This window comes from Chelon labrosus (genome assembly GCF_963514085.1).
Source record: "Chelon labrosus genome assembly, chromosome: 17".
In the NCBI taxonomy this organism is placed as follows: Eukaryota; Metazoa; Chordata; class Actinopteri; order Mugiliformes; family Mugilidae; genus Chelon; species Chelon labrosus.
Genome location: NC_140350.1, coordinates 6,266,203 through 6,336,865, shown reverse-complemented (window position 1 = coordinate 6,336,865; position 70,663 = coordinate 6,266,203). Strand labels below are relative to the sequence as shown.

The 70,663-nt window shown below is 41.1% G+C and overlaps 7 protein-coding genes across 7 annotated transcripts; 6 read left to right on the top strand and 1 right to left on the bottom strand.

Moving 5' to 3' along the window:
- The first annotated feature begins 3,981 nt into the window (after window positions 1–3,981).
- Window positions 3,982–8,337, top strand: zfpl1 (zinc finger protein-like 1). The gene is made up of 8 exons (XM_084564459.1): window positions 3,982–4,144; window positions 5,285–5,397; window positions 5,501–5,612; window positions 5,812–6,005; window positions 6,167–6,245; window positions 6,403–6,594; window positions 6,762–6,885; window positions 6,995–8,337. The coding sequence occupies exons 2-8, from the start codon at window positions 5,296–5,298 to the stop codon at window positions 7,179–7,181; spliced, it is 990 nt and encodes a 329-aa protein (XP_084420585.1). The 5' UTR covers window positions 3,982–4,144; window positions 5,285–5,295; the 3' UTR covers window positions 7,182–8,337.
- A 3,421-nt stretch (window positions 8,338–11,758) lies between these two features.
- On the top strand, window positions 11,759–17,187 carry LOC311502136 (uncharacterized protein; the record flags this gene model as incomplete). Its single annotated transcript, XM_084564269.1, has 8 exons — window positions 11,759–11,898; window positions 12,081–13,040; window positions 13,165–14,923; window positions 15,303–15,331; window positions 15,506–15,667; window positions 15,820–15,886; window positions 16,039–16,143; window positions 16,333–17,187. 8 exons carry the CDS (start codon window positions 11,759–11,761, stop codon window positions 17,185–17,187), a joined length of 4,077 nt encoding a protein of 1,358 aa, XP_084420395.1.
- A 2,685-nt stretch (window positions 17,188–19,872) lies between these two features.
- Window positions 19,873–23,387, top strand: rom1a (retinal outer segment membrane protein 1a). Its single transcript, XM_084564147.1, has 4 exons — window positions 19,873–20,637; window positions 21,751–22,181; window positions 22,274–22,520; window positions 22,735–23,387. The coding sequence occupies exons 1-4, from the start codon at window positions 20,488–20,490 to the stop codon at window positions 22,945–22,947; spliced, it is 1,041 nt and encodes a 346-aa protein (XP_084420273.1). The 5' UTR covers window positions 19,873–20,487; the 3' UTR covers window positions 22,948–23,387.
- Window positions 23,388–24,537: 1,150 nt separating this feature from the next.
- Window positions 24,538–34,188, top strand: frmd8 (FERM domain containing 8). Its single transcript, XM_084564704.1, has 11 exons — window positions 24,538–24,880; window positions 25,733–25,827; window positions 25,971–26,138; window positions 26,262–26,363; window positions 27,242–27,300; window positions 27,464–27,630; window positions 29,783–29,998; window positions 30,093–30,216; window positions 30,374–30,523; window positions 30,874–31,087; window positions 31,193–34,188. The coding sequence occupies exons 2-11, from the start codon at window positions 25,740–25,742 to the stop codon at window positions 31,303–31,305; spliced, it is 1,401 nt and encodes a 466-aa protein (XP_084420830.1). The 5' UTR covers window positions 24,538–24,880; window positions 25,733–25,739; the 3' UTR covers window positions 31,306–34,188.
- Window positions 34,189–34,486: 298 nt separating this feature from the next.
- vps51 (VPS51 subunit of GARP complex) lies at window positions 34,487–39,891 on the top strand. Its single transcript, XM_084564703.1, has 11 exons — window positions 34,487–34,890; window positions 35,343–35,472; window positions 35,571–35,717; window positions 35,806–36,025; window positions 36,180–37,095; window positions 37,260–37,475; window positions 37,599–37,682; window positions 37,797–37,931; window positions 38,032–38,153; window positions 38,396–38,483; window positions 38,569–39,891. Exons 1-11 carry the CDS (start codon window positions 34,705–34,707, stop codon window positions 38,827–38,829), a joined length of 2,505 nt encoding a protein of 834 aa, XP_084420829.1. The 5' UTR covers window positions 34,487–34,704; the 3' UTR covers window positions 38,830–39,891.
- A 1,129-nt stretch (window positions 39,892–41,020) lies between these two features.
- On the top strand, window positions 41,021–52,391 carry tm7sf2 (transmembrane 7 superfamily member 2). The gene is made up of 10 exons (XM_084565484.1): window positions 41,021–41,205; window positions 41,942–42,138; window positions 44,074–44,128; window positions 44,559–44,753; window positions 46,301–46,404; window positions 48,340–48,459; window positions 48,555–48,723; window positions 48,820–48,900; window positions 49,040–49,162; window positions 50,782–52,391. The coding sequence occupies exons 1-10, from the start codon at window positions 41,100–41,102 to the stop codon at window positions 50,940–50,942; spliced, it is 1,311 nt and encodes a 436-aa protein (XP_084421610.1). The 5' UTR covers window positions 41,021–41,099; the 3' UTR covers window positions 50,943–52,391.
- A 6,740-nt stretch (window positions 52,392–59,131) lies between these two features.
- Window positions 59,132–67,490, bottom strand: cnih2 (cornichon family AMPA receptor auxiliary protein 2; the record flags this gene model as incomplete). Its single annotated transcript, XM_084565153.1, has 5 exons — window positions 59,132–59,894; window positions 59,972–60,084; window positions 62,268–62,315; window positions 65,277–65,345; window positions 67,410–67,490. 5 exons carry the CDS (start codon window positions 67,488–67,490, stop codon window positions 59,747–59,749), a joined length of 459 nt encoding a protein of 152 aa, XP_084421279.1. The 3' UTR covers window positions 59,132–59,746.
- Window positions 67,491–70,663: the final 3,173 nt, after the last annotated feature.

Here is a 70,663-nt window from a genome sequence, read left to right as displayed (position 1 = left end):
AACTCATACTCGGAAAGATCTCACAGCGAGGAGTGTCAGTTTAATTTACTGTCTCATAAAGCAGCGCTCTCTGAGACTTTAATGGTGATTACAGGCCATCCAGAGAGCCAATAACAACTGTGAGCTGGGACGGGGAGGTTATCTCTGTCTTCTGCACACCTCTGCTTCTTTTTCAGCCAGGGCACTTCATCTTTGCCTGTGCCTTCACGGGTGAAGATCCGCTGGAAACATCATCTGATCCTGACCGCTTGTCGCCCCCCCCCCCCCCATCTACCTGCACAGCTGGCATCTCCTTTCTATCTGTCGCTTCAAGATATCTGCATAACAGCAGTGGTCTGGTCGCCGTGCACTGCTGATTTGATTAATGCTATAGTGGGGCTTCTTCAAATTGGATAAAGATGCGTGTGGAAATTTCAAACGGCAGGAAGAACACATAATAATACTCAGAGGATGCGAGTCCTCTGTGGAGTATAGCAGATTTCAGCTGATTAATTCTGGAAACAGTGTGGACTTTGATGATGCTCGGATAAATATACAGCAGGCCTCTGTGAGATAAAGGATTCCTTAGAAAATGTCTTCTCTGTCAGGCAGTGTGTTTTGTGCGTGTTTAAACATGTGTGGGAGAGAAAGCCTGGCAGTCAGACAAAAGCCACCTAATGACCAAGCCTTCATTTTTAATCAGTTTGTCATTTTATTGCATAACAATGTAGCTCTGTCTATTCATTACAACCGCATGAAACACACGGAGAGCATTTGTACAAACATACGTAATGGGCACATTATATGCCTGACCTGAAGAAACCATTTGTGCAGCACTGATGTTTCCCTGGTGTTTCCTCTGCCAGTTTCCTCACCGAGCTCAGCGACGAGGACAGTAAGTGCTCCAGACCCTTCAGTCTTTGATAAGATTACGGGGTCCAAAATTAAATAGAAGCATGTGCAAAGGTTGGGGGGGCCGAGGAGGAGTCACTCAGGGCCGAGGCAATGTCACTGTCGTTGTGATGTTTATTGAGAGCGACACAGACAGAACCTGCCTCCCTCCGAACAGAAATCACACACACACCCCCCCCACACACACGGACACACATTCAGACACGTGCATTTCCCTGTATTGATTCGCTGAAAAAAGGGTTGAGGTCAGCAGGCATATGTCTGAATTTCTTTCTCTCCGTCTCTCACACTCCATTTGTCTCTGTCTGACTCAATACTCTCCTTCCCCCATCAGGGGGCCATGCTTCATCCATATATCTGCTACTCCCCTACCCTGACCAGCTCTCCCACTCTGTGGCTTCTTTGTGTGCGCGTCTCTTTGCCCTTCACTTGACATACATAAATCAATCAGTCAGTCCAATTTCATCCACAGCAAAGCCTGATGGATTTGCTTCAGAGCCAGCGTCCTGATAAAGTAACAGTATCCAGAGTGTAATTACGTTCCGAGTTTGATGATGTGGTTATGCGACCGTGGATTTGATTTTGTTTCATCTTCGGTTATCGCACACACACAAAAATACACAAGTGTAAAAAGAAACCACAAATAAATACGAGTGCTCTGAAATGAGGTAAACACAGTCTTTTTCATCCCATGTTTGCTAGATTGTTTCAGGTGCTCAAGATGATAATGGAAGAATAAAACACATTTATATATATATGTGTGTGTGTGTGTGTGTGTTTGTATATATATTTAGTGTTTTCAGACATTTCCTCAGATAACAGCTGATGGTTTACTCAGCTAAACAGGAACAAAACATATTTTCACTGCTTTCCCTCAAACGCTTATCCATTTCATTTACAACAGATCTGTTCAATAAACAACACTTGAGTTATCTGTTTTTAACAAGAAATCTGATTTATATTCATGCTATACAGTGTAGAGCAATATATATTCATATCTCGAGATTAATTTACAGACAGAGGCATACTGAAAGATCTTTGAACTTAATGGCCATCTACTAAAACAATATTTCATTAATTCATTTGTTATAGCACAGCTAAAACATCTTGTTTTCGATACTCCATACACAGTACATACATACCTACAAACAATAACATTAACAAAGTGTTTTTCATGTTGTAGGTTGAGGTTTTTGAAACAAGACCTTGTAGTTGTGATATTTCTCTTCATTATTTAGCTGAAAACTCACTATAGAAGTGATCATGTGCCACTGACTACTGATACGTTTTGCATTATACATATAATTTTTAACCATTTGATCTCACTTTTTTAAGAACAATCAGAAACAAAGCAAATATATACATACATACATACATACACACATGCGATATTTCTTCACGGTAACATCAGGGAACTGATTGAACTACCTGAATCTTAACGCTTTCCCTCACAGATAGAGCTGATAGCGGATCAATAATTGCCAGACTCAATCAATCAATGTCCTCCAGCCTAACCCAGCTAACCTCCCCGTCGCTGTTTCAGACCCAGCTGCATCAGCTCCAGGGCTGATTTGTCCTCCGGTGCCACTGTCATTTGTCTTTAGATTTCCCTTCCATCTGATAGCTCCACTCTTTTCAAATGCCCTTTCCACATGCCCTTACCCCCTGTCATTGATTTATACTTGTCCCTGTTCGTCACTGAGGACACTACAAGTCCATGCTCAGTTGCACAAAGTAATTTAGTCTCATTTTCATAATTTTCATCCAAAGAAATTAAGCAGCTTGTCCCTCTGGGCGAGATGATCCAAAATTATTCTGAAGTTGTTTAAAAGCCTTGACACAGGAGTGACTTGTGTGAGGAGTGCATGAGAATAATTAAGACATTATAAATGAAAAGAATTTGCCATGCATTTAGCAACTATTTATTATATGTGGAATAATAAATCCAAAATGCACTGCCCACCTCCGTCTCCATCCTTTGCATTTCTTACTGTGTTTGCTCGTTTGATTTTTCATTTTCTCATTTTTGCTCTCAACGCTCCCCTCTACAGGCAATTCACATGCGCAGTGAACTGTGAAAGAAACAATTTGTACCCTCATTCTAAGATACATCCACGGCCATTTAGACACACAAGCATGCATGCATGCCGTAAAGACAAAAAGTCATTATTATGCATGACCGGGCAGCATCACACGCGCATCAGTGTCATTACCATGTATTTAAAAACTGCTTGTCAGTGCAGGATTGCGAGCCATCATGGCTGCCAACGTGAAGGACTAACTTTTTAAAGCAACAGCTCTGAATTATTATAAAGCTGTTGATGTCTGCCAGGGTCAGCCTTTCTGTTTCATTTCCATTTGTGTTTATGACAGTTGGAAGACTTTCTTTGACTCAGAATACTGTTCTTGGAGACAGAAGCACCAGATCAAACGAAGAGACACATTTTGCTGCAATCAAATCATCCCAGTGATCCTTCATGTGATCGGCTCTTCTCTGTGATTCTACTGCTTTAGAAGAAGTCACTGGAATCTTACAAATATAGGTCGATGCAATCATGGATGATCTATCTGAAAAAAATCCACACATAGAAAATCAATGATCTTTGACAACATGCACTGGTTTGCTGACGAAAGGTTAACGTCTTTATCTGCAAAGACAGAGCTGATGCGTCATTGACTGAATCCAGGATTGCCAAATACATGTGTCACAATTTACATAATTCACTTGTCACTGCCCACGTTGCACAGATAGTTTAGCAACTCTACTACAGTACAGAGTGGTAATAGGACATGCTTTCTTTTCACACATATTTAGGCTTTGCAGTCAACAAAAGAACAAGAAAAACTGTGCAAAGCTAATAAACTGCTAATTGCCTACATTGTGCATGTAGCTTAATGTACGCTACGTGGCTATTAGAGTTTAATGGGGTATGGGCTGTAGTTAAATGAGTTTAATGGTCTATAATTGCCGCGTCTACAGTTAGTTACCTGGTTACAAATGAATCTAAAATGAATACCGCTCCGGCTCAGCAGATGGCAGAATGCGCCCGCCGGTTTGTTACAAAAACACACGAAGAAGACACAGAAGCGGAAGAGACGTGGCACATAAACAGACAAGAGGAAGGAACCACTTCAGGTTTACTGATGACAGCTTCTGGAGCCGCCTTCCATGTGAAATTAACAAGGAAGCTTAAATGACAGTCGTAAAACATCGCCTAAACCGAGCGCGACTTAATTAATGTCTGGGTGACAGGTAACGTAAACATTTACCGTTTTGCGTTGGAACTTCCCCAACTCCACCAGCTAGCTAGATCAGCTTGCTAACGTCACCTCAGCTGACAACTTCCAGCTAAGCTAGCAGCTAACTGGTGTTAGCTCAAATAAATGTTGGATCTGAGCTGTTAGGGTTTGTTGTCGCCGACCAGACTTGTTAGTTTGTTATTAAACATGGTGTGTGAGTTTGGAAACCGGCAGGGGACCTCGATAACACATAAAGTTCGCTAGAAACACAAGAGGTGCAGCAGTTAAACAAGTACAGAGCACGTCAGTAGATAATGTGCATAACATTTTATAGCTGCGTGTCACTGGTGATTGGCTAAAAATATATTAGCATGGTTTGTTAAGATAAAGAAAACAATAATTTGAAATTGCATCTCTTATAATATGATAATCGACATGTGTTATTAGACTGGTTCTGTAGTGTCTATCTATTCATTGCTTGTGACCTAACAATAGGATGACATCAGTCGTTGAACAGGACTAAAAAGTCCTTCATACCTAATTTCATCAAACAAGATCGACAATCTCTGAAAACATCACCTATGCTCATATTGTATGTACAGTACATGCCATGTTGACCAAAATAAGAGTGGACAGGGTGTCAAGACTTACTGTCAATGTATGTAAGACAGAAAGATAACCCTTTCCAAGTCATAGAATTGAAACAGTACACGTGTACATAATGACTATTGAGTTGTTTTCCTGTAAACATGGTAAATAACAAGGCTATCTTTAACACCGTTTATTACCCTCAGGATTATGAAGGAAACGAGGAAGCTTGCTGCGCTGCTGTGGTTATGAAATGGAAAAATGTAGGCTGTCAGAAAAAAAATAGAAGAGATAAAGTTTTATCAGTGTTTGCTTTTGAGTGGCATTTAAATGAACACTGACCTCAGGGAAAATAGATTTAATGCAGACTTTTTAACAACACATGTTTTTACTTGGAGAGGGAGGAACTTGCTCAGTTCCTGCTTGTAGCGTCTGTTTATAATAAACAAGAGAAGATTGTCTCTTACTCAATTCTGAGTATAAGTATATGTTGTTTGCACCGACAACAACAACCAAAAAAAAAAAAAAAACTTGCCAAACATTTGTGTGTTTGTCCTCAACGCAGCACACGTGGCTATGGGTCTCTGCAAGTGTCCGAAGAGGAAGGTGACCAATTTATTCTGCTTCGAGCACCGCGTCAACGTTTGCGAGCACTGCCTTGTCTCCAACCACAACAAGGTCAGTGGGTGTGCAGCCAAACATGATGCGTGTTTGTATAAAAACATTCTGTGTTTTAGCATTAACACATTAACATTCTGTGTTTCAACTTGCTGCCCTTCAGTGTATCGTGCAGTCATATCTGCAATGGCTGCAGGACAGCGATTACAACCCCAACTGTACTCTGTGCAATAGCCCGCTGAATGCACAAGACACGGTCAGACTCATCTGCTATGGTAAGATTATCATGTTTCTTTTTATGATAAAGTCCGTGGGAATACATGCTCTAATGTATGTGTTTATGAAGGAAGTACACAAAGCATATTCATCACTTACCTATCAGTAGAAGCACAACAGTGGAGATTAATGGAACCATGCTTGTTGTGCTCGAGGCACTGAAGAATAACTCCCTGCCCCTGTTTTCTCCTTTCACAGATGTGTTTCACTGGGCATGTCTTAACAACTTGGCATCTCGGCTGCCCCTCCACACGGCCCCAGCAGGATACCAGTGTCCCACCTGTCAGGGCCCAGTGTTCCCCCCTTCCAACCTGGCCAGCCCAGTTGCTGATGTGCTGAAAGAACAGCTGTCATCTGTTAACTGGGCTAGAGCGGGTTTAGGGCTGCCGCTGGTAAGGACCTCAGTTTTAGATGGATAAATAGATCACAAACCCAAATTGATTTCCCGACCATTCAACAGTTTTCCTGAAACTAGAAAATGCATGTTTACCGTTTGCATTCTGTGTAAAGGGGAACGTTCTAAAATAATAAATATGTGGCCTTTGACTGACAGATTGAAGAGCCTGTTGGGGTCCTTGAGGAGACCGCGACCAATGACATCACAGATTATACGGACTGGTCAACATTTGATGGTGAGCCTTATTTTTTACATACCAGTAAACCGTTCATATTTAATGGAGACAGTTTTGATTGTTGCCGTTGTTATTTAAGTGATTTCCTTTATGATAACAGCAGTCAATATGTTGAACAGCATGATCAGATAATCAAACTGTGTTTTTGTTTCCAAAGCACAACAGCAAAGCAACATATACCCCAGTCACTCGTACAACACCAGCCTCAGTCCACCACAAGGTTCTGTCTCATCTCCAGCACAAGAAGACCTTGGAGGTGCTCATAAAAGTGGGGATCCAAAAATGCAGGAGCACTCTGTGATCAACTTTACTACTGCCACCACCTCTGACACTATTACAATAAACACGGGTATAGTAATAACATTAAATAAACATTGGAATCTCATCATTCTATCTACTTTTAAAGCACAACTTTATCCGTCTGTCTGTAGCCTGGAATAGCAACATTGAACATTTACTATACTATATATATATATATTATTTTTTTTAATATGATTATTTGTTGTCACTCTCCAGCATCATCACCAAGAAAGATCTACGACACGCGAGAAGTAGCTCACAGCTCTGTCACGCAGATTGACTTTGATGACGACAAGTACCGGCGACGACCGACGCTCAGCTGGTTTGCTCAGATTCTGAAGTTAGTATTACATTACTGTTTTTCTTTGACATTAGGAATGTAGGAATATGGAATTGGGATTTTGTGATGATTTATGTTTTGATGTACTATATCATATATGTCTTTTCAGGAACCGCACAGGCAAAAAGCGGACATCCCTGTCCTGGAAACAGCGGGTCTTCATGCTGCTTTTGGTCGGCGTTCTGGGATTCTTTACGTTGATAATCATCATGGCTAAACTTGGACGTGCCTCGGCTGGCTCAGACCCGAACCTAGACCCACTTCTTAACCCCAACATCCGTGTGGGGAAAAACTGATAAAAAAGTACTGACATCTTTTTCTTGCGTGTTCCACAACATAAGGCGGTGTAGAGTGAGCTGAAATGAGACTTTCAGATACACGGCTGGCCCAGCAGAGGGAGCCAACTCGAAGAGGCTGCACTTCCTTAGAGTTGAGGTAAATCCTGGTTCCCTTATTTTACATCAGGCGTAGCAACGTGTCGGGGCTTCACGGACTATCAAAATTACATCTTTCAGGAATTTCCTGTGATACAAACTAAAGCAACACACAAAGTGACCAAGGCCCTGTGTGAGTAAAGTATCCAGTAATTGTTGCTTTTATGATGAGAGGCAGTATTTTTATTTAAAATTCCAGCTAATATCTGTCTTTTCTCACTAGAAGCTAAATAAACACGGTTGATGTTGACATTTTACATTTTATGCTGGCAGAAATGTCAGAATGTGTATCTTCAGCATCTTAAGGTTAACACAGGCATGAACTCATTCCGGTTGCTGGTTTGACTTGTGCGTTTCTTCTGCAAAGAAGACGTGGCCCTTGGAACTGGAATCAGATATACCCCACACATAATACACAACTATTTATGGGTGTTTGCATTACTTCTGAAAACTGAGTGCTTTGCTTTTAGATTTACCGTACATACTGTATGTTCATTTTCCTGATGTTTTTGACTGTCCATTAAATGGGAATACTACAGAAAGGCTGTATTATAATATTTTTATCTTGGTTTTCTTCTGCTGTGCACAGGCAAATTCATGAATGAATAATTTCGTAAATGTCAGTTGTGTTGAGAATATGTTATAAAACATAAATATTTATGTATATAGGGATTTGTTGCAGATCAAAATTATTGCTTATTCCTTATTCCCAGTCCTCATGGAGCAGATGCAAGCTCTAATCTGTGTAGCGATGCTAACAGACCAAATGAGATCCTACACAATAGATATAGTGCTCAGCTCTCAATGTTTTCATTTACAGATCATTTCAAAAAAATCTGACACACGGCTCCCTCTTATACTCACTGTGGCAAAACACTACATGTTTGTATATTATAACAATAAAAAAAAAAGTTGTCTTCCAAAGATTGGATACAGTATGCATCTTATTTCAACAGGAGTCTGGTAAAAGTTTCACCTAGGTGTATTAATATCAAACCATCTCAGAATAGCTACGATCCAGTGCAGAAGATACACGCTCAAACAGACTTGGAGTGTATATGTGTCCAACAAAAATAAAAAGAATTAATTAAAATATTAATAGTTAGTTGTCAGGTTCATGTTTGTTTTGTGAAAGGGCAGTCCCACTTTTAGGTGTGGCCAACTTTACAGACGGATGCCGTGAAGAACACAGAAGAGTGAAAACTAATTTTGCTTGATTTTTCTTTTGTGTGTGTTTAATATAGAGTTTCCAAATCCCTTACATAAACAATTCCTACACAAAAGAATGAGGAATGTACTCTAAATGAAAATGTCCAGTTACATTTTGGAGGCAAACTGGACATAACATCATAAACCCAGTGTTGCTTGCACAAAAACTACGGTCTGACCTGAGCCTTATGATGCATGCACAAGGTGTGGTACCCTACCATGACACTGCCCTGCGAATATTTTGCACACTACTCCCCCTGGTGGTGCATTCATGTCAGCTCATCTCTAACTACAAGTGTCCTGTGGAGGTCAGATCTGTGGATATGTCCCTGGTTCAATGTGGGGTTCGATACTCTGCACCAGTAGCGGGTTATTTCACTTAACTATTGATCTTTATTTCACTTTTAATTTTGTTTTCAGTTCAGTTTAGTTCAGTTCATTTACGGAGCGGCTTTGCTCTTTTCAATTCCTTTTTTTATTGTTATTGTTTAAATGTGTTTAGTTTTTATTCATTTCAGTATTTGTGTACATCACAAACACAACACGTTGTCCACTGTGAGTCACACAGAGAATTTTATAGTCTCATTCAGCGTGTGCAGCAATGTCTCCTTATGGTCATTTTATCAATGTGACGAAAACATTTCCTGTGTGGATTTATGTTCCTTTATATAGTTTTATATATATACACAATATGATTGCATTTTGTTTCTGCAGTCTAGGTTTTATTTTAATAAGAATCACACCCAATTGTAGCTGAATTAACTCTCACAGATTCACAATTGTATTTAATCAGATTTTTATTATTTGACTTTTAAGTACTTTCATAAAATTATTATTTTAAGATTTAGGACACAGCCTCAAGAGCTGGTATGATGTTTAAGTAATTATTCCTTAATACTAATAATGAACTATTATTATCCTTTTATAATCAAGTTTTGGTTTTGGGATTTTTATAAAAGCTCCTCCATTGTCCAGTGGAGCATAGACGATACCTCAGGTCAAACAGCTGACCTCAAGAGATGTTCTGGATTGTTCAATTCCCAAATAAATACTGTGATACTGCGATATCACTCATGTGGAGGTCATATTAACTCCTCACAAAAGAGTTACTGTACTAAAATCCATAGTCTAATAATGTACTAGAAAATGTGCTCACTAAATAATTCCATTGGCTGATCACATGTTTGCGCACAGAGAGGACTGCCTTCACTATTGGACCAACAATGGCATCTTGCGTGACTTGACTTTGTCACATGCTGTCCTTGGGAATCCTCGTCATACCTCAAGGGTAGAGACTGTAAACACCAACCAACACATAATGCGCCTGCATGCGAGTGTTGGCGCACTCTCATGACTTTCCGTTGTGTTTGCCAGACAGTCACAGCAGCGTAGCGCTATCATTGATCTTCAGAGGATTCGAGCCATGGGTGCACTGATGCAGGGAAAGCTGCCGGCGGTTATAAATTAAAACATGCTTGCAAAATCACAACGGGGACGACAGATGTGGCACTTGAACACACCACAGAGCTTTGGTTTATATTGTCTGATGCATTTCTAGACACATGAAAATGGTTGAAGCAGTGTGTGCCTTCATAGAACATTTGAATCTCTTGTGTTGTCTAATTGCCTTTGTCAGTCTATTGGAGTTCAATGTATTCCTCAGAACCTCTGAGTTATTAGATCGCCCATTGCACTGACATAATAGGGACATCCTGATCAATAACTTGGCACTTTTTTGTTAACATGCTCTGCACTCATCATGGCAATCAAAGGTAGGAAAAATATCTTTGCAACGATGCTAATAATGTTACAGCTGCAGTCATTTTATATTGACCGGGAATATTTTTACTTTTACATACACAGAACAAGCTCCAATGTCAGAAAGCATTTTGTGAATATTCTAAAAACACAAGAAGATACTGGCTTCTGATACCCACCTACGAACATGCCTCCAGTTACACAGGCCCACTTCAACAGCAGAGTTTACCTCTGACATTTTTCACTCTCCTGTTCCTATTTTTAATGCGCCACACACCTCTGCACACAACTGAGGAATGAGCGCTGGAAGCCAGTTTTCTCTGGCTAGCACAGATGCTCAGATCCCAGACATTAGGATATTCATGTATCACTGTGCGCCCAGGGCAACAACAAAATAAAAATAACCTAGAGGTATTATTGAAATGGAAAGCAATCACCACATCTGGTGTTGTGTTAATGTTTTGGAGTTTGATAAGCTCAACAAATAGAAATTCTTGAGAGGACTCTGATGAATCATGTAGTATGGCTCTGAATATATATACGTAGATAGGCTGATAACTTTAAACTTGTTATAAAAGGAAGTTCTTATATTTTAAAAGATATGGTTTATGTGTAAGACAATGAAGTGTGTAAATGTACTTTATATAGAAAATATATAGTTTATATTGGTTATCCATTTGTTCTGTTTGAAGTTATACTCTATATACAGTAGCATACAATAATTACATAATATCTATTTGTGTATGCACCAACTGCCTCTTCTGTCATTGGATGGCCCTGGAGTATATATTGATACACGAGTGTGTCCAATTCACATGTGGGTCCCAGTTCTGTTCTGCATCTCACAGGGAGAGTGAACGCCGCTGTCCGTAAGGTCACAGTGAGTACAAATATTAACTGTGTGGTAGATAAGTTAGATAAAAACAAGTCATTTGACAAATTCCTTCTTTTTTGATTGCTAATCTTTGTTTTCTAATCAAGTATTTCCTATTGTTGCTCGTAACTTTATCCGTTTTGGACAATACTACTAAGACACATTTGTCAGACTATCTTTAAATATGCAACTGTATTTCACAAATGAGTTGTTTTTTCTTTGTGCACGTGTATGCATTTCAGAAATGATGAGCTTCAAACATCTTACTGTTATGATAAACCAGAATATTATTAGGAAGTAATAATAACATAATGACATTATGATTAAAGTTGTTCTCCTAAATTATTGCCATAATAGTATGTACTGTGGTAAAATGTAAGTATTACTGCAGTCTAAAATTTGCAAATAAATGGATAAATTATAAAGTCAAGACAGGGTGATTGTAACCAGTTTTAAAGATGGCAAATATTTCCCCAGGGATCAATTTTGTTCCAGAGGACGACGCTAAGCTGCTTTGACAGCTCATTGCATGGAGAAACGTTTCAGACCTTTACATCCACATCGGGACACCAGAGGTGTCAAAGGCCACAGGTCTGAAATGTGTGAGCGTCCAGAAAAAGACCATAAGCATGGGAAGACTGCTGGCTCAAAATCTCAGCAAATGAAGCACCGTCACCAGAGTCAAGATCATCAGCATCACCATCACCAGCATCAGTCAGACGACAGTAACAGCCCTGAGTAAGTCTGTCCCTTATCCTTACAACCCTCTTTTCCAATTCAGCAGTGAAACCAGAGCTTAGTTTTTTAATAAAAACATTTCAACACTATGTATATATATTATTTCACATTTTATATAGGATTTTATTTTTTTTTTGTAGATACAGCTTGACTGTAACACTTCTTTTTTCTTTTTGAATTAGCACTCATTCAACAGCAGAAGACAGCAATTTCAGTGATCATCATCCCAGCCATCAACGTCATGGTGACAATGACAAGTCTCATCCTTCTCACTCTCTCCATTACCACCACAAGCAAAACCATCGTCATGATTCTTTTTCCGAAACTACCTTGGGTTCCTCGACTGGTTCCTCTTCCTCGTCGTCTTCTTCTTCCTCCTCATCAACAACCTCCTCCTTTCTGTCTTCATCTTCTTCTTCTTCATCTTCTTCCTCCTCTTCATTCTCCTCATCTTCTACTGTATCTTCCTCTTCTTCCAGTCTGTCCTCTGAGAGCAGCAGTGAGTGTTTGGATAGACATCCCCTTAGGAAGCCCCATCATTCACAGTCCTGTACTGACATTTCTGGGAAGCACAAATACTTTGAAGAAGGAGATGACACAGCCCCTTTGATACATAAAAAAAGTCATCCAAACAGGCAGTCTGCCAAACAGAAACGAGAGACGGGCAAATCCTCTCATAGCGGCCATAATCGGGGAACCTTGAAGAACAAACAGAGAAGCACGAGAAGCTCTGGGAATGATGGAAGTTTCCGCAAAGCCAAATCAATGGAAGCTCTTCATACACCCAAAGACAGGGAAGAGCATGGAAATGAGGATGAGATGGGACAGGAGAAAGGAAAATGTGAAGCCAGGAAGAACTTAATGAAAGAGAAAATGAAGTTCTCAAACTTCCTTAATGAGATCACTCGGCAGGTACTCAGCCCAATGAGACTTACCACTCTTGGGGTTACAGATGCTAAAAGACCCTCCAGTCCAGGACGGGCCTCAGTTGGATCCAGAAAGGCAGACAGCAAAACTAAGAAACGCAGACATCAGAGAAGTCGCCGAGCCAGTTCGGAATCAATTAGCTCTCAGTACTCTCATACTAGCAAGCATTCCCACTCAGCTCAGCTTTCTCACTCTAAATCTTTCCACAGTCACCAGTCTGCAGACTCACCTCATCACATACATCGCAGGCCCAAAAGCTGCACTGATATTAGTAGTTTGAAAGGACATAACTCACGCTCTCAAACACCTGAGCATCGCTCCTGTTTGCCTTCTTATAAGGACTACCACCACAAAGGAGACTGCCCAAGTCGCCACCGTCACCACAAAGATCACCACACCACACGTCATCACCATCACCATGGACATCACCACAGTCCGCACCATCAACACGAACGTCACATTAGTCCCACTTCTCACCATCACTATGGAGACCATCATCATGGAGACCACTACAGCCCAACTGATCACGAAACTAAACACAGTACATCTCACCACTACTGCCATGGAGACCACCATGCGCATCACCATCACCATGGTGACCACCATGGCCATGCCCATCACCATCACCATCACCATGGAGACCACAGTGGCCATGCTCATCACCATGGAGGTCATCATGATCCAAGTCATCCTCATGAAAGTCACCACTCCACACCACATCACCATGGAGATCAATACAGTTCAGGCCATCAGCACAGCAACCATCCTAACACTACACCATGTCACCTCGAACACCACAACTCAACCTGTAACCATGGAGATCATCACAGTCCAACACATGTGCATCACCATGGAGACCACAGAGAATCAGATCAGCATCACTACAGAGACCATGACAGTGAATCTCAGCAGCATCACCATGACAACAGCCACAGTCCAGGCCATCAATATCACTATGCAGACTGTCATAGTGAATCTCATCAGCATCACCACGGAGACCGCCAAAATGAATCTCATGACCATTGCCATGGAGAGCACCACAATGAAGCCTGTGAACATCACCATCGACACCACCACAGTCCAGGCCATCACCATCACCATGGAAAGCACCAGAGTGAACCTCATCAGCATCACCATGGAGAACACCACAGCCCAAGCCATCATCATCACCATGGAGAACACAGCAGTGAAGATCATCATCATCATCATCAACACAAAGACTTCCACAGTGAGGCTCATGATCAACACCATGAAGGTCACCACAGTGATGATCATCAGCACCAGGATGGAGACCACCACAGTGAATCTCATGAACATAACCAGACAGACCACCACAGTTCAGGCCATCATCATCATCATCATCATCATGGAGATCACCACAGTGAATCTCATGAACATCACCATGGAGACCACCACAGTTCAGGCCATAAGCATCAACATGGAGACCACCACAGTGACTCTCATGAACATCACCATGGAGACCACCACAGTTCAGGCCATAAGCATCAACATGGAGACCACCGCAGTGAATCTCATGAACATCACCATGGAGACCACCACAGTCCAGGCCATAAGCATCAGCATGAAGTCCACCACAATGAATCTCATGAACATCACCATGGAGACCACCACAGCTCAGGCCATAAGCATCACCATGGAGACCACCACAGTGAATCACATGAACATCACCATGGAGATCACCACAGCTCAGGTCATAAGCATCACCGTGGAGACCACCACAGTGAATCACATGAGCATCGCCATGGAGATCACCACAGTCCAGGCCATAAGCATCACCATGGAGACCACCACAGTGAATCTCATGAACATCACCATGGAGATCACCACAGTCCAGGCCATAAGCATCACCATGGAGACCACCACAGTGAATCTCATGAACATCACCATGGAGACCACCACAACACAAGTCACCACCAAGAACATCACCCTGACTCACATCTCAACCAGCATCACTCCAACAGCAGCCTTGATGACCACCACACCCACTCAAAGAGTCATTCAGCAAGCAGCTCACCTTCACACAGGAAGCCAGAATCTAGCAAGCCAGATTCACCCAGGAATACCAGCAGCCCCTACAGTCAGGACGAGGAGCAGACAAGTTTCACCGACTCATCATTACATAAAGTATGGCATTCCTGTTGAAACTACTCCTATTCATGAAATCCAGTATCACAGTATGTTTATTAAGAAGTACTAGCCAGGACCATAGCTATGTTTCATGTGCTCCATTAACAGGTTATGCAATAATGTTCCACTCATTTGATTTCCTATTGATTTTGGCAACAGTGTGCATGTCATGGCCGAACAATAGATTACTTATTACGCACAAACTAATGGTAATCAATTGTTAGTTTGTCTTGTCATTGTTTGTCTTTTGTTGTTTCGCTTTATTCTTTTGGCATTATAAATATGTTGTTATTTTCTGTAATTCTGTTTTGTTTGTTTTTTCATTACAGGAAAATGTACATGAGCTGGGTAAAATCATGTAAGTGTGATGTTATTATATTGGATTAGTTCACTGGCAAAGGTCATTGTTCAAGTGACTAGTTGTGTTGTAGATTAATTTGCTAATTGAATCTCATTTGGATGTAAATTTAATTGAAAACATGGACTTCTGTGATTTTGCATCCAGTGTCTGACTTTGTCTTTTTGTGTTCAGGATACTACAGGAGCATAATGAAGGTCTGCACCAAAGTTTGCTGAAGACAGCAGTGAGGATGGAATGTTTAGGAGAGGAATTCATTAGCAGCCAAAAGCTGCTGGAGACAGAACTTCAGAGGACACGCATGGAGCTCAGCAATCTCACAGAGAGATTTAAAAGGTGAATAATCCACTTTTAAGATTATGTATGCAAATGGGAATATCCATGCTCATATTATCACACAACGTGAGATATTACATGTATGCACACAACATGCAATATACTGTAATATTGGTGGGTAACTTTTCTCTGATGTCTCTGCCTTATTTTAGGCTACATGAGAGCTGCTCCTCCACACAACAGACCAATAATCTTCTAGAGCAAAAGCTTCACTCTGTGGTGAGATAACATACTGTGCATGTCTTGTGTAAAACATCAGTTCCATTAGAAACATTTTTCAGTCTTTTTGGGGTGATGAGCATATCAGAGGCCTGTACTTAGTGAATGCCTTTCTGCAATGATGACTGTGCTTCCTGTACTTTTGGGGTCAGACTCACAACATGGAAGGAGAACGAGACAGGTTGAACCGGCGTATTTCAGAGCTGACTGAGCAGCTCTCTGATGGGAAATATTCCAACAACATGGAAACATTCAATGTAAGAACTTCTTCTACCTTCTTTCATTAAAATCTAGATAGCAAGTAGCTTTACCACAGGGCAGCAACACAATGACTAGTATTTCTTAAGATTTCTGTGGAAAAGAACAGACACACACAAAACTATTTTTCTTTTTTACTCTTGAAGCATTACATACTATCTGATCAATGTGACCTCTACTTACTGTAGGTAACTTCTGTGGTACACAAGACCACCCTTCATTTTCAGTCAGATGATGGTATTAATCAGGTAATTCATCATCCCATCGCTCCCCCTCCGGTACAGTTTATGGACAACCATAACTACGGACAGGAAAAAGACCCCAGGCCGGAGCAACCTCTGGGCTCAGTTCCAGAGGAGGAGGAATCTGACTGGTCAGAGATGGGAGAAGAGACACCACGGTTTATCCTGACAGGGTCAAACAGAGGACAAGCATGGAGACACCAGGAAGGAGAGGTGGACAAAGACAGTGAGTCCGGAGGTGAGGAAATTGTCAGACGACACTCTCCATGCCCACTCCAGATACCTCATCTTCAGTTCACCCACCACAACGAGATTATTCCGGCAGGCCAAACCGGTTCATGCTCTTCTGGCCTCAAGAATCTGTCTGATAGCCTGGCAGGTGAGGGAAGTTATAGGATCACCACAAGTCCCATCATTGGGTCTGCTATCCTGATCCGGTCGGCTAGCTTGGAGGAAATCCCCCTGGCACGCCATCACAGGGAAAAAGAGCTAAGAGGCACAGAGGCCATGATGAACCTCCACCACCCAGGGGACGAAGCTACTGAGGATTTAGATAATGAGATCATTCATCACTGGAGAACAAGCAACGATAGGGACACAGTTATGGGGAGGGCAACAGCTAACAGAATGTCGGAGGCAAATAGTAACCTGGCCAGCCTGCAGTCAGCCGAGTGGATGCTCAAACAGTTCATATGTGAACCCCATTCCAGTGAGGGAAGAGAGCAGGGCAGGGCCGAGGTGCACGGCTGGACAGGAAAGATTCCAGAGGAGGTGTTGACAGGAGAGCGAACAAAGCTGTAACATGAATGTATTTAAACCATAACATTTACCGGATTTACTTTCACTCACTTACCACTAACTTTCTTTCAGATGGCACAATGGACCCCTATTACTCAGAACTTAAACCGATTACAGTATGATTTTAATGTACACTACAGTAGTTGACACTTGCTGATTGCTGAATAAGGCAGAGCAATAAAATATGTGCAGTATGTACCTTGATTCATCCTCAACACCTTAGATTGGGTCAATTGAATGTGTATTATTGTTGTATAGGTGCAGATATAAGTAGATGCTTACCAGATTTTTCATCCCTGAAAATAATAAAAACATAGTTATTCTGTGTACTGAACTGCAGTTTACCTTATGTATTCATATAGTATATGGTTTTTTTTTTGTATAGAAGAATAAGCATTGTCTGACACTATAAACTACAATGACACAATGTAAAAACATCTTCACTTTGTAGTTGTCCCATCAATATTCCTCTTCTAAAATGTATTCATAGTAGGCATGACACACATATATACTTACAAATACGTTATAAAATTCCTTTATGTGTGTGTATATATATATAACATTATACTCTATTATATTATGTATTTTCCTTCTAGTTAAACCAGTGAACCTGCCAAAATAAATGCTTGCAACAGAACAAATTTAACAAGCTTGTGTAAATGTCATCCCACTAACTCTGTGCATGTAACATCTAATAAACCAAATTAATAAACAAGGAGACCTTCTATCTGTGTATATTTTACTGCTGAATGACTTTTCTTAAGATGGTCAAAGCATAGTTACAGTGCAGTTAGTACAGTTCAAGTTTAGTTTGGAGTTCTGTAACAGTAAGGTTGTTGACCGGGAATTTTATTAGAAAGCGACGAAGATCCTGTGGTAAACTAAGCTCAGATGTCTGTTTTTTTAATGATACACCATACATTCAGCAGACAAAGCTAATATTCTAGGAAATCTGAGCCCATATCCATAAAGGACATCACCATGATGGAGTGGGATGTCAGGATTACTCCACTCTTAGGATCTGGTTCTAAACAGTGGTTACGAAGCTACGAACATTGGCTGCTGAGTCTTTTAGAATAAGAATAAGAATTTTTATTGTCGTTGTCCAGTAAAAACACAATGAAATACAGTTTAGCAGGTCTCTGGGTCAGCAGTAACACAAATAAAAGCTACAGCAGCAACACACAAGAAAATCTACAATGTAGACAAGTAAAAGCACACTGTAGTGCACACATTTTTGTAATAGTAACAGTGGTGATTTTTAGTGTAAGTGTAAATCAGCTGTGTCTCACAGTGAATAATAGTGCAAAAGTAGTGCAGGTGGACTAAGTAATAGGGATGGGAGCTTTTGCACTACAGTCTGTGGAGGGAGAGGGCTGGTGGTGTGAGGGATTTAACAGCTTGAGGATAGAAACTGATTTGAACTGGATTTGATAAGTCTATATCTTTTTCCAGAAGTAGTCCCTGGAAATGAGACATGGCTTTCTTTTGGAGTCGACCAGTGTAAATGTCTCAAGGAGGGGTAGTAGTGGGCCAGTGGTCTGCTCTGCTGCCCTCACCACTCACTGAAGGTCCTTCCCGTTTTCTTCTGTACAGCTGCTGGACCACACAATGCACAGTAGGTCAGGATGCTCTCTGAGGAGGTGAATGCACCTTAGCTTCCCTAGATAATGCAGTCTTTGTTGTGCCTTGCTCACCTGGTGAGAGATGTTTGTAGTCCAGGTGAGGTCAGCAGAGATGTGAACAAAAAGGAACTTGAAGCTATGCACCCTCTGAACCTCTCCTCCTTTTATGCATGGGTTAGATAAAACTGGACAACAGAAAGGAATGATTTCTATCAGTCTGATGTAATTTATTTAGTGTGGGATGTGAGATTTTCAGTATTCAGTCATCAGGTTAAATAAAATCATCCCCTGTGCTCTCAGTTTGGGTTCAGGAGACTGACACTCTCTCTACTTTGAAGATTAGATTCTTCTCTCTCACACTGAACACTTTTCTCTCTTGTACATGTTATACATATATTATAATTATATTATATATAGTGCTCTAGTATAACTATAGTTTACCACATAGTCCTCAAATGCCAGTGATTCTGGGTCAGGTTCATGATGGATTATCTCAGTGCTTTGGGTGGAGTTCCGCTCTTGGGAGGAGCATGAAGAAATTGTGGGAGCTGTCACTGTTTGTAGGCAGTGCCAGGATATTTCTGCTGTCTTGAAACTCTCTGGAACTTCCATAAATGTTGCAGACAACATGGTATTAGGATCAAGTCTTGGGCACCAGAGTTATGTTTATCCTCCTGAGCTCATCATGAGCATTATGAGATGATCAACACTTGGTCTCACTTGGAGATGGTCTCTCTGTCACCACACTTTCCTTCCTGCTGTAGCTGAAAAAGAACATTTCATCAGTGTCATTTTATTTCACTCACCAAAGTCACCAAAGTCACAGTGTTTTTTTTGTTTTGTTTTTTAAACTTTCTAGTCCTTTAGATCTCATACATAGTTATAAGCAGCAACAGGAAATAAACGTTATTGTAGTTAAAAATATTTGACTCTGTTTTAATATTTTATCCAAGTACACTTCTTATATATATCAAGTCTTATTTTCTTATAATCTCAGATTTATTCCAGTTCAGGAGTCCATTGAAGATGTGTCCTGAGGATATGTGTTATGGATAATGACTTACATACTAATAATATCCATCTGCCTGTCAGGATCAATTTGGCTTGTCATTCATGTCCCTCTGCATGAGTGATGGATGCTGAGCAGACAATGGCCTGGATCCACAGACTAGTTTAATAGGATAGGTAGGCATTAGTGGTAAGACGCACCCAGCATCCAGCATTTGCCAAATCCAGTGTGCCAAATCCACTGTGTGGCACACTGGACGGTGCACAGTGGTTGGTGGACATAACTGGACTTTTTTCAGCAGTTTTTTTGGGAGTGAAATAAGGTAAACTTTGGCACACTGACATCCAACACTTTTTTGAAGATGCTCTTGAGATGTGAACACCTACATTTTCCAGTTTCAAGGATTTTATACCAACCTTTCTTGACTTTTTCTTGTTTATTTTTCCTGCAAAGCAATTATAAGTGTGTTTAAATTGTGTTTGTGCTGTTGCTACTGGTCTAGATTTGATATTTAGTGTCGTTTGTCGGATTCTCTCATCTTCGACCCTAAGCCTCTTAGCCTTCACCTCTCCTCCTTTCTCGCAGACAGAGCACAGCATCGTCCCTCGTTGCCCCATCGCTCTCCTTCCCCTATTCCCCCGGTAAGACTCGGACTCCCGTGCTGCAACCATGGTGGTGATGAAGATGAAGTTCCCCTTTCAGAAAAGGGTGAAACTAGCCCAGGGACTGTGGATCCTGTCCTGGGGTGCCACATTCGCCGCGGCCACAACCTTCAGCCTGGGATGCATCCTCAAGACGGAGCTCCGCAGGAGGGCAGAGGTATGTGAACTTTCACATGCTAATCTGAATACCTAGAAATAATTGTTGAGTTTGCCTGTTGTTTTTTCTTTACATTAAAGTTACCTGAACATAACAATTATTGACTATGTACTTACATTTTAACTATAAAGGTTGGTGACATGTAATATAAGTATAATATATGTGTCTGTAATTGGATAAACGAATCAATAAAATCGTAGCTTCCTTTGTTGTTGTGAGAATTGTTACAACCAAAACAATATCAGAAACTACAAATACATTGGTCTCATTTTAAACTCACTCTCTGTTGTGTTGCACGTATTAAAACTAAGAACATATTTGGTTTAAAAAGGCAATGCAGCTGACTACACACTAACATATTCATGAAAATGAATAGCATCAACTTCACCTAGTAAGTATGTTTTACTGTCAAATGGTTGGACAAAATTATGGGGACAAAACCTATAAAAAGATGTCTTGGGGACAGGAAACCATTACAATTTTTTATATTTCTTATCTGCGGACCAACAGCAAGATGTACATACACCTGTGACCTACTTTGGGTCCTGACTCATCACTTCATAAACTAGGCTCTGTCTGTTTCAATCAGACTAATCCCTGAATCTCTGAAGGTTGTCATCACGACTTATTAGCGTTTATTTTACCCATTGAAATCATTGGCATAACCAAATTATTTGAATTGAACTGGAATGCAAAGAAAATGAAAGACACCCAAAAAAAATTGTTACTGTTACACTCTAGCAGACACCACAGATTTGTCTCTTGTCATATTGCACTGAAGTAAAACCAGCATGATCTGTGTCTGTGAATATGAGGCACCAGAGTTTGTGAAGTTCTTCTGAGTGTCCTGTGTACACCAAAACAGCTTTTAACAAATGCTACAGGGGACAGAACTGTTTTGAGGCTTTGTGGGTTCATCCTCTCATATACTGTTGTGTGGTCAGGCATTATTGAAACTTCATGAACTTTAAATCAAGATTGTACCAGTGGAGAAAAATAGGTCAAATACTGGTGAATGCTAGAGACTGATTGTTTGTGCATATAAAATGTATTTCCTACTATTTACAAAAATGTAATGTATATTTTCTGCATTTTTGCATGTCATACTTTCAGGTAATGGATAACTCAGACATACATATCGTGCCCAATACCCTCATAATAGTTGGCCTGGCCTCCTTGGGCATCAACTACTTTGCGTCAAAGATCTGTCAGGACGCCTTGGATGCTGGGAAATTCCCTCGCTGGAAGACCTTCTTGAAGCCCTACTTTGCTGTCTCTTGTTTCTTCACCGTGCTCATGCTGCTAGCTGTCATCATGAGCTACGCGATGAAGGGCAGCCTGGAGTCTTCCCTGAAGGTTGGCCTGAGGAACGGCATCCGCTTCTACAAGGACACCGACACCCCGGGCCGCTGCTTCCAGAAGCAGAACATCGATCGCCTGCAGATGGAGTTTCAGTGTTGTGGAAACACTGACTTCAAGGACTGGTTTGAGGTCCAGTGGATCAGCAACCGCTACCTTGACTTCAACTCTAAGGAAGTGAAGGAGTAAGTGGATATGGCGCCGGTTCACTTCTGCAGCTATTGTCGGAAAATCTTACAAGTAACGTTGTTCGTAATTTTTCATTTTGTTTCTCTAGCCGCATCAAGAGCAACGTGGATGGCCGCTACTTGCTTGATGGCGTCCCGTTCAGTTGCTGCAACCCCAGCTCTCCACGGCCCTGCATCCAGTATCAGCTCACCAACAACTCTGCTCATTATAACTATGAATACCAAACTGAGGAGCTGAACATCTACCTGCGAGGCTGCAGAGAGGCCCTGGTCAACTACTACATGGGCTTGATGAACACCATCGGCGCTGGAGTGCTGTCAATCTTCCTCTTGCAGGTAGACTATGAGTGGAGTTCCAGTGGTCCCACAATGATTTCAGGCACAACTGGTTGTGTTACAGTTCGGTTCATAATATAATTCCTGCTGTTGTGTGATAAAAAAAAAATATCATCAAAGAGAATGTCAATTGATTTGAACTCAATACCCATCACCCCACCACTTGTGGACCCTTGGTAAAACTTGCTCATTTCTCCACCGTCTCGTCCTGCAGGTCTCTGTGTTGGTGAGCTTGCGGTTCCTGCAGACCTCCATGGAGGCACTGGCCGGGAACGAAAACACAGAAATCGAGACAGAAGGGTACTTGCTGGAGAAAGGGGTGAAAGAGACCATCATGGAGTACCTTGACCCTGTGCTGAAGTTCTTCCTGCTTAAAAACCAGGTGGAAGAGGGCACTGCGGAAGAGTCCACCCCAGCTCCCACCTAAACAACACACAATGTACACCCATGTAAATAGGGCAACCACAGTACACTTTACATGTAAAAAGAAAACATAAATGATTAATGATGTATTTCACACATTTAGGGATAGTATTTTTTATTGTCAATTGACCATCAGACCATTCAAATTTAATCCCAGTATCATCATTATCAGTAAAGGTATATGCAGACATTTCGGTAAACACTCCTTAAAACTCCTTACAATTAATAATATGCAAAAAATAAATGTTTTTTTATTCTAATAATTCTTTATCTTTAATATTTTTCCTGTTGTGCTTGAATGTGATGTCCATTGCTAATTGCATTCTCCCCCATTATTGTCTGCGTGAAAAGCAATGAAATGACTACAGTTCAATCAGTGCATGAACAGTAAACGATGAGGCAGTGTACAAAAATGACTTTTGATGTTACAGAAATTAAGATGTAAAGTTGAGTGTAGAAAAACATGAGGCACAACGGTCCGCTGCGCCACAGGACTATGACATAATATAACACATGATTAAAGTTTGGAGTTACTAAATGCCTTACAGAGTGGAGTCACTTCTTCCTTGATTAATTTATTTCCCTTTTTCTGATGTAAATACAATAAATGCAAACACTATAACACTTCATTTGTCACCCTCCACAGTGCTTTTTTTTCTCCCCACCTCTCTTCTCCCTGTTGGTGAAAGGAATAAGATGGAAGAAGAGGATTGATTAATGGATGTCAGTAATGCAGTGAAATCCATCAAGTGTGTCCTCTGTCCTAACACCTTGGTTAAAGCCACTAATCTCATTTGTTAATGCTCAACCTGCCACGTTTGCAGTTAGACACCTGCGTCAGGTGGATGTGAGGGGCAGAGTGAACAATGCAAAGGATTCGTCTGCTTTTAAAAGTTTAAATGCAAAAAAAATATAATGTTGAGAACTGAAACATAACTTTTCGAGTGTTTGACATTTTGTCACACATAAGATAAACCAGATGGACACGCTAGTGTGCTGTTTTTTTTTCTACTGTATTTTACCAGGACAGTTCATCTGTGTTAAATTTAAGATTTAAGTTTCTTTTTGCTGTAAAAACTTGTCCAATGTTTTCCTCATATGTTATATTATATTGTACACTATATACCATTCCATCACTATTTTAAAAGTGTGTCCTGGCTAGTAATTAATATTTGCAAATGGTTGCAGGTTATGAACCACTTAATGGAAAAATTTATTTACAACAGATTTACCAAAGTTACACTTCTGTAATGTAATAAATATGACTTTTGTGAGTTTCCGTGTACACTGAAAAAGCAGAGTTAATTCATGGCCAATTCTGAGGCTGTAACTTAGCATGCACTTGATCAAACGTGGGCTGGATTAGTATTTTCCTTAATTTAGAGAATATGAATATGGATCAATGTAACCAGCCGTTTGTTGATAAATCTGCTGATACAGTTGACGTGCTGCCTGGTGAAGCCTGAATTACAGCTGCAGTTACGTCTTGGTCACGTGACGGGCGGACGACGCGCTCTCTGACGTTCAACATAATGTTCGACTAAATTTTGAGATCAGATCTTTTTGACCCTGTCAAGTGTAGACAAGTTCACGTCTTATAATATCGGTCAGTCTGTGTCGTTTGAAATAATTCACGTCTGAACATCCTGAGATACTTGCTCCCAGCTTCTTAAATAAATACACCAGTTCATGTGGTTGAATAAAACTTTCAAGTTGACTGTCACACCCAGCAAGCAGGAGCCGTTTAAAATAATCAAATCGTTCGGTCTCCGCTCAACCTGTAACTGTTGCAGCTGCCCGGAAAGCTAGTTCAAGAGAGCTGGCTAGCCGTAGCCAGGGAAATAACACAAATCTTTGATTAGCTGTATTTACAAAATAAGCAGGATCCTATCCAGAGTATACGGGTCGAGTGGAGGGGGAAGTGTTGGAACTGGCAGGTAGGTGGACAAACAGAGACATGTTGTTCCTTTGCTAGCTATTAACAGCATATCAGAGTGTTGAACAAAATACCGAAAGTTAGCCAGTTGGCCAGATAGGTTAAGCAACGAAATAGTTTCCGACTGGCTGACGAATAAAATTTATTAATAGGTCAAAACTGCCACAGAGACATCTAGCGTTTATAACAATTTGTTTTTTGAATAGCTACCATGGTCGCTAAGCTAACGGTAGCTAACGCTAATTCGGTTTAGTGGCTTTGAGATGTTCCCTGGGGTATCTCCGTTGTGTCCGGGCATGTATGGGACAATCTTGTTATGTTCCTAACAGATGTTTGTCCCACGGGCCTCGGGATGGTGCCCGTTGTAATGACTTCTCTGTAACGTTTTTGTGGTTTGTGGTTATTTTTGGTTAATACTCAATTGTCGAAAGCTGTGTTACAAGCTAAATAAAGGATCTGGATAACAGTGATATGGCGCGGCTAAAGGGAACCGGGTGAGGTCAACAGTCGTCTGGATGTTGTGATGATTGTACACTATATTACCTCGTTTCATACCGCATGGAGGCGCTGGTTCACAGGGAGGTCTGTGCTATATTGGACTTGTTTATCACAATATATCTAAGCGGTTGGAGTACGAAATGACACACATGACTAAGAAAGATCCACCCATTTATGTTGACACCATCTGTCTAGTCATTTCTTAGCTGTAGCCCTTGAAGGTAAGTGGCCAACGCGAAAGCATTACATACTATGTTAATATAAGCACTGCGTACACTTGGTCACACTTTGCTGGTCACCCTTTTTTTAGTTTGCAGTATGTTGTAGTGTAAACACAGATCTGTTTGTGTTTCAGATTAGAGATGGAGGGAGATGACTGTTTTCCTCCAGATTCATCAGATGATCACTCGCAAAGAGGAAGTGTTGCTTCCTCCGCAACCCTTTCCCGTGGTACAGAAAAACACACTCTATTGCTGGAAGATTAATTAACCCCTTCCTGCATGCATTAAATTGTAGCAAATTCAGTTGAAAGAATGCTGGATTGTTTCACCTGTCTTATAGTTTTGTAAATAATTTTGTGTTTGTTCACACAGCTCAGGATGTGCTGGTGTACTTGTTTGGAGAAAGCGCAGTACACTTATCAGTAGAAGGGCTTGGCAGTGTCACTGTGCAGGAGTTGGGCCGCAGTGTTCGCGAGGCTCTCCATATTCCCGAGGCTGCACAGGACGCTTTTGCCTTCTGGCTTTGCTCTCCACTGCTCGGTGAGAACCTTTACACACACAGTTTTACCTCTAATTCATATACTGTTACATAATAAGATATAATGCACATTGTAAATGATGCGTCTCACTGTAATACCTTTGCCTCTCCTCCCTATTCTGCAGAACTGCAGTTAAAGGTAAGGCATCAGCCATACAAATTGTGTCGGCAGTGGCAAGACTTGCTTTATCGTTTCACTGAGGCTTCAGAAGAAGACATTTCACAAGGTGAGAGTTTGGACTGTACACTGCACCAAAAAGTACTTGCTTTATTGTTATATGGGGTAAACACCTAATGTATAAGGGAAGTTGATTTGTTTTCACATGACAGTGACTTATGACAGGGAAATATTGATGGCAGTGCAAGGGGAACAAAGGAAAGATGAAGAATATTTTGAAAATTGCTCACAATAAGATCAGATAAAGTCTGGCTCACTTTGTCACCAGTTTAAGAACTACAACCAACACAAACAACAACACAATCAAATATATCTTCTTCAGGCTGAACTATAATGTTTTTTCCTGCTAAAAAAACATGTGTGTTGGTTCTGTTTTTCCCAGCAACTCTGTTTCCTTAATTCAAACTTGTGTGTGTTTCTTTGCATGCTGAGCACAGCCTGTTTCACTTTTTATGTGGCTGTTCCTTCTCTGTTTGTACTTGGGTATAAATTGTTGCTTCAGAGTGGTGTACCCAGTATAAATAAGCTATAAACATGCTGTCAAGTTTGAGGAGTTTAGAATAAGTAAAAGGAAAAGGAGGCATTTATATGATGAGCAATAAACAGCTGTGGAAGAAACATCTGGAACGGGTAGAAAAGAAACAAGGAAGACAGTGTCTTGTTCAAATAGGAAAACCTGAACATTAAAAAATATTTTGTACTGTGTTTACATGACATATATGTGCAGTCTTGTTGCCTTTGTCTTATCAGTCTCTTTGGACTGTTCAAATCTTCATAATGTATTATGATTCTAGAAAATGTTCGAAAATCATTACATTTGTGCATGTAATGATTTGATGGGGGCTTGATTTGTTACGAGTGTCAGTTTGAATGATCAGAAAATACTAGCTAACACTAATGCATCACTTTCCTCTGCTTTTTCCTCAGATGAACCGTACCTTCAGTACAGACGCAATGTATTCTATCCCAAATCTAAAGAACTGCAGGTATTATTACTGTTGCAACACATTTAGTCATTTTAAATATAATCAAATTCTGAAGTGGAATAATCGCAAATAGCATTAAATTAAAGTCAACAATTTGTAAAAGCAGCAGATTTTAGAATAAAAGTATATAAAACCCGTGACTCATTGTCACTTTCCTGAGCAGATTGCTGATGAGGGAGTGTTGAGACTTCTTTATGAGGAGGCCAAGAGCAACATCCTCACGGGTCGATACCCCTGTGACCCCGAGCACTGGACGGGTCTTGGAGCCTTGTCTTTTGCCCTTGATGAGGGAACAGGTCTGGACAGCCAACAGTTTGCTACTACTATAAGGTGAGTTAGAGAGGCTGCTGATATTTCAGTTTCTCTTAAAGGGATAGTTCCTAATTTTAGAATTTGCAGCGAGAGAGAGAGAGGGGGGAGAAGATCGATACCACTTAGACACACTTAAGCTGGGGTCAGACTAGAGGTATCCTTACTGAATTTGGAATCAAATTGCATTAAACACTAAAAGATGAACTTATATAGTAACTTATGTAGTCTAAATGACGAGGAGCATGTCTGGGGAAGACATAAACACAGGTTGTGAATTACTCAGTGAGAACTTGAGGTGAGATTTTAATCGTCAGAAGCTACAGCTACTCTGTGTCCATGTCTACTTTTTTCTCTCATTGGTTATTGTTAAGATACTGATGAAATTATCCAGATTTTTAACCAAATTATCAGTCATGTTTGATTTTAATGTGAGCAATGTGAGTCTGTAGATGTATTTCTCCTCCATTCGTCGGGTTGGGTAAACCTTGGGATGAATAAATGCTAAACTCATGTAGTCTGAGCTCAGCATTAATGCTAAGCTGGCCAGAAGCTGACAGACATACACTCCCCTCCAAAAGTATTGGAACAGTGAGGCAAATTCCTTTATTTTCGCTGTAGACTGAAAACATTTGGGGTTGACATCAAAACAAGAATATGAGACACAAGATCAACATTTCAGCTTTTACTTCCAGGTATTTACATCTGGATCTAATACACAGCTTAGGTGATTGTTTGAACCCACCAATTTTTCTTGTGAGCAAAAGTATTGGGACATGTAACAGGTTTGTTTTGTTGCCCAGATGTTTCCTATTACATTGATAACTCAAACACTAAATAGCGCTGGATGTCTACGCTCACTTTCAGATTTGGGTTTTGCCTGCACAGACTGCATTTAGAGTTAGAGGTGTAACCAACATGAAAATCAGAGAGCTGTCTAGGGGTGAAAAACAAGCGATTGCGAAACTGAGAGAAGAGGGGAAAATCAATCAGAGCCATTGCACAAACATTGGCCATAGCACAGAGGTTACGCCGGAAGATGCAAACCGCTTATTAGCAAGAAGAATAGGAAGGCCAGGCTGGAATTTGCCAATAAGTACGGAGACAAGCCTCAGACATTCTGGGACAAAGTTTTATGGACTGATGAGACAAAGATTAACCTTTACCGAAGTGATGGAAAGGCTAAAGTTTGGAGAACGAAAGGATCTGCTCATGATCCCAAACATACAAGCTCATCTGTGAAACATGGCGGCGGTAATCCCAAGGCTTGGGCTTGCACGGCTTCTTCTGGGGCGGGCTCATTAATCTTCATTGATAATGTAACCAGTGATGGCAGCAGCAAAATGAACTACAGAAACATTTTATCTGCCAATTTAAAAAAGGATGCAAACTGATTGGGAGATTGTTCAATATAATTTATTTTAAGTCTATCTGTTTCAATACTTTTGCTCGCCTAAAAATTTGGCAATTATGTACATCTGAATAGATATTTTTGAGGAAGTCTAATATTTGTTGGCTCACGCTGTTGTAATGATATCTTTCGTACTGTTCTTATCAGCTGTCTCTACTTCCCTTTAACTGTTTCAGTGCTCTTTACTGGGTAACTAAGAATTATTATGACTAGTTGTGTTATGCTGTATCAAAACAAAAATGGTTTTGCATTCCAAAAATCTAAAAATGACTTTTTAGACTTTTTACTCGTTACTATACTTATCCTCTTTTATCCTCTACATATAATGTTTAAGGTCCAGAGTATAACCAACTCAAATCCTATGATGTAGATGGGTCAGCGATGAGGATAAAATATATGTAACGTAAGCTTGGTAATCACAGTGTCTACCGACTGACATATGTTTTAGATCATGTTGCTGTTTTCAGAGGATTTTTAGGTTGTTTTATAAGCTAAGTAGTTCTTTCCCAATTCTGAGTGGTACTATTTGAGAACGTCACAGCTCCAACACTAAAGAACTATAGTGGAGCACTTTAACAGATTGCAAAGAACATTTAAATTGCAGGAAAATAGATTTAAGGAGACGAGCATGAGAGAGAACAAAGCACTGCAGTGTATTCCACAGTAAATGTTAACAAATAAATTGGATTAAATCTCACCCAGACTGTACAGATCAGATGCACCAGCTGCATAACTCAACCCTCCATCTTCTGTTTTCCACAGGGAAAAGAAGCTATCTTCTTTCCTGCCTGCACATGTTACCATGGGGAGTGGAGGTTTGCTCTCCACACTGAGAGGGAAGTCGAGTCGTCAGGCAGGGCTGGAGCAGAACCTCCTGGAGCAGTACAGAAAGATCAGCACATCTGCTGGAAACTCTCCTGAGCCCACAAACCTCCTACACCAGTACCTCAACACATGTCACGCTCTGCCTTATTATGGGTAGGATTTCTGAAAGGAGCTTTAAAATCCAAATCAAATCATTGACACACTTCAAATGTCTTGGGTTTTAATTTAACACTAAATGCACAAACAGGTGCGCTTTCTTCGTTGGGGAGATTGACAAACCAGCTCAAGGGATCCTCCAAAGGGGAAAACGCAAAGCTGTCAATGTTGGGATCTGTCTGGAGGGAGTGTATGTGATGGATGTCAAAGAGAAGGTGGGCGCTGGACTCTGTAGTTCACTTCTTTGTACAATAATATTGCACATACACATGTTTCTCGCTTGTGTGCACATGGTAATTATTATGAACACGGCAGAGCAGAACGATTTTTACTTATCTTAATAAAACGTGGTTGCTTTCCATTTTCTTGCAGCACGTGCTGCTCGGGCTGCGTTTCAGCGAGCTCTCTTGGGACCACAGCTACCCTGAGGAGGAGGGGGACTCACACATTCTGTGGCTGGAGTTTGATGGGGAGGAGGATGGCACTCCTGTCAACAAGTTGCTAAAGATCTACTCAAAACAGGTAAGAAAAGGCTTTGATCTCCATTTCTGGAAAATCTTGCGGCTGCAGAGGGTGACACATGTAGTCCCTTTATGTGCAGCCATCTAGAGAGATGCATCTTGCCTACTGTTTTAGAGAGTTCCTGTAGATAGTGCAGCTGCGAGACCCGTTGTCTAAGCCATTAGATGGTAAAGAGATGTAACTTAACGGTTTAGAAAGGAAAGTATAATCACACCAGGCCTTAATCCAAGGATGGCAATGTGAACCTTGTGTGTCGGTTGTTCTCTAAAGACTATTAAAAAATAGACTACAGCTGTTGATAATGCATAATTATAATGATTAGACATAATTATTTTGTTTCTGCCAACCAGGCAGAGCTAATGAGCGGCTTCATTGAGTTCTGCGTGGAGCTGAAGTCTACATCTGAGGGAGGAGCTGCAACCGGGACGGACGGGGAGGTGAGTGTGCCTCAAGAGAGCAGCAGCAAGAACGGACGCGGAGGACGCCGCGGGATGCTGCACCGGCAAAACAGTGTTGTGTGCAGTCGGGTCCACTCACTTAACACCATCAGCTACGTGGACAACGGTGAGTTACAGTTCCAGTTTTTAAATCTGCAGCCTACTTACAATACACCTATAACAAGATGGTTTAGAAGACGTTTTAAGTACTTATTCCATTTCTGTCTTTCAGGAAAAGAAATCAAACGCTTGAAGCCAAAAAGAGCCGCGTCCTTTTTTACCCGACAGCCGCCTCCACCCAACTACTCCGCTGTGCAAGCGACAGAAAGTCTGGAGCAAGGTTAAAGTCACTGATCAGCTCTGCCCCGATCAAAGACCAAATCTGAACATTATACACTGACATTTAAAGAAAAGACTTGACAAGAGCTTGAGACAATTAACTGCTAACATGTGAACACGCAAAGGACCAAGCAAGAGTGTGAGTGACAATATTTATCTTCTGAAGTTGTATATATATTACAGAGAGTACATTAATGTGAAAAACAAAATCATCTATTCACAGATATGCTTCCAAAGCTGAACTGAAGTGGCTATTCATTAGATGGCCTTACACGTAGAACATACGATTGACCTCTTTCGCAAGTTTAAGACAAGCCTTAGAGAAATCCTTAATTCTGACCTTGCTGCAGTTCTCTGGAGGCAGCTTTACTGCTATTACTCAAACATGTTACACCTCAAATGAGTATAAGCACGGCATTACCTCTGCAATAACTCCCCATATAACATTTCATGACTCCGCCTCAAAACTGAAAGAGTTAATATATACTTCTTACAGTCAGCATGACAAACACTTTCAGAGGACGATCTATTCTGCTTTTTCAAACAGCCAGTGCCTTGTTCTCAGGAAAGGGTGAAGCCATTTCAGAAAAGAACTGGTACATGCGTTGAATGTTCTGCGTAAATGATCATAAATCATCCGTATGGGAGCACATTGGCTGTGTTGTGGAAGCATCTTGTAAGTACACGTATGACATTATTAATATTTGGTGATACCTGCAGCAGCTGTTCGTGGATTTATCCTACTTTTAAAAAATGATTTTGATGTAGAAAAAACAGACATTTTACAGTATCTAGCGGGAAAAGCTGCACTCTGATTTTTACAGTATCAAGCTGATTTGCACTAATAAAGGTATAAAATTTTGAATTAAACTACAGAAAATAGGTTATCTCTAAATTATTTATCCACCTAATAAAATTTTTCATCCTTCACAATTAGAATACCATACCATACCGTTACTCCTGCCTGTTGGAATTTCATAATCATAGTTAAACTTCTAAATCAGCATCATTAGTACAACTGACATCCATGCACATTTCCTGACTTGACTATCATTTGCTTGGTCAGACACTTTTAGCAAAGGACTACTGTTGCAGCACAATGTTTGTGCAACTTCCGACATGAGAGAAGCTAAACTGCTCTGAACCTTCATGTTTATCAGCACCACTTTAACCAAACAATCTTACTTATGTAGTTTTTGGCTAGCCGTTTAAATCGAACGAACACAATCATAACATCATTTGAAAGAAGGCAGGGAACACGATCTGTGTATAATGTCTGCGCCTTGTTATCTTTGAGGGAATGCATTTTCATGCAGTGGGTTTTTAAATGTTTTTTTTAAGCAAGAAGTAAGTAGTAGTGGTTGAAGTAACAGTAAAGAAAATGATTTGTCAGTTTATCTAAAAAATACATATCAATATATTTGGAGATACACGGTTTTCACTGGAGAGAGACAGTGGTCTTTGTGCATATGGCGCTGACTTACAGGTGTAAATCTCAGTCTTCAGACCCAAGCCAGCCTATCTGACATGCTGCAACCTAGTATGGTACCCTAAAGGTGGAGTAAGGCATTCTAATGCAGTGCACTTTTTGTCAGAGTCAGTTAATATCTCCTCACGGTCCGCCAGCTGTCCAGTACGTTCAGATATCAACAGTCTTTGTTTCCCAGGAATGACTTACTCCACCTCCAGAGACAGATTAGATTTTGTCTCCACCATTTGGCGGAGTCCTTCTGGTGTCTCTCTGTACTTCACCCTGATGCCTAACAAGCCCATCCCACTAAATGGCCATGAGAGAAGGTCTGCAGCTTTGTAACACCGCCTGGCACTTGAACATGGTTGTCATGTGAGATGGAAGTGACATCATGTGTTCTCTGTCCTCTGCATGCAAACTCCAGAATGTTCTGACTTTTTTATGCTTTGACTTGTCAGCTACTGTCTGTAACCTAACTGCAGCAGTCCAGTATATTGTTGCTAACGTACGCTATGCATGTCACATTGTAGGATAGGCATTCCAACACTACACGTCATGTGATGCTGCACTACTAATATAAACACTGTTTATACGTGAGCGGATTGTTTTGTATTGTTTATTAGCATTTATGAGAGAATATTTTTACTTTCATTTTCATATACTTGTCAGTGTTTGTATACAAGAATGAAGAAATAGGTCTAATTAAGCATTATTGCAGAAGCTTAAAGTGCCTTTTTGTTTGTACTAAGTTTGCATATGAATGAGTGTTTTGGTGCTTGCAAACCAAGAATGGACAATTTTGGAATCTTTTTTTTTTTTTCATTGTATTTCCCATATTATTAACTACACAATGCATTTCACCTTTCATAGCTGATGTGACTATATTGATACAACTGATGACTGCTGGCTAACATTGCATTGTGGTTCCATGAGTCAGTTAGTCAAATATGTTTTGTTTTTTTTGTTTGTTTTTGTTTTTTTAATAAACGGATGCAAAGTGGCCCTATTTCTCACAATATCTGTTTAATCTACTAAATGCAGCTTTACCAGTTTTAACCAATGTTATCCTGAATATGATTTATCAGTGTATTACACAAAACTGTTTCTTCATGAGCGTTTTTGACTGATGTACTGTTCAGACTCAGACAACGGTACCTTTATTTTACAGTAAAGTCAACCACTAAAATGTTCTGTTGCAATGTATGCAGGGATGTAAAAAATCTACAACGCTGTTAATGCATATTTAGAAAGCAGTTTTTACTCCTCCTGAAGTTGTTTTAAATGCACCCAAAACTCTTTTATTTTTCCATCATTACAAACAGTTGTTAAAATATCTGAACAATATCACAAATGTATTATTCCACTTTAACATTATAGTCCATAATGCAGTAAAGACATTTGCCTCATTTGGAGTCTTTGACCAATAAACTGAAAATGGTTTTCTCTGAGCATGAAGTTTACTGACCTTCATCTTTTTCTGCTTTCAAATCCGTTTCCCCTTGATTACTCTTAGATATATCTGCCTGCAGGGTTTTAAGGCCAGAAGTTGGTAACATACAAAAACATTACTTCTTTTAAATGTTGAGTATTATTCATTGACTGTATATACTATTATTTTGGCAATCTTTTATGCCGAAGACATGCGCAGTAGCGCATTTCCGGACTGTGCGGCGTACGCACACTATTTGACGACGTAACACCGGATAGGCTACAAACCCGGAAACAGGAACGTTTCCAGCTAGCCGCTTTTATGTCGGATTATTTATCTTGAAAGGGCTTGTTATTTAGAAGTAGCAGTTAGGATAAGCAGACATTCGTTTGCTTGGGGCACGAATTTATTGTTTCAGGTCGTGGTTGTGTGTTGACATTTGGGAATCGGACGCCTTTCATCTTTGTTTATCGTAATTTGACTTCTTAGCTGGCCGGAGTTCAGTATGGACGGTGAGGCGGACGGCTCGGTGCCGCTGTCAGATGACTCCGGGAGGAGGCGTAAGGTGCACGGCATGCTGAAGCTCTACTATGGCCTGAACGAGGAAGGCAAGTCCCCTGAGCAGCCGGACTCCCTGGATCCCTGCGACATCAACGGGCCGCATTTTGACCCGGAGCACTACCTCAACAAGGTGAGAAACAGCTGTCGTGTTAACTGTTTACAATATCATAGTCACACAGTGGGCTCTGCGGTATTCGCGTAGGTGTACTTACTCTCCTATATGCTGTTGCTAAGTAATGTGAAATTAATTTCTAGAAGAATCTCTGCTTTTATTCAAATGAGGTAAGGAGCCAGTGGTAATATGTGAATGTAAGAAAACACCTCTCCTTTGTGAATGTCTCCTTTGTGAAAGGGGATTTAGATAAAGGCAAATGCATAACCCTTTGTGATTCTAATATAAACGCAAATCTATTTGAAAACATAATCCTCTTTATATTGCCAAGCACTGCACACATTAACTAGAGCTCATCCAGGCGACCGTATCCAGAGGAAACAAACTGCAATAACTTGAGGATATTGGGTTCAGAAACAGCTATTAAGGGTGGCTGCTGTAATCACTGTGTGTTTTGTGTCCAAATACAGCTCAGAAGGGAGTGCTCCCTTGCGGAGTTGATGGACCAGGAGACTTGCATGGTGAAGCAGATCCGCTCTTTGGACAGTGACATGCAGACGCTGGTGTATGAGAACTACAACAAGTTCATATCCGCTACAGGTGAAGGGAGCGTCATGCAGCGCTGTTGCAGTGTTATCTGTTGTTAAATTCTGCAAATCTGTGGAGTTGATATATCTTCCCTTGCTTTCTTTTGGCAGACACCATAAGAAAAATGAAGAATGACTTCAAAAAGATGGAAGATGAAATGGACTGCTTGTCTGCTAACATGGCAGCGATCACCGACTTCAGTGCTCGGATCAGCGGGACTCTTCAAGACCAGCACGCACAGATAACGAAACTCTCCGGTGAGACATAAACTTGCCGTTTATTTTGTTAAATCTGTTGTCAGGGATGTTGGGATGCTTATTTTTGTCTTGTCATGTTCCACCCCAGGGGTTCACACTCTGTTGAGGAAGCTGCAGTTTCTGTTTGAGCTGCCTGCTAGATTAAACAAGTGTCTGGAGCTGCAGGCATATGCTCAAGCAGTGAGCTCCCACCGGCGTGCGCGCTGTGTACTGCAGCAGTACAGCCACCTCCCCTCATTCAAGGGAATTCAGGATGACTGTCACGCCATCATGGACAAGCTGGCCCAGGAACTTCGACAAAAGTTCAGGTGGGATTTCCTTAATTTACATCCCTGTTAGAGACAAGCCTGTGGAGGGACACAAAGCACTCTGGATTAAGAATTGTGGTTGATCTGTCCCTTGTTTTACATTTTAGATTTCCTATAGATCATCTATTTCTGTCTGTTTTTGTTTCACTCACAGGGATGGCGGATCAAGCGCCAAAGATTTATCAGAGTGTGTGGAGCTGCTGCTACAGCTGGATGAGCCAGCAGAAGAGCTCTGTGATAAATTCCTGAGCCATGCACGGTCTCGACTCGAGTCTGAACTCCAAGGCCTGGAAGCAGAGATAAGACCTTACCCTTCTGCCTCAGCCGTGAAAGATGCTACTGCACACGGGGCGTCATCTTCTGCAGTTCCTGGATCGCCGACTGATAGCTCCCCAAAATCAAGCTCTCTGCCCTCTCCTACAACAAACACTGACATCCTGGAATTCATAGACAGAGGCTGCAACGAATTTGTGAGCAGTTTATGTTTAGTGATTACATCATATCAAGAACTGTTTATCAACCATGCTCAGACAGGGGAGCTAGCATCCAAAAATATTCCTCAGATGGCAAATGGTAAGCTGCACACCTTTGTGGATGATCTGGCTGCTCGCTATTTCTCGCTCGTGGAGCGGAGGATACAAGAGGAGAAAGGGGTGGGAGATAACTCTCTCTTGGTCCGCGCTCTCGACCGCTTTCACCGCAGACTTCAAGCTGTGGCCAAACTGCTGCCCGGCTCAGGTGTGCCAAACAAGGGGACTGAGATAGTGATACGGGCAGCGACGGAGCGAGTCAAGCAGTACCTCTCCGCTCTGCAGAGCTTCTACATGGACAGCTTGACAGACGTGAGGCAGGCCCTGGCGACACCTCGACTTTCTGTGGCTGGCGCTTCAGTGTCCGGGGGCGGAGGTTATCTAGGGGGAGCGGCCCCCGGCAGGGATGCTCCAAACAGCCTGCCAGAGCTGCTGTCGTCCCTGTCAGCCTCTATTCTCAACCAGATTAAGTCGGTGTTAGCATCAGTGCATCTCTTTACAGCTAAGGACATTACCTTCTCCAACAAGCCGTACTTCAAGGTGAATAGTTTTTTACATTCTACAAACATAAACTAAAACTCAACCAGTAGCTAATAACCGTATTAATTTGAACCTTTCATCTAATTTGTGACATCTTGTGTAATTAGAACCCTATATGTTGTTTCTGCACAATGAGAGTGACAGCAGATTTCTCTGTTTCCTAGGGTGAATTCTGTAGCCAGGGTGTACGGGAGAACCTGGTGGTGAGCTTCATCAAGTTTGTATGCCAGTCTTCTCGCCAGTTTTGCGAGAGCGCAGGAGACAAAGGAGGTTCAACCCCTCCAGCCCTTCTGTTGCTGCTGTCTCGCCTCTGCTTGGACTATGAAACCTCTACAATCTCCTACATACTCACGCTCACAGATGAGCAGTTCCTTGTGCAGGTATTACACTGCAGAAATACAGTACAGTCCTTAGAGATATGACAAAATCAAATCAGCATATTTCACTCCCAAAGCTTTTACTGCCACCTGAATACTTATCCTCTTCTTTTTGTACTCTTTCAGCACCACAATCCAGTAACACCCGTCACAACTTTATGTGCAGAAGCCCGGGAGGCAGCACAGAAACTACTCAACCATTATGTCAAGGTAGAGTTAAAATTAAAAAGCCTTTACCAGGCCAAGGCAAAGTTAAGAGAGCCATTGATGTAGGACAGTACATTTCCTCACATGTCGGTGGTGCTTTATTTTTTGTCTTTCCAGGTTCAGGGCCTGATTATCTCCCAGATGTTGAGAAAGAGTGTCGAAACCAGAGACTGGGTTAACACCATAGAGCCACGAAATGTCCGCGCAGTGATGAAGAGAGTTGTAGAGGACACCACCTCGATTGACGTGCAGGTGACTCTTTGGATATCGTTTGAAGTGTTGTCACAGCATGGTCCTCATGCTTTCATTAATTCATATGAACTATTGGTTTTATGAACGTCCTGCGTCATAGGTGGGTCTTTTGTATGAAGAAGGTGTGAGGAAGGCACACAGCAGTGACTCCAGCAAAAGGACTTTCTCTGTCTACAGCAGCTCCAGGCAGCCAGCCCGCTACGCTGCCAGCTACACTCCAAGGTACTGTGGCTGTAGACAGCACTTTGTTATATTTGTAACATTGTGCAAATGTTGTAACGTACTTATTTTTTACACCATTTAGTCGTTTTAAAAGTGCCAGGATTAGGTAATGACAAAGTCCAAAGAAGTTGTTGTATATGCTAGTGTGGAAGCCTGCACAAACATTTAATGTGAGAGTATAATACTTTACATCGTCTCAATTTTGGATTTGTTTGAGCACTTTGTTTTATGTTTACATGCAGTGCTCCTATGGACACCAATCTGCTGAGCAACATACACAAGCTGTTTTCAGAGAGGATTGATATCTTTAGCTCAGTGGAGTTCAACAAGGTAAGTGCAAGTCGTCATACACTCCTCAGGGGAGATAAGAAAACTTCTCTCACTTTCTCACTCACGGGCCTCTCCACCTCTTCAGGTCTCCGTGATGACGGGAATTATCAAAATCAGTTTAAAGACATTTCTGGAGTGTGTGCGCCTGCGCACCTTTGGCCGTTATGGGCTGCAGCAGATTCAGGTTGACTGCCACTACCTGCAGATGTACTTGTGGCGCTTCGTGTCTGACGAAAACCTTGTGCACTTTCTGCTGGACGAGATCGTGGGGAGCTCTGCCCACCGCTGCCTGGATCCTGCCCCGATGGAGCAGAGTGTGATCGAAGTCATCTGTGAAAGAGGTTAAGGCTCAAAGTGCAGAGAGATACAGTTACAGTGTACACTGGAATCCTGCATCCAATCGAATCACTTACTCTGTTTCACTTACTGTAAAATGTTTTATTGATCCAGATTGAAATTGCTCTGTTGTAATATTAGTCACAAATAACCATATCATTTATGGGAAAAGCTTAAATAACTATGGTCCTCAATAAGAAAAGAAAACATCTCAACACTAAAGCAAACCACAACATCTCTTGACTGTTATCTTTTCAAGAATCTTGAGTCACTGGCAGACAGTGAATTTGGAGCAAATCTGCATTTTCATCCAAGGCACTAGGGTTTAATGTTGTAGTTGTCAAACCACGCCATATGACATATTAAATCTCCCCTCTGCCTGCAAAGATAGAAGAAAATTAACCATTATACAAGCTCCACTGTTTTAGCACATGAAGGAAACATGTTGAATGTGAACAGAGAATATTAATGTCTAAAGAGAAAAGTTGTGTTCTGTGGAAATCTCATGTATTAATTAAACCTTTTCAAGGGTCCATCGCTGAATAATTTGTGACCTGAATGCCTTCTTTGATTGTGTAACACTACCCGCAGGAGGTTTGTTGTTTTTGTGCATATCCCCAGAGATGCACAGTAGGTTTAAGGTGGGGTTAATTGTGCATATCTACAATAAAAGTGAATGAAAGTTCAAATGTGTGTTCATTACAAAACACGGCTCACGTTACACATGTCTGTCATATTGTGTTTTTTTTAGGGAGCAGCCCCAGTGCTGTCAGACAAGTCTTAGAAGGCATTAAACCCGACAGTTTACCGATAACAATTGCAATTCAGGTGTATTTCATAAGATCTGCTGCTATAGCGTACATCCGACTGTCGCCACCTGACGAGCGCTTTTGATTGGCCAATGCTCCGTGTCTCCACCCTCTTCTGATGGTCAAGGAGATATCTGATTGGCTGAGAGACAATTTCCTGAATGTGTGGGCGGTTCCGTCTGCAGTGAGTTGGATGCACTCACAGGAGCAGCATAGCCGTCTAGAGTCCCGTTTACATCTTCACGCTGCCTACTGGTAAGACTCTTTACTGTAATACTGTAATACAAGACAGACAGCTCCTTTTATTCGCTAAATTTTGTGGAAGCCTCGAGTTTCTCTCGCGTTCAGAGCAATTCACCAGGTGAACGGCCTTTGTCTCACCTTTCACGATAGAGCTGTCAGTGCATTCACACAGTGACCACCAACAGTTTGACCTGAACTTTGTCTCAGTCATTTATGGCTGTAGTAGGCTGTCGAACTGAAATATAATTACCATTTACTGACACTTAGACGTCTCATTGCTTATTCAGTTAACACTTTTTGAATGTGTTCTTACTTATATTTTTCTATATTTTGTTGTCCATTTAGTTTATTTGTATTATTTTTGTAGTAATTGAAAAAAGCTTTCCCATTCAGAAAATTCCATCTGCCTGATAAATCCGAATCTTTGAAAGAAGTACTCGGATCCTTTACTCAATAGCACACATGTCACTATGTACATTTGTTCTACTAAAGGTTAGAATCCCTCTTTTCAAAACAGTACTAAAGTAAAAACATGGAAGACTTACTGTGTGTCTTTGCTTCAAGTCAAATCTGAGCACGCCTAGTCAGCCACAATAGCTGGGTCTTCAAACTGTCGTCATCATTTATCTTTATGTGGCAGCTTATCACTTGTTATCTTGATGAGTGAAAAAGTGTTTAATTCAATCCAGTTGAACACATTCACAATCTACAACCTCCAAAATGATCATACAGTTGAATCACCACCTTTCTGACACTGCTCGAACATAAACCGAACATAAACACAGTCCTGAAAGATGATTTAGAGCAGGAGTGTTGTATAAGAATGCATTTGTTTTCATTAGTGTACCTAATGAACTGGCACGTGAGTGTATTTTGATGCCAGCTGCTGCTACTAGATGACTATAGTGGTGTAAAAACTACATACCAGCAGACTTGGAAATACTCATGTAAAGTACAGATACCTTAAAGTCTGTACTTACAGACTTTTAATGATTAAAGCAAGGATATGTAAATATATTTTAACTGTGCTAAGCTCGAAGGTTACTGCAGAATATATAAATGCTTTTTGTAAGTGTGGAATAAGCTTGATTCAAGAAGTAGCTTTTGTTACAAATCCCTGTCCATCAGCATCAGCATCACAAAGACCTGTTACTTACAGCTTCCTGATGTCAGTTTACTGCTTGGTATTACCATGTAACTACTGCAATTATCTTTCTTTTTCACTGAGATGTTTTTTCTGCCTTACTACAGGAGTCCAATCATGAGGCCAAACAGTCAAGCACTCAAGCACAGACTGCCACATGACACAGAGAAGGAATTTGGAGGAACGCTGGGTGAGTCGTAGCTCTGCGCCATCTCAACTTTGACTTGAGATGACAGTACTGCGGCCACTGCATTGTATTTGTTCCATTCATGTGTTCGCTACATTGAAGGTGAACATGAAGTGAAACATCTTATTGGATAAAACACGACTTTATAAACTAAATTAAAGAAAAGAAATAAATCAGGTAACAATACGAAAGAACTTTGATACTAATGTGCCGTGTATGATGTGGAGATGCTGTTTTAGTTAAGATTTATTGTTTAATAAAACTGGACAGATCTTTCACAGGGGTAAAGATCAGTAGCTTCACACCATCGAGACCAACAAAGACTCTTCTTGAGAATCATTACAGACAAATCCATCAACATCCGTGTGTGTGTGTACACTGCTGATGTTTAGTTCCCCGCTGTGTTCCTCGATTTGAGCATCACAGTTAATTTACTTTCCAGCTGTTTTAAAAGTAAAATCATGTTTTGCTTTGACAGTCAAGCACTCTGCAAATGTCATATCTGACGATACTGAACAGAATCACATGTTTACACACAGCTTATTTAATTGGTTTCCTATTATGCTGTTATTTTCTTTGATTATTCACGTTCAACATTCCCAAGTTTTTTTTCTGATGCGTTTTCACTTCTTTTTTTTTTTTTTATATTGCCACAGCTTCAGGCTTTTGCTCTGCTGTGTCAGCCAGGTTTTATAAACAAACACACACATCTCATATTCATCTGTTGTATGTTTCTCAGGAGCCATATGCATTCCCATCTTTCTTCCGCTCACGGTGTTATTCCTCATTTCTGTGAGTCGATCTCCTGAGGCCAGTGTGTTCCAGTGGCCCCCTCTCCTTCCCTCCATTGACCAGCTGTGGGACCCTCTGGCCCCGGTGCTTCTGCTGGGATGGATCTCTCTGCACGCCCTGCTCTATTTGATGCCAGTAGGAAAGGTATGACAAGTTCATCAGAGTGCTTGAAGGGTACGTTTACACAGAAACCTTTAGTGACTATGATGAAACAAACCCATGTGTAATCCCTATCACCATTATTTTTTACGGTATAATGCACAGATGGGTGAGCATTAAGGAGGGCATATAGAAGATTTCAGTCCTCACTGATTGGGCAACACCTGTAGTTACTGGTGGTCAGCAAAATAACCTACTATAGAGAAGTCAGACCAGAGCCTATCTGGACTTTGTCCATCATTCTGTGGTCTGATTTTATGCTGTACATTGCAGCACAACAGCAGGACACAATGAAAGGAGTTGGTTAGCTGGTTGCTGGTTAGACTGTTACCATCTGACAGCTCATCTGCCTGCTCCTTTTTGTTCCAGGACTTCCTGAAATATTTCAAACTAATGCGCTGTCAAATAAAATGAAATGAAATTCGTCAACAAAAATTTTTCATAGAAGCATTTAGCAGATAGTGGTGTGAAGCTGCTTCGGCAGTAAACCCAGTACTCATAGGGCTTTGTTTGACGACAGTTAAACATTCTGACTTAATATGCAGATATCTGATTATAGAGATTATAATTTTTGTACTCCAATATACTCCAATCTGCCACAACATTAAAACCAGTGACAGGAGAAGCCTTGTGACAATTCATTGTTCTGCTGGAAATCATTTGGACCTGGCATTCATCCATGTGGATGTTACTTAGACATGTAGCACCCACCTAGACCAGACCAGGCACCCCCACCCCATAGCAATGACACTCCTTGATGGCAGCAGCCATCCCCAGCAGGATGCAGCCTGACACAGAAACACACACAAAAATGGTTTAGGACTCAAACAGCAAAAGGTGTTGTCCTGGCCTAGATCCCAAACTAATCAACTGTGGGATGATCCACAGAGGCCCCTCCCCTCAACCCATAGATGGTTTCTACCTATTGATACTCAAAGCGCTTTACAGTCACAGACATCTACCCATTTGCTCACACAAGCACACACAATCACACTGGGGTTCGGTGTCTTGCTCAAGGACACTTCGGCATGCACATTCCGGGCATCGAACCGCTAACCCTCTGGTTCGTGGAACGGTAGGACCCAAAGGCCCCCACTAACAACATTCTGTTGCCAGACACCACAGGGCACCCTCAGAAGGCCCATGTCCATTCTCTGATGAGTCATAACTGTTTTGGAGGCACAAGGGAGAGCTATATAATATTAGGTGGTCATATTGTTATGCCTGATTGCTGTATACATACTGCAATAGTTCTACTCACTAGTGGGCCATAGGCACAGTCATCATATTGTTACCTAATTTGGCAACAAATAGTGGCTTAACAGCCATCTATTAAAATTATTTCATACTAATAAATACACTTTTTATTACCATTTTCTTTTACAAAATTTATTTAAACGGAGAGACTGTTGTGGACTGTGGTCGCAAGTGATAATTACAAAACACCTGAGCACTCATTCTTTTCAATCTGCTGAATTCTAAACATAATTTTGCTTCTCTGTGACATATATTATAACAGAAGTAAACAAACGAAAAAAGTTATAAAGTCCGTCCTCGTATTGATCACTAACTTTAGTAGCGATCAGTACGTATTTGGAGTATTATTACACCCAGGCGAACGTCCTGGGTGTAATGAAACAAGCCTGGATTTTTAACTTTTTATTTGCATAGGGATAATTTGTTTCTATATTTATTATATTAGCCTCACCCAACCTGAGCATGATTCGATCGGCTGCATATAATTTACAAAACTCTGATTAGCTGATTATTAATTACATATCAATATTAGATAAGATTCCCTGTGTTGTATTATTTGACTCTTATACTTTTCAGCTGTCCTTATGATTTTGTAAAGTCACCCCTCTAACCATTAGTATGTGTGCACAACGTAATTTATGTTTGATTCTGTTATTCCTGCAGGTGTCTGAAGGATTAGTGCTGAGGGATGGAACACGACTCAAGTACCCCATAAATGGTAGTGTTGGATCTGGGGGGCAGGGTTTATTGCTGCTGATGAGTAAATTTAATCAGACTTACTGTATGGAAGTTTTATTTTAAGGATTATTTTTTTTCTTAAATCTGCACATGTTGAAACATTTAAAATTCTTAGTCATTTGTTAAGTGTGAAATGTTTTCTTATTATTACTGCAGCTTTATGTTTCACAGCAACGTTTTACTATTACATGTGTTTTTGTTGTAAATCCTTTGTTCACATTGGAAAGGAAAGGAAGGTCCAAAAGTCATGTTCAAATTCCACACTGACCACCTGGTCTGACCTTGAGCTTTCGTTTACCTTAGTTACACAATGCTCCACTGTTTATTTACTTCCATTGCAGCCTCTGTTAGTGTGCTTATGTCTCTCCTCTGGGCTACAGCAGTTCGTTTTGTTTGTTTCCCTCCCTCAGGTTTTCATGGCCTGTGCATCAGCGGTTTGTTGCTGCTGTTGCTGCTAGGGCTCGGTGCTCCTCTGTGCTATCTGTTTGAGATGCTGTTGCCTCTGGCAGTGTGTGCAATAGTGGCGTCATCCCTGTTATCCGTCTACCTCTACATCCGCTCCTTTTGGGCTCCTTCCCATGCTCTCGCAGCAGGGGGCAATACAGGTGAGAGCTGAGGTTACAGCTATTGCTGGTGTACCGTACATTTTAAGGTGTAGTGGAACATTTTGGTATTCCTGTGGGTAATTATTCAACCACCAAGCTCTGCAGGAGCCCCAGGCATCAAGTGAATGCTCTCTTTCAAGTAACCTGACCCTGCTGTACAGGCTGCGCTGCGCTCTGCTGCATCTCAAGGAAGAAAGGTTTCAGTGCTGTGATTTTGATTCTGTTAACTGTCATCACAGTTTGTGAAAAGAATAAAATGAGCAAGACTACAAAATGTTGTTTTCAAGGCCAGGCTATGAAATCCAGTGTGCACAGAATGTAGGCTGGAGAAAGCAAAATAAATGAAGAGCCAGTGACTACAGATAGAGGGCAACAAGCTTCATCAAGTACAGCTGATTTAGACTCATCTAAATCAGTTGTACTTGGTATTTTCTATCATTTATCAGTTCGTAAATCATTTTAGTCTCAATGATAAGCTAAATTAAGGGTGGTGAGCTAAAAAGTCCATAAAAAACTGCCCCCACTATTCACAACCTCATAAACGGATGTTCCCGGTAAGATCCAAGTTCACCAGTCCTGCACCCAACCTCCTGTGTCGTAACCTTGAGTTCACAGGTTCTATATGAAGTCAAGCCTGTAGGCCAGAGGAACTTCCTTGCCCGCGTTTTTTTGTGGTAGAATGGCCTGTAACCCCTCTTTTGTTAATGCTCCTGCAAAGTCTGCCGGGCCAATAACATCGTTTGGGTGGCCTTCATGTGGTGATGGACAGAAGAGTAACAGTGACTTAGTTGTCTGAGCACCATGGAGTTGATCGATTTTTGGACTATCAACATGCAAAGTGTTTTTTGTTTTTTTTTCTCTCTCGGTATTGGTTGAAATCCAAATGGCTTGCTACTAGACTCATTCTGATGAGAACTGGCTATAGCAAGCTATTTGAAGGTGGCACAAGCCCATGAGTTGCAACGTGTTTGCTGGCATTTTGAAAATGGTGAATTATTATATTGTATATATATTTTGTAGAGGTTTCATTGTAATTTTACAATTTTACTGCAGGTCTAAAGAAATCATTGACATTTCCAACAGCCCCATCCTTTATGCTTAGCTTTTAGCTTACTCAACTGTCTAGACCCCAGCAGTTGCCTGGCAACTAGTGGTGTTACCAATTGAATGGCATGTTCACAAGTTTCATTTGAAGACTTTCTGAGCATGTCATAGCCAGTGAGCTGCTACCTTTTCAGGACTCTTATGCTGGACATAACTAAATGGAATGCAGCCATTCATGAACGCTGTTAATTACGGATTAGGCTTTACTTGCATTACATTTCAAAATGTTATAAGTGACAAAGGCCTTTTATATCTAACAATGTATGCATCAGAGAGTGGATTGTTGGTTATAACTCCTGATACAATAGCTGATATGTCAGACTCACTGCAGATCAGGGTTAATTTATGTTTCATTTTTCATTTACAGCATGTACCCACTGACACCAAAGCACAGCATTGCATGTAATAATAAACTTCCTGTGTATTGCTTTAATTTGTTTTAGGAAATCCCCTGTATGACTTCTTCATCGGACGAGAGCTAAACCCCCGGATTGGAAACTTTGACCTGAAGTACTTCTGTGAGCTCAGACCAGGTCTAATTGGCTGGGTGAGTTTGATCTGTCATCGGCCAAATACCAAGAGCAATTTTATTGAGTCTAATTATTTTACTAGCTATCATTTTCTCACAATCAAGCAAGTCTGATGACTACTGTATGGTATGCATGAACAGTGCTGGTCATTTCTGGGTGAGCTCTCAACACAACCAACAGGTGGCGATGTTGCTCTCCTCTGATCCCCTGTACTAAGTTGCAGCCTGTGAGTCTGAAACAGTCAGAAGCTTTTCTCCCTGATGACCTGACACACTGAGAGATTTGTTGGAGGACAGCGGCGCACATCATCTGCATCTGAGTCATCAAAGACGACGTTTTGATTTCCCACCGAGAATTACAAATAAGATTCCTAAAATTAGAACACGGCTCCCTTCACTAGTCATAAAAGACAACACTGAGACACGTTATACTAGAAAGTGTCGATGTAATGAGTCTTTGTGTTTCTGTGTCTTCACAGTATGAACAGTTAAACCTTTGCACATCTGAATGTTTCAAAGCCATGTGCGTAGGAGGGCACAGAAAAAGCGTCCACCAACTGACCACAGACAGTGTGTGGGATAGTTTCATTTCCTGCTGAAGTTAGAAGTCAGTTTTCAGTATGAAGTATTTACTCTTGCCATGTATTTACATTCATCATAAATTCTGATTAATGAATGTGTGACAAAATACTCTTTCAGTAGCATCACATCATTCTGCGTACCATATGAACATCTACATAACTATACGTTGATCACATTTAAATGCATCATAAAGCTATCTTGCACAAGGAGGTAGAGTTAATATATTTTTTTGTAGAAATGTATTTATGTAACTGAAACAGAAATGAAAGCTTTCTGTGGAGTTCATGCCAAAACTGAGGGGCCTGGTCTCAGGAAGGTATTGCAGCATCAGCAGCTGGGTTTTCATTATGCATCATTTTGAAGAAAAAAAAAAAAACACATTTGACAGCTAGTGCCACATCGGTTAATCATTCATATGATTAGTCGAAAGGCAAACGTTTGACTGTCAGTCTCGGGACGCTCGCACATTCTTTTGTTGTCTGGGGCTCCGTGCTTCAGCTTATTCACTTTTAACCTAAAATAATGGCTATTACATTAAAGTGCCAAGTCTGACCTTTCCTCATGTGTAGGCGTGTGTCAGCACTGAGAGGGCTATGTGAGAGATACAGTTGAACACACAGTCCCCACACTGCAAGGGTTCAGAAGTAATTGGACGTTTGACTACTACATTCATGCACAAATGAGATCACATGTGCCTCATAGCTGTCATTTAGATTGAGGACGTCGATGGGGGTAGTAGTTATGTGACCATGCAAGAGCACAAGATAACAATGAGGCTCAAAAACCTGCCAGAGAGCCAAGTTGGTTTGGTAGAAAACGACCTGCAGATGACTTGGTGGGGGGGGGGGGGTGACAGACTAATGAGGAGTCTCGTGAATGAGCGGTCAAAATTGAGACTGTAATGAATTATATTTTATTCAAATTGATTATGTTGAAGCAAAGGACAAAAAAAATGTCCAAATAATAACATTCGCCAGTGTTTCTTATTAATCTGTGAGCTATTTCTGATATGACATGAGAAAATATTCAAATGTTAAGCCTCACAAATGTGATTATTAGCTGTTTTGACTTTTGGACTGCGCAGATACAACTAGGCATTTGAATATCAGCATGGGCTTCAGGGAAATTGGGTCATGTAATTTCCATCGATTTCACGGACCAAAACAATTATTCGGTCAATTCAGATTATAATTGGAAGAATATATGATAGTAGAAATAAACAGCTTGTTGCAGCCTCAGTGACAGCATTCACAAATTGCCGCATTTCGGGATCTTTGATGTTTCAGCATGATCACAGAATGAGACTACCTGCTGTTAGTTGAGAAGTGCAGGTGAAACCACTCGTGTTTATCATCACTCATGTCCCCTCAGGTGGTCATAAACCTCGGCATGCTGATGAAGGAGGTGGAACTCCGAGGTTCCCCCTCGCTCGCCATGATACTGGTCAACAGTTTCCAGCTGCTGTATGTGGCAGACGCTCTGTGGAATGAGGTGAGGGCAATGAGCCTGAATTCCTCTTTTAGATTTTAAAAAGTAGTCATCTTTGTGTTTTTAACTGCTCCCTTTACTTGACCGTGTCTCACCAGGAGGCTGTTCTGACTACCATGGACATTGTGCATGATGGTTTTGGTTTCATGCTGGTCTTTGGTGACCTGGTCTGGGTTCCCTTCACATACGGCCTGCAGGCGGCCTTCCTGGTGGTGCACCCACGGACCCTCACTGCTCTCGAGGCTGCAGCTATAATAGCACTGAATGGTCAAGATCTTTTTTTTTTTAATTATTATTAGGCTGACATATGTTGTGAGTCATGGTTTAATACAGTGGTATTAACTGTTCTCTTTTCTCCGTCAGGCGTTGGATATTACATTTTCAGAAAATCCAACTCGCAGAAGAACCAGTTCAGACGAGACCCTTCTCATCCAAGTGTTGCAAGTCAGTCATTTTACATTTTTTACCTTATTCTCTAAATCCTCACGAAAACACAAACCACAATATTCTATTATTCTCCTCATATCAGAAAAGGTGAGACGTGGATCTTTTTAAGTATATTTTATTGCATTCTCCGTGACAGGACTGGAGACCATTGCAACAGCAACAGGTAAGCGGCTGCTGGTGTCTGGCTGGTGGGGTCTCGTACGTCATCCCAATTACCTCGGAGACCTCCTCATGGCCCTGGCGTGGTCCCTGCCGTGTGGTAAGACAGCTTAAAAGCTTTAGAAAATATTAGAAATTATGGATGAACTCATAGAGATGACTGTGTGGCTGAGTATTAACGATACAGAGCCATATTTACTATCAGATAGCACTAGCTGGTGTCTTTAATACTGACTCTGTCCTTTGCTTGGAGTCCACCTAGAGATCGTTCATAATACAGTTTATTAGTCCCTGTCTGAACAGTGGACGGACAAAACATTACAAACAACCCTCAACTAAATGCCAGTCCAACTTGACAAGGATATTAAAAATTCAGCTTTTGTTTTGTTGATAAATCTAAGTGATCAGTTTAGATGGTTTCTCTCAAAAGTCTTTTAATCAGTTTTGATTCCTTTTTTCTATTACTATGTTCCCGAATGGCATATTGTTTAACCTGGAGGTATTTGTTTAAAAAAGTCATACCCCATTTTTATGAAAGTTTTTTTTTTTATTTTTTTTGATACGTTATTAAGCAGAAACAAGCAAATAACTTCTACTGACGTAATAATGTTTTATAGTCATCTTTGCTCATTCACTGGACTAAAAGCCACAGTCAACCTTGATTTGAAACTGTGTTCGTGATCACCCAGTAAATATAATGGCTCTCGTTTAGTCTTTTTTCCTGGCGTTCACCGACTGTGCAAAAAATGTCCGGCTCTTTAACTGGTCAGTGGTTCTTTAAATAACTGTATCTGATAACTGCATCCAGAAATGAGTTTGCACCAACACAGTAATGCTGCATGTCTGAAAACAATGAGCTGACAGTAAAAAGTAAAAAGCTCAGAAGATGAAGGCAACTGGGGCTGAATGATAATTTAAGTTCATCCCCTCTACATCCACACTGTAGTCTTCTGGTCCATGGTTATAGGAGTACTGATTATAGATGCTTTCAATCAGGACATGTCACATACTAAATAGGCAAGTAACTTGTAACTTAGTAACTTGCAGTTTCTGTGCTCTCTAGTCATTTTGCTTAGTACCAAAAACGTATTTACATCTTAATCACTGTGATTGTTTCTTTCTGATTTCATTCCGCTCCGTGTTAAGTAATTATTATGCATTCGTGACTGGAGACGTAACAAAAGCGTTTATGATCCCTTGGATCTCTACTTCCCGAAATGGTGACTGTGAGACTTTTGTTTCAGCTGACACAGACTTCTCATTGCTATTCAACTCGATGTGACTCACTTGCGCTGCTTTTGTAACTGAGACGTATACTGTAGTTCCTGTCTTGTTATGTAAGCCGCAAACTACAAAATGATGCATTAATGAAACCTAATCTTGGAACAGATGAAGGCTGCGCACACAAAGATCGCTCGTGGATAAAGACTGAAGAAACGCAGACCAAAAAAACTCCGTCTGAAGTGCAGTCTCAGAAACTGACCAATGAGTCAAATCAACGTTTTGAACATTAAGAGCTTAATCAAGCTTTATTCAGTGCAGGGCTTTTATATAATACAGACTGAAATGATTTAAACAGCTATTTGCAGATGTCGGCGTACACTTGATTACAGCTTCTTTAGAGCTATTCACATCCTAAATGATGATGTCCATTGTATTATAAGACGCTGTTCTTGAATCATAACTAAAACATTATTTTTTTTTTTCCTTTCACTTCAGGATTTTCCCATCTACTACCTTACTTCTATGTCATATACTTCACCGTCCTGCTGATTCACAGAGAGGCCCGCGATGAGAGACAGTGCAGGGCCAAGTATGGACTTGCGTGGGAGACCTACTGCCGACGTGTCCCCTACAGGATCTTCCCGTATATATACTGAAAAGGAAAGCATGTGTAGGGGGAACGGGACCAAAACTGTCACACAGCATCCTTGTCTCTGCGAGTGCACACAAACTTAGCTAGAGCTCGGAATGTAAATCCAGCTTCCGTTAACACAGTAATAACTGGTGCTGCCATCGGGAATCTGCAGGGAGAGCTCACAACTTCAATCAGCCTTGATTTGTAAAAGGCTACAGTCCAGTTACAAAATGATGGATCACCACTTCAGTTCCTTGCATTTTTGACTTTGAAACCCTGCGGCAATCTGAAGGTAAAATCTGTCGGCACTACACGCGTCCCTTTTTGAAAAATACAGGGTAAAACATGAAAAGCACTGACTGGAATACCGAAACAAAAATACCAGTGCCTTTGTTAATTGAAAAGACTGCATCACAGCATTTTTATTATTTTTTACAATGTCATCTTTTTTGTGACGTGTATGGTTGCCTGTGAAATACATTTGAAATAAAACATACACACTACATTTGATTATGCATCTTAATTGTGCTTGCATGTTAGGTTATTCAGAAATAATATTTTAATTTGGAGGAGCTCTATTCTCTTAACACTGTCACATTAACTATTAACTGTATTTATTTTTGGAGGTCACTGCATTTGCAACACGTACACAGTGTCCGATAAGTCTGGACCCATAGGCACTTCTAATATTTTTTTATGATTTTGCAGGTAAACCATGTCACTGACTTGAGAGGAGAGAGTTCAAGTTATTTTGCTGGTTGGGACTCGCAGTCACCGAATAGTGGCACTGGACACATTGTGTAAAAAATTTGGGGTCTGTTTTGTAATTTTATTGTTTTTTTCCTATGGGTCCAGACTTATGGGACACCCTGTATTACCTCAGTGACTGGTAATCTTCTAATGCTGGAGAGATGGCAGCATGTCGCTTCTGCATTTTCCTAACCTGTTAGCATCATCTTGTTTAATAGATTCTTAACCTAAAAAAACATGTTCCATCTTGAAGTCTTCCATCAGAGCAGGCTGACTCACTGTGGAGGTGACCGGTGGCCACGTTGTTAGTGGACCTGTGTGCTCACTAAGTAGCTTGTTTCATGACTGTGAGATATTACAGTCAGTCACTTGGTTCACTTGGCACTTTAATGCTGGAGTTTGTGTCTTTTTCTGCCCCTTTTTCGAACACATTGAAACCCCTTTCCTATTGAGGAGAGATGAGGTTTCGTGTAAAGAAAAAATAAATATCATAATGTAAGTATCATATTTGCCCTTTTCCATTATAAATCACCCTGCATCTATGTGGCAAATTATGCCTCTCTCACATGCAGGGAGGCGTGCGCATACAGACGACAGAGCACTCTGCCGATGCACACCTTCAGCTTTCATCCTTCAAGCCCATTTACAGTACAGTTGGCCTCTGGCCTCGCCTACACAAGCTATTTTGTGTTGTTGTTTCTTTTTTTCCGTTTGCTAAGTGCAAATTAGGACTGGGCTTTTATAACGCCATGTCTACACATGGTGACTGGATGAATTAATACAAAAGCTTCTTAGCTCTTTATAGCTATATTTGGTATTTGCTTTGTTGTTATTTTTTCCATGTCTTTTGCCACGCTTTTGCAAGTTTAATATTAATATTGTACATTTTAACGGTTTATTTTAGTGTTCAACTTGAGTTTCAATGTAGTGTTATAATATTTGTCTACAGCCAATGACCCTAGCACATATTGATGACCTATCACACCGATATATATTTTTTACAATGCCTTAAAACACACACATTCGTCAATAATTTTAAACTAATGCACAAATAATTCTGACACTTGTAGCATAGGCTCTTTGCTCTTTGCAATCTGTGTTGGCAAAATATTCTCTGAATAATTTAACGTATCTCGGTTTGTTACAGTTTGAACAGCCGCTCATATTATTTTTAAAGCACGACTATCATCAGTCTAACAGTAGTTTATCCTGAGAAGTAACATTAGACATGACTATTACTAAGGGAATAGTAGTACAAAGCCAAAAACCTGTCATATTAAAAGCCTCAGGGCCTCATTCATAAAAAATATACTCGGATTTGATCTTAAAATTGAATCTTAAATTAGATATGAGCACACCTCTCTTATTAAAAACACCATTACACCTACTGTCTGTGGTGTAGCCTTAAAAATCTCCCAGGAATTATTCCACCACATACCAAGCTTCATTTTTACATATCATACCGGTCTCACATAGTCGGGACATCAAACTGATCGAAAACACTAGGCATGATTTTTTATTTATTTTTTTTTCCCATAGATAAGGTCACTGATTGAAAATGAAGTTAGTATTTAGTTGGGGATGAAAGCGGATGGGTATTTATATAGATGAGACAGCAGCTGACAGTATGAGTGAGTCAGCCACAAGTCTCTGTCTGGACAGACGATTCACAGTCCAAATAAAAGCATAAGTGTGAACAGGTTTGACATATTCTTGGACATAAAAAGACACTGTAATCACAGCACATCTGCTCCTTCTTCCCTCTTAGGATGTAAAAAAAAAAAACAGACAAAAAACATTTGTGACGTTAAAATGCTCCATCTACAGTGTGAAATGTCGATTTGACTGATTGATCTGTGAATAATTATGGCGGTTCTTGTACGCTCCTGCTTTCAAAAGAGAACGGCCACAATCGAGAGCCTGTGTATTATAATACCAAACCAGATTCTTTTTGCAGTAATATGAGTGTGCAGACAAAAAGACAAGGCCAGCCACTATTAATTCTCCCTCTTTTCTTTTTTTCTTTTTCCATTTAATTAAACCTGTTCTGTGAATTGAAATGTTCCCAGCATCTCTTCTCTTGTACCCTGTCATTGTTATGGTATTCTGCCGCTAAAACTTAATGTGAAACATGTTTACTTATGAAGTGCATGACCTTAACACAGAGCCGATATTCAAGGCTTGCCTATTTATGTCTTTACAGCCAGAAAAATTAGCAACAACCCTGAGTGCCTTGCATAATAATGAATGTCTCTGTGTGTGCTTGTGCATGCACCTCTGCGTGTGCGTGCACTTGCCAATTGTGTATGCCAATCGTGACGTTTCAAGCCCATCAGTTGTGGCCAGTTTCCATGGTAACATCTCTCTGAGAGAGCACAGACGTAGGAGAGAGGGGAAAGGAGTTGAGACAATTATCGTGGTGGAGGGTGCTGGAAAAGGAAGAGCCCGGGATGATGAGTGTGAAACAGTGTGAACCGTGGGATGAGACAGAACGAGAAACAGATGCACGGGTTTTGTGAGTGTGTGTTGGTGTGTGTGTGTGTGTGTGTGTGTGTGTGTGTGTGTGTGTGTGTGCGCGTGTCCGTATCCTGGGATGAGCAGGTGTCGTTCATGCAAAAATTTGGGTTGTGGTTGCCATGACGACATGCAATACATAAAACATTTACATATGTGCTGTAATAAGACGACAGAGAGGCGCTGCCAGGCATGTGCACCAACTTCTATTGGATTTTTCTGTTCTGAGTGAGAGCCTCAGAGTGAGTCAACAGGAATTTCTAATACAATTCAGTTTCCATGGTGACAGCGTAGAATGATATGTCCCTTTCTAACAGAGGGAAAACGGCAGCTTGAAGCCTTGTTGCTTCTCTGTTTTCTGTCTGAATCATTATTTAGACAAGTGGTTATCTGGCGAACCTTACAGGCCCTAAAAACGAGTCCCTGAGACACACACACTCAGCGTTTGTGCTCATATTTATTTATTTTTTCCCCTCTAGAATCAGAAGAAAATAAATTGTCATAAAATTTTAAGTAAATTCAGTGATGTCTCCCTGTAGAGGTGAACTCATCTTAGTTTGGTTATGTAATCCTGCTCTCTATAATTTAAAATGTTAGCATTCTGGAGGTCCAGACATTAATGAAAGGCTGCCATCGTCCCCTTGCTCCCTCTCCTGTAGAAGCTCTTTTCACATCAGTACGGCTTTTCGTGGAATTCAGTTACTCTGGTGCCTTTAAAGAGGCTTCGTGAGAGTCTCTGGAACCTCTTCTAAATGCAGCTGTTTTTCAGCAGCTTTCGATGTGGCAGTTTGTCTTCCATCCCTCGTCCAAAGCCACACTCCTCAGTGTCCTTGCTTATGAATTCCCCTCATCGCCCTCAGAGTTAAATTTTTCTCCTCTTGCACATCTCCAGCATTTGCACAAGTGTCACATGTCTTGCAGAACTCCTCACAGATGGGCAAAATGCTGACCCTCTACAAACAGGAAATAAGACTCACGCAGAGGAACATTTAGGCGTTATTGTTTTATTAGAATATGGCATGTGAATAGCTGTACATCAGAGTGTAACCTAATAAATATAAAGTAATCCACCAAATTTTACAGTAGCGTACGTTGATGAGAAATGTATAAAAGACAGATACAAATAGATATACTTAAATACAATTTTCTAAAATGCTTTTTTTTTTTTAAGAACAACTACGTAATGACATTCAACCAAGCTGTATTTCTCCTCCTTTCCTCGTGCTCCTGTGCTTTAATAGTGATTGTCCAGATTCAACACACACACACACTGTTGCACTGCAGAGTTTTTAGGTCTCACTGTCCTGTGATTACTTTGAAGGGAACACCATTTGGCACAACTTGAACTGTCCTCCGTCTTCACACATTAGGACAGCCTAATAAATTAGTTTCAGTGGCTGAAATTCGAATCACACAACCACTTTGAGTTGCTCGCTCTATGAAATGGACTTACGACTGACGACAGAAGTGTGTGTGTAATTGGCGAAGCTCTGACACGGAGCTTTGAACTGGTAGCATTTCGTTTCTGTAGCAGTCAAGAGTGTTCTATCACACGTCGATACGGAGCAATAAGCTTGAAAATATCCTGCAGTGAGGCTATTATATGGCAATTTGATTTAAAAAAAAAAAAAAAAAAAAAGTATAAGGCGTAGAACACTTAGAACACTTTTTGACAGTTTTATATTGGGAATACAATTTTTATTTAAATTCCAAGTGGTAATATTTTTTATATTGTCAACAGATTCTACAAAAAGACCAGAGACCAACAATGCATTGATCCCTGCTCTTCCCTGTGTGGCAAAGCCTAACATATGTCATTCCTCTACGCCATCAAGCTACTTGAAGCACATCGGTAAGGACCACTGTTGCACCGGGTGGCATGTGTCTTCCTAATGATTATGCCACTGTCGTTTATTTGACAAAGTCACGCACACATTGCGCTGCTGCCATGGAATGTGTATTAGTTCTCTGCTGATAATAGTCCCCAAGAAGTGCCGTACTGTTTCTATTCCAGTTTGAGTGACATTTTCTAAAAACCGCAGCGCCTAGGCGTTCTGGAAAATAACCTAGCCTTTGTAATAATGCATTGCATTTGTGAGATGTTTTTTAAAGATTTATATCCTCGGTATAAACAAATTGCCTGGTGCCCGAGTGCCGCACACAGGGCTGGTAAGTCAGAAAGGATCAACATACACAATGACACACAGGATTTGTTGACAGAGATATAGAACTAACAGCATCTTTCTTTTTACATCATCCGGTGTGGGCTGTCATCACTAAACCCAATTTGCAGGAAAGACAGTCCTGCTTGCTGTCTATGCAGCAAGCAGGACTGTAAACACTCAAATAAAATAATGTCTTATCCGAATTAATAATGAATTAATTTATAATACAAATGCTTTGCAGAAGAATTACCATATAGTTATTGCGCCAACATATCCAAAAATGTTAAGCCTTTGCCTTTGGCCACAGTTGGGGTGGATTTATGGACAAGAACACAAGAAAGAATGAACTCGTAAGAGGTCTTCTCATCAACAAAGGTGGGTCACTTGTGTTACTTTAGCATGTAGCTTAACTAAGACAAATCATTTCTCCTTATATGAACTGGATGTTAACAACTATAGCATAACGTCAGTGGTACAGATCATTTTCAGCTATAGCACAGAGCAGGACGGTGGCTATGGACCTGTGTTACTCATCTGCTTTAAAGAATCAAGTTCCATAGCCTCTTATGAAGAATAGGTTGGGGCTCAGGCTAGATAGACTGACCGTGCTAAGGCGTTGGCTATAATGTAGCTAGGCTGGTTGTCGCAACCAGCAAGAGTACTATCTGTTGAGAAGGACTAAAAGTAAAATATTTCACACTGTCCTTGTATGAAGTGTGGACATTGAGTGAGACTATTATACCAGCTTGATCATGGAAGACTGAAGGGACATGGCCGAAGGTGGGTCATTACTATGTATCTTGCATGGTGCATGGTAGGTAGAGAGGACATACACCGATCAGCCACGCATAGTTCTGCATTCAAAGCAGTTCCCTTCAGCGTGTCCTGCGGTGTCTGGCACCAGGACATTGGTAGTGGGAGTCCTATGAGTTGAGGGGAAGGGCCTCTGTGGATCAGGCCTTCCACGGCACATCCTGCAGATCTTCGATAAGGTCGGGATCTGGTGCAATCTTTCACATTTTTTGAGCTGCTACTGAGCAGTTTTTGTAGATTGGCAGGCTGCGTTGTCCCGCTGGGGACTCTATTGCTGGGATGTGACAGGGGTGCATGGTCAACATCAACATTTAGGTGGGTGGTTCTTGTCTTAGCAACACGCACATGAATGCTAAGACCAAAGGTTCCCCAGGAGAAAACTGCATTGTAACAAGATGATGAATGTTATTCCCTTCAGTGGTTTGAAAGTTGACCAGAGTATATTCATTTGGCACAGTGTCTTTGGGTCATTTATAACCTAATTTAATTCTGTTGGTTTTCTATTGGTCTGTGTGGTGCTGCTTCGTTTAGTGATGTCTGTGGAGAGTGTTGATTTCCCAGGTACAAGCCTGGATATGTCGTGTGATGTACTGTATACTCATATTCCACTTATATCAGTATCAATACGTTCCTCCAATGAAAATGCAGTTTACTATTTCTAATATTGCCAGCACACACAATGTGTACTGCAAAATGATACTAATTGTGTGTTCAGTATGAATGTTTCCAGAGGTGGTTTTGTCATTGGCTGGAATGGATCAGCAATAAGTGAAAGTACTAACTTTAGCTGTAGATCTGTTGACATGATCAGAGACGACTTTAAGAGGCAGTAGCAGTCAAGACATTTTTTTCCTATTTGAGAACCACAGTTCATCTAATACATGTGTCACTGCCACCATTTACTACGCGTGGAGCTGGTGTATGACAGACATCACAGTTTGTTCTGGGGCTACCAGAGTTCCTGATTTTCTACTCATATCACACATTTGAACCGTCACGTATCTACAAATGGATCAAACTAATGAACACACCAACAGCGAAGGCAGCACCAGCTGAGGAAACGCCTTGCCATATATAACATCAGCGTCTTTCGTCGGCCCCTCAAGATGTCTGATTGTAGATGTACTGAGACAACTTCACCGTCTTTACACGTCTTAAACAACTGAACCATTGTCAAAGAGTCATTATTGTCTCATCTGCCACTTGTGTCCCACCCACTGCTATAACAAACACTGAATAACACTTCATCGATATGTCTCGTGAATCATATTACATTGCTAGTTTACTGTTGTTAATTGCTTTTTGTACATGACTTTACTATAATCTACCTCGGATCAGAGAAAAGTAGCTGAGCTAAAATGACTATAGTATAGATGCAGATGAGTAAACTTCACTGGAAATAGGAATAAAGCATCCCTGCACACTAGGAAATACAACAGAACGAAGTTGCCAAAATCAAATTTGCATGAAAGGAAGTGAAATTAAAAATGACGTACTTTCTAGCCTCATCATTTTCCTTTTCACTTGCCTTCATGGACAATTGTTTTGAATTTAGCACACTGTTTTTTTTTTTTTAGATACAAACTTTTGGCTTTTATATGTCCGAGCATAAAGCTCTCTGGAAAGCTTGAACTTAGCATGTGTTATAAAATATATCCTTACAGCTGTGGACATACATATTTGAACGCACACTGCAAGCATTGACCTTTAAAGTCAAAGTGATGGTTAGCGCTTTGATGTTTTCTTACGGTGTCATGTCTGACCTTACCTTTGGTAAAGGTAGGCTTTAGGTAAACGTTTTGTTGCTCTATTCTTTATCTCCAACCTGGATAAAAGTATCTAAGCACACACCAAGTCACTTTTCTTGCCAGGCATTCTGCATTTCTTACAGTGTCTCAAAGTTCTCCTGCACAATTCACCTTTTTCTTACAGTGTAATGCACCTTTAACACAATCAAAGCAATGATGTGTTCTTAGCGGTGCCATAAATAAGTGAAATAACACCAAAACAATCCTGCTTTTAGTACATTTTCTGCGTCAAAGAATACAGACTTATTATTTTTTTTTACCAGCCCCTAAGTGTTTGGAGATTCACAGTGAGTTGAGCGACTGGATCGGTAAGAGCAGCATGGGGAAAATCCAGCCCTTCAGAAATATTGTTAGATCGTATAATGGGTCAAAGGCAACGCAGACACCCGCATCCTCTTTCTGGTTTGTGCCAGTCCTACAAAAGTTTGTCCAGCCATTCGACAAGAGTATCTGGGATGAAGCGATACAATCGAAAAGAGGCAACTACTTTACATTCACATTCACTCAGATTGGTCTTCTTGTTTAGTCCAAGGTTAGGCGGCCAAAAACCAAAGTCAGGATACACGGAGAGAAGAAGAGTTTATGTCCTCACTTGCTCCTCTGTCTCTTTCTTACGCATATGTCCTTGTATTTCCTCAGACCTCTGTCTGTTAGAAGCTCACCAAGGCGTAGACCATGCTAGTGCAGCAGAGGGCGAAAGACAAGTTCGTCATAACAAATCTGAAAGACCTCTCTGAACCGTAATAAAGAAAATGTTCATTGAAAAGTTTTTCTCCTTACCTGTAGAGATAATAGAAGAAAGAGAGCAGATAAAAGCCCAGCTTACACCAGGACTCCTTCTGACAGTAGTTGAGAATGTCGGCGTTCATCACGCTGACAGGATCATACATGACCTCTGACCCGTCAGCTGGCCGATGTAAGAACCTAAAACACCGAGAGGTTTGGCTCAGTCACCCAGCGGACCAACACAAGCCAATCAGACATCTGTTATGGGACCGTACCTCCACAGATGGTAGAAGAGGAGCGGAATATTTAGGCCAAGTGTGACCCACTCTCCAGCACACATGAACATCAGGCAGAAGAGTCCATGGATGGAGTACTCTGGGACCACCAACTAACCAGGACACACACAGGGAGTCAGTTTACAAGTCTGCTTGAAATGCTAAAACAATTAAAGATCACTCGCACCCCAACAATCTATACAGTGAGGCAAACTCTTTCACACAGAAGGTGTCGATGTTACTCATCGCTCGCTGCTGTTACAAGGGTGCAAAAATAGTTTTAAACACGTATAAACGTTAGGAGAAGTTTGTGGCATGTTCGACATAGATTGCTCATGTTGCTTCGATGGCTAGCTTTACTCCAGATCTCTATAGCGCTGCCTACATCTCACATTTTTCAGTGACTTGACAGGTCTGGTGTTGCGCTTACTGTCAGCTGTTTCCACCAGTTGCAAAATACTTTGATTAATTTTATAAGTGGGATTAAATATCATTGTGTGTCAAAAGGGTACCAAGAAATTGCCCACAAAATGACAACAGTCGCGATGTGATCTGTTCAGCCAATCAAATTTTTTATGTGTGCGGTGATGGACAGAGGAGTAAAGCAGACATAAACATACACGTCAGCTGAACGCCGTTGAGTCGAAATTATTTACGAGCAAAATGGCTCTGATTGGTTGTAGGATTATCCAATTGAATGTCGAGTGAAACATGCCCCATGATGAAATCCAAATGACCTGTTACCAGATTCTGATAAGGACTGAGGATTGAGTCTGACTAGAGGCAAGGCTAGAGGACAACAGAAACAAGCTTAGAACTCAACAGTGAAATATTACCACCGCTTATTTTTTAATTTATAGAATGGGCTGGTGGTGGTTAGCATGTCACCTCACAGCAGGAAGGTACTGGGTTTGAAACATCGACCTGGCCGAGCCTTTCTTTCTGGAGTTTGTGAATTCTGGTTCTCCAGCTTCCTCAGCAGCTCAAAGACAGCTCTCTCTGTTGACTGTGACTAGCTCAGTCCCCCTCTACAGGAATAGCCGTTATAGGTAATTGTAGTTGTTGAGTTGTGGATGTAATGGCTGGGCAGGTACCACACTGCACATTTCTCTGATACCTGCTGCCTGTTACATCCAAAAACTGAGACCACTGAGTGTGAGCTAAAACAACAAAGCTATGCTTTGAACATAGCATCCTTCCGCAACATTGAGCTTCAAAATGAGCACAGTGCTGGGTCAGCTAGCTGAGCTACTATATTGTTGTCTGATATGTTATTAGTCTGGTAAAAAAAAACAGCCTTGTTTGTGTCAGGTCATCCAAATTGAAGAAACTGAAACAAAAAGCTGAAAGATCCACAGAGATTAGGTGAAGCACTGAGTCAGGCCATAATTTCTGTAAATGATGAATGATAAATGAATGAAGATGAACTCATTCAGTTTTTCTGCTTTAAACGACAACCTTTAACCATAACTGAAGATTATGTGTCAGATGAATATTGTCCATGGAACAGATTCAATATGTGACTGGTTAGAGTCAAATACTCCTCAAGGTCATACTACTAACACTGAAGAAAAATACGGAAGACGGCGATATTTATACCTCCTCCGCACCTTAAAACTAATTGAAATTTCATTTGAAGTCCTTAAGATATTAAAAATATGTATTCTAAATTCTTTGCTGAAAAAAATATTCAATAGGAAAACTATCAAAGAGCAGCAAACATCTGCAGTTCAATGCGTCATGCAGGTAAACCTCACAAACCTTATTCATTCATAGCAGACATTTTTAACTCACTATTCATCCAATCATAAAAGTGTTCATCATTTCACAGATGAAGAAACATTATAGTTCACAGAATGAACCAAAAGCAAACCTTTATAATAGTGTTTTCTGTCCTACGAGCTACCTTCCCTCGAGGATGAAAGCTCTTGTTGTATTTGTTTCTTTAATGATCTAACAACTTCAATCTGTTTCAAGCGCCTAACGCCGCTGAAAATCTCTCAACACACATGTTCAAGATGGCCTCCACAGCATGTGAGCTTTCAGGGACATTGAGTTCTTTCCCTTGAAGCCTTGATATGAACAGTATCAAAACACCTGTGAAACCTCGAGCGTGTCAGTGTTCTCTTCTCTGCTCAGAGAGGTGACGGTGGGCTGGGGGGACGGGCTGCATGTGAAATGAATCAGTGTGCGTCACGGCCCTCACAGTGGTTAGAAAGACAAATGGTCATGGTTGTCTGAAGCCCCTCTGTTTTAGTCATCCACCAGCAGCAGGTGAAAAACAGCTTTTACTCACTCTGCGAAGCAGGTTGCAGATCCTTTCTATGTTGAGAATCCTTTCCCTCTGTGGAGCGGATAAAAAAATAAGTCTGGTCAACAGTCAATATAAATATATACATATTCATCTTCTGTTCCCTCTTATCCTAACAGAAAGAATTGCCTAAAGGCAGAAACAGTACATTCTTGTTGTTTATAACGAAGAATTTCATTTCATTACAGTAGTCAGGTTCACATTCCTGCTTAAATCTGTGCAACATTAGATTCTAATTACAAACTATCATCATGGATTAAATAGGCTAAATATCTGATAATGAGAAGAAACAAACTAACAACTACTTTTTTTTTTGTTTAATTTCAAACAGTTCCCCTCATCCAGCGACAGCATGAGGCTGCGGATCTTCTGCCATTTAGAGTAATAAGGACGCTGATGTTCAGTTCACTTTGCCTTGTAAACCTAACAGCTTTGAGTCTCCTGTGAGCCGTAAGAGAGGGCTCAATTATCAGTTTTGAAATGAAAGCCATCCATCTTTTACAGCATCGACTAGCCAAACGGGTCATTGCCTCTTACGGTGAGGTTTTATTTGCTTGTCCATTGATTAACCAGCAAGGCAAATGAGATGTTTTGCTCCAGTTTGTATGCCTAGGTTTCATCATCACACTAAGAGAGTGGGTAAACAAAACAGTCAGGTTATTAACAGATGGATTGTTGTTTTGCTTCATTCATTTTTTTTAAACTAAATGATATCAAGCTTGGATATTGTAGATATTTGTTTGCCTCATCCCAGCATGTGTAAACCATGCTTCCTCTGTGTGTTTTATGACAGATTGAGGCGTATCTCTTAGTTACCACTACTAAGGCCACCATCATGCCTTTTCCCTTTTTCTGGGAAGCTTTTATGAATCCAAGGACACAAATTAAACTTCCCCTGGTGTCCTGAAAGTGGATTTTACCCTGAACATGCAATCAGACTGTTAGGTCTGTGTAATTTTTCTCCTTTTGTTATTGTTTTGTGCCCCACATCCTTCCACAATACTGAGCGTTAAAATGCGAAGAGCACAGGGCTGGACCTGCTATACTGCACGTTGTATGGCTTGTTATTGCGCTTGCAAAATGTTGAGCTGCTCAGATTTTGAAGTCTGTAGCCTCCCCGAGGTGACCCAGTTTGTGTCCAGCCGTCCAGCTCATTCTGAATATTTAACAGTACCAATAAAAACATCACCAAGGACCTTTATCCAGAGCAGTAGAGACATCATAGAACACACAAAACAAACTTGTACTTTTTTCTTAACCTAATCAAATGATTATTGTCACACAGACCATCAGGTTTATTAATTGGCTACAGCTAACATTAAAGAGGGCTTGAAATGAAAGAAATGTCAAGAGCATGGCTTTAGTAATGAGCTATTTAATGGGGAATGGGATAATACTGTGGGCACTTGACATGGCTCAGCTCTTTATGGGCTGATTCACCTGCTAAAACATTTAAAGAGGAAACAATTCTACAGTCACTTTTGGTCAACCGGGCAATCACAGTGTCTCACTTCCTTTTGACACTGTATCTGCCACCAATTGTCAAACACACAAACGTGACTTGGAAACACATCTTCAGACTCTTCGTGTTGACTATCTGTAATTTCCCTCTTGCTGACAAATATTTACTGCTTTGGTCCTTTTTGTACACTTCGGCAGTCGAGTGGAAACGCTCTGTGCTAAAGGTGGAAATAATTACTGTTTATTTTCGGCGTCGGCTGCCATGTAATATGTCTTCTGTTTGTGCAGTGTATTGATTTTGGGAGAGAGTGGCAGCATCACATCCCGGCAAATCATGTTATTTCTGAACACATCTGACACGCTTACATCAGTTAAGATGACAAGTTGAGGCCGTCTTCTTACAGTGTGATGTAATGCAATCCAGTGCAGTTGCCCTGATACTAATCATGGTGCAATGAAGCTTCCACTGTTCAATATTTGTCTCTACTTTCTGTGGGGGGGAAATATTGCATCCGCTTTGACCTGAACACTAACTACAGGGTTGACACCAGTACTGTTTTTGATTTCATTAGATTTTGCAGGTGTTGCAGTTATAGTGTCCGCCCCCTTGTAGCTGGCATGCCTCCACACTCCCACAGTCTGCTTTCACAGTTTCCTCTCCCACTCCTCATCACATCACTCTCGCGTTGCAGTTCAGCTGCAGGTTCACATGATCGCCAGAACATTAGCTAACTTGTGAAAAAGATATTCACAGCCGCTGTTAACTTGACAAACGAATAATGGCACTCATTAGTGACTCATTATACTGATATTTTGGTTTTAACAAAAAAATAAAAATAAAAATGCATGCAGTATATGGGGAACTAGAAGACTTCAGCTTACTTTGGACCAAATATTGTTTTCTCTATGAACATCTTTTTTTATTTTTGAGCATTAATGTTCCAAATATTATGCAAGGGAACTAGTTTGTTCCCGTCACAGTGAGGTGAAGCCTCTTATTTGCACCTCTGCAGTGGGGACAGCGCAGTGTCACATTGCATAAATAGCAGCTTCATCAAGCCAACGAGCTGACTTCTTTGTAGAAGGTTGATTACTTCAATCTGCATACAAATGAGTGTTCATGGTAATGTTGCCTGAGTGCCACTGTTGCAATCACCTGGAAGCTTAGATTAGTGGGGGCTGTTTTTAATGTACTACAAATATTTGAAAAATGAATGGGCAGGCTAAACGTAGCTGAATTAAACATTTGAAAGTGTGCATTCAAAAATCCCAAAGCCATGATTTGCATAAAGTGATGGTGGCCTTTTCAATCAGTGCCTGCATGAAAAACATGTACTGTGGGTTTAGTGTGCGTATTTATGAAATCTGTTCGTTCGCGAGAGCTCACAAACACTGTTTTTGGAAGTTTCTGGAGCGAGTCCTCTCATGTGAAGATCACTGAACGTCCTTGTCGAAGCAGAAAAGAAGGGATTCCTTTGCGAGCTCAGGGAGGTTTGATCAGTCTTGAAAAGAGAGAAACAGCAAGGTTCTTACCGCTCTGGTGGGATTGCTCTGATCAATGGGGTTTTTGAAGTCGGTGCGAAGCTCATCAAACGCAATGATCTGAAAAATAACAGATGTGTGTGAGTCTGGTGTCGTTTAGAGAATACCACTGACACATGTTGCAGCTGTAATGTATATATATGGTTGCTATCGTTTCACAGCTGCGCTCTTAGGAGCCTGCAGTAGAACGCTGCTGATGGTATCCTGTGCAGCTGCAGACACATGGGGATTTAACGGTGAATACGAATGTGAATGTACTGTAATTACTTACTTAGGGCATTGCTCTTGCCCTTTACACTGTCAATATGTAGTTAGCCTCTACTAAAGAAACCCCGATTTCAACTTCATCCCAGTTTGTCACAGTTTTTTTATCAGTTTGACTCAATTTATAGATTTTTATCCACTCCTAAAACCAGCCTCTGTATATTAAGCCTGATAATGAAGTGCACAGTAGACCCTGAACATTTACAGAAACACAGCTGAGTGACAATTAGCATTTTTTCTGACAAGATTTAAACAATCAGTGAACATCAGGAGTTATGCTTGGGAAGCTTGGTAGATAATTTATTCTTTGCTGAGTCTGTCTTTAAGAGCACTGTGATAAGCTTGAGGAGGATGACATAAAATCTGTGTCTGTCATCTAAATATATTAAACTGAGCACAAAGCAGGAAGAAATCTGTCCATTTATTTATCTATGATAGCGCCCTAACTGCTCTCTGTGAGGTGAGTATGAGCGACAGCTCCCACACCAGTAGCTATAAAGATGAACTAATGGACCTGTATAAAATACAAATAACTGTAAAGGCTCCCCTGATGTCCTAACCATCGGCTCAGCTTCTAAAACAGTGAGCATCAATGATGGCTGGTGACACCAAAACGGAACTCCTCAGCCCTGGTAATTTCCCATATGGGTCTATACGGCTCTCCCTCATCTTCTTTCACATTTAGCTCTGCTGTAAACAGATGCAGTTTCCATGACGACACGGTGAGCCCCTCGGTGGGCACCATGGTAACTATAGCAGTGAACAAAGGTTCCGATTGGTTGAGGGCCACGTATAGTTGGGGTGCTGTACCCGTGGGTGGAGGCAGACTGGGGGAAGGGGTGAACAAAATCCTAGTTTGATAAGCGTTTCAATCACATGTGAGCGCTGAGCCAGACAGGCGCTTCTCGCCGCCTCCTTCACTCACAGACACACTTACTGACTCATATATAGTCTCACCCACTTAGTCAATTGGTGCGTTAGTCATTTCAAGTCTTATATTCGTAATGATGCTTTTTGTATTCCACGTTATTCCTGCCTCTGTGCGAGGAATGTTGAAGGTGAGAAGATCAAAGCTTTGGTGTTTGTTGAGTCTACACTTGTGTAACCGGCAAGCCGAGTCCACCGGTCTCCTGCGATAACTGTGCAAATTCCAGTCAAAATGCCACAGGCAGCGAGATACAGAACAGTCTGGCAGTGAGATATATGATCACTGTGTTTTGCTGCCTCCCTGTACTCATTACATGCAGTTTGCTGAAGCCCAAACACCATGTTTGAGGAGCTGTTTATTGTCAGTGCCCTGGGATCAGAGGTTGCCTTATTGTGGAGGGGATGGAGCCAGCTGGAATGTCTCTATTTTGTTGGGTGTCATAGGGTCAGATGATCCCTGGTTAATTACAATAGGGAGGAACCAACAAGTTACCAGCTCACTTAAAGTCACGATGGGGAAACCAATGAACTAACAGAATGAAGACTGTGGTCTGTCATCCATTTCAAATATAATCTTTATTCAAGTAATTATGTTTGGGCATTTGAAATGACAGGTCACAGAGTGCCATTTGTGGCTTTTAAGAGTTTTTTTCAAGTGTCACATAAGTCCAATTAAACTCCAAGATTCTGCAGACACATTTATGCATGTCATTACCTCCAGAGGACCTGGGCGATGTGTGTGTGTGTGTGTGTGTGTGTGTGTGTGTGTGTGTACTGTATGCCGTGTGCTTGTAAGCGCTGTACAACTGTGTGTAGGTGGATGTGTTTGTCTGCCTGCGTGGGCTGATGGAGTGCGGACTCTCGCAGGCCCTAAATGTGCCCGTTTTGGTTTCAGTGTGTGCAACGGTTCCGGTGTAGACAGAGGCCACTCACCTGCCATATGACAAAGAAGATGAGAGCGGCGCACAGTACCAGGGTGAGCATGTAGCAGAAGGCCGCAAAGGTGAACGCCATGGCTGTGCCAGCCAGCCTGACGACGAGCTGGGTCGAGAGAGAGAAAGGGAAGTTCCTCCCCTACTCTCTGCCTCTGTCTGGCTACAGGTTACTCTCCCTCCTCCTTTCACTGAAGTGGAGCTTATTGTGCGTTTCCCCCTGTGAGTCAAGCCGACTCCATATAGTCCAGGTGGGTGACGCGCTCAGTTTTAGCAACAATCAATAATCAAGCTGCGGCTTCACTGCTTCCACTCAGGGTCCGTCTTTGTTTCTTTTTGTATGTCTGACAGCAGGACGGCTCCCTTTCTTAGTGATTTAGGAAGCACTTATATGTCTGTTCACAGCCACAGTTGTCTGTTATTGGCTCCTCTTTTCAGCCCCTGACAGGCGAAATGTCTGTCTCCTCCTCCTCCCTGTAGTTTCTCTTTACACAAAGCCTACACATCTTTTTATTTTTTTTTTGTCTTTCTCTCTCTCACACAGTAACGCAGAGAGTCTGACTGACACGCTGACAACAGAAGCACAGGATTCTTGTCGATACAAAGCGCAGTTAGAAAAACAGTGAGGGTTATTGACTAAGATGGTTATGGCTTGTGGTAGTTCAGCAGTTTGTTGTATGGCTTTCGGTTCATCTGCTCTGAATCCAGAACACCATTAATGACGCATATTTCGGAGTCATATTTAACACGTTTGTAAACAACCACAGTTGGTAGATTAGCTATGAGTTATTATTTACAGAGACAGTCTGAACTTACTTTTATTACCAAACTGTTGAGAAATTATTTACCTCCCACCTAGGATTCAAGATATTGCTTTGCACGTTAAACAGTTATGTTCCGACAAAGCAAGTTACTGGTTGCCTTGGTGATTGCGTAAAGTAAACATCAGCAAATACTGTAATCAGGTTGCAAATTAAAAGATTACTTAAAAATGCATTAACACACATCCAGGAGGATTTACGAATACACGATTAGAGTAAAATTCTGGTAACAGCTTCAGTTAGCATGGATCAATATCTGGACTGACCTTAATATCGAGTAGAGAATACCTGTGTCTGGTTGGAGACGTGTCTGCCACTGAACAGTCCACTCTTTCCTCGTCTCTGTCAATTTGGGTCGGCACCATGTCAGACTTCTGTGCTCTGCATCTTTCTCTCAGACGCATCCCTCAGATTTCTCCAAAAAACATTAAGATTGGCTGACATGCAGGGTAAATGATTTAGTTCTAAGGGAGGGGGAGGTAAAAAAAAGGGGGGGGCAAAATTTAACCAGAAACCTGCAGAGCGTCTACATGGTGAGACGCGTTTATGCTGATTTTGAAAACACTCCTGTTTTTAAATAAAAAATCTCCACAGCCCTCAGGAGCCATAAGTTAATAAGTCCACCTTTCTATCATGTCCTCCCTCCTTTATTGCCCTGCTTTCTTTTTTCTTTTGTTCTTTCTGAAGATCCCTTTTCTTTTGATCCCTTCAGGAGATTTTGAAAACGGACCTGGATGTGTTTCCTGAGTCTAATGTCTGTGGCTGTCTCTTCCTCTATTTCTCAGTCTGCGAGGAAAATATTTCTATCACGGTTGATGTTACAACAGTCAACCAATAGCATCGCTCTGTCTGCCTCGCTCTCTTATTTGCTCGCTGCTCTCTCCTCCTCCTCCTCCTCCTCCTCCTCCTCCTCCTCCACTTCTCTCCTCCTCTCTGTCTGTCAGTTTCCCTCTCTCTCTTGCATTTATACATTTCCATAATCCGTTGTTCCCCGGAGACTGATGAGGGGGCAGGGCAGGCTGCAAATGTCTGTCTCTTTTTCTTTCTCACTTTCTCTCTCTCTCTATCTCTCTCTCTCTCCAAAGCCCTCAGCCATACATCATTCCATTTATTCTTTCATTTCCACACTCTATTAACATCTCAAATCTTGTTCATCCTCTTTTCTTTTTTCCCTAACCTCAGTCTATTAATGATTTCAAAAAGCAGTGGTGCCATCTAATACACGCGGCTTCCACATTTTTCTATCAAAAGCATCTAACAATATCACGGCTCGTTCTCTGTGTAGACTGGAATATTATTGATTTTATAAATGCCATCTCAAGTCTCCATCCTCTCCCCTGTAGTGTTGGGAAATAGCTTGACTGGATGACTGAATCTGAGCCGATAGTTGCAGCTGAAGATGATTTGAGGTTGAAGAATATTATCTTTGAGGGTCCAGGTGTGGCCATCACCGGCGAGGGTCCAGGCCCTGGGGGAAGCAGCGCAGATAGTACAATGAAGGCGACAGAGACGGGTGGAACCAGTTGAGGGGAAGCTCGTAACTGTGAGGTGGAGTCTTGGAGATAGCTTGGTCTGTCTTTGAGCTTCACCTCCCAAGCGGTGTTTGGTTCAGGATGAAAAAGTGAAGCTCAGCCAAATTGCCAGAATGCAGAGTTTCTCCATTCTGCACAGAGACAGGAAGCTTTTCAGGCTTGAGCAGAACCAAGCTCATTTGGGGGAACCCATCTGCTTGAGGACGGCTATGTAGAAACAGAAAAAAGAGGTAGGTGGGAATGAAGAGAATGGAGAAGAGGAGGAGAAGAAAGAAGGAAGCAGATAAATTAATACATACTGTACTTCTGGATAAAGCAGAAACACAGCAGACATGATGCAAACAGGAGTACATGATACTAGGTAATGTATGATACATGGGAGATGTGTAGTGGATAAAGCCATTCAAAGTATTGCTGGCAGTGTGCTAATAAAGCAACTGTTATAAGAATGAACAGGAACAGCAATACAGATAACTGTCACTGACAATAGTTTTATATTACAGGTAAGGTGACTGGCAAAATGTATAATGTATTATTATTATATGAAGTATCACATGCTGTTATGCATAATAGTTGGTTAGGAAAGAATAACTATAAGCGATGAGGACTGGCCAGGATGTTACAGCCAGGGCCAAACTGAATAATACTTACAGAAAGAAGATGGCAAGGGAGAGATAGAGAGAGAGTTAATAGTAGAAGAGAGTGGAGAACAAGTGCTCAGTGCATCATGGAAATTCCCCCAGAAACCTGAATCTATCGCAGTATAAGTAACCAAACTAGCTTTATTAAAAGGGAACATTTTAAGCCTAAACTTAAAAAGTAGAGAGGGCATCTGCTTTCCAAAGCCAAACTGGAAGTCCTGCTTCCCATTCTACTATGTGAAACTCTAGGAACTACAGAGA

Excerpts from the sequence above, each read along its gene's own strand:
- zfpl1 (XM_084564459.1), top strand. The coding sequence starts at position 5,296 with ATGGGTCTCTGCAAGTGTCCGAAGAGGAAGGTGACCAATTTATTCTGC. Across the intron at positions 5,398-5,500 it reads TTGTCTCCAACCACAACAAG|TGTATCGTGCAGTCATATCT; the intron begins GTCAGTGGGTGT and ends GCTGCCCTTCAG. Across the intron at positions 5,613-5,811 it reads GGTCAGACTCATCTGCTATG|ATGTGTTTCACTGGGCATGT; the intron begins GTAAGATTATCA and ends CTCCTTTCACAG.
- rom1a (XM_084564147.1), top strand. The coding sequence starts at position 20,488 with ATGGTGGTGATGAAGATGAAGTTCCCCTTTCAGAAAAGGGTGAAACTA. Across the intron at positions 22,182-22,273 it reads AACTCTAAGGAAGTGAAGGA|CCGCATCAAGAGCAACGTGG; the intron begins GTAAGTGGATAT and ends TTGTTTCTCTAG. Across the intron at positions 22,521-22,734 it reads TGTCAATCTTCCTCTTGCAG|GTCTCTGTGTTGGTGAGCTT; the intron begins GTAGACTATGAG and ends CTCGTCCTGCAG.
- frmd8 (XM_084564704.1), top strand. The coding sequence starts at position 25,740 with ATGGAGGGAGATGACTGTTTTCCTCCAGATTCATCAGATGATCACTCG. Across the intron at positions 30,217-30,373 it reads TGATGGATGTCAAAGAGAAG|CACGTGCTGCTCGGGCTGCG; the intron begins GTGGGCGCTGGA and ends ATTTTCTTGCAG. Across the intron at positions 31,088-31,192 it reads CATCAGCTACGTGGACAACG|GAAAAGAAATCAAACGCTTG; the intron begins GTGAGTTACAGT and ends TCTGTCTTTCAG.
- vps51 (XM_084564703.1), top strand. The coding sequence starts at position 34,705 with ATGGACGGTGAGGCGGACGGCTCGGTGCCGCTGTCAGATGACTCCGGG. Across the intron at positions 34,891-35,342 it reads CGGAGCACTACCTCAACAAG|CTCAGAAGGGAGTGCTCCCT; the intron begins GTGAGAAACAGC and ends GTCCAAATACAG. Across the intron at positions 35,473-35,570 it reads CAAGTTCATATCCGCTACAG|ACACCATAAGAAAAATGAAG; the intron begins GTGAAGGGAGCG and ends TTCTTTTGGCAG.
- tm7sf2 (XM_084565484.1), top strand. The coding sequence starts at position 41,100 with ATGTTTTTTCTGCCTTACTACAGGAGTCCAATCATGAGGCCAAACAGT. Across the intron at positions 46,405-48,339 it reads GACCAGGTCTAATTGGCTGG|GTGGTCATAAACCTCGGCAT; the intron begins GTGAGTTTGATC and ends ATGTCCCCTCAG. Across the intron at positions 48,901-49,039 it reads TTCTCATCCAAGTGTTGCAA|GACTGGAGACCATTGCAACA; the intron begins GTCAGTCATTTT and ends TCTCCGTGACAG.